Consider the following 72,089-nt stretch of genomic DNA (forward strand, 5'->3'; position numbering starts at 1 on the left):
TTGACTGGCTCTGAAATTGCCCCCATCCTCTCACATACCTCTTGATCCACGAAGGTGTTGCTGCTCTGTGTATCCAGAAGGGCGTAAACCAAGATCTCCCTTTCAGGTGTGGAAGTTGAAGAAATCCATACAGGCACTATCACTGATGTACTCCCACCATCGCCACTGTCTACACAACAGGAAAGTGAAGATGTGTTTTGTTCTGCTTGCATTGCATGAGAAAATGTGACTGCTGTAGAAGAAGGGCGGTCTTCATGAAGTGGTGTTGGATGATGTTTCTTGCATACACTACAAGTAGCTTTACTCTTGCAATCCTTGGAGTTGTGTCCTTTCCTAAGACAGCCAAAGCAAAGGTTATTGTCTAATATGAACTTCCTTTTGTCCTCCACAGACTTACTGGCAAACGTTTGGCATTTGTGGATGGAGTGGTTTTCCCCACAATACCTGCAAGTGACTGAGTTTGAAACTGAAGGCACAGTGATGACTTTGTCGGATCGGTTTGAATCCACTGAATTGCTTACTCCAACACTGTACACTATTCTTGATTTATCTGACGCTTTCACATTAGTGATGAATGCATTTGCCTTTGAGCGCTTAACCTCTCTAGATGGCTTCTCTTGAGTGAGCTTGAGGGCATGAAAGGATGTTACTGGATTGCATGCTATTTCTGCTTCTTGTGCCACGAAATCAGCAAACTCCTTGAAAGTAGGGTATTCCTCCAATTGTTTCAGCTGCATTGTTACATGCCGATTCCAACGAGATGTCAGCCAGTCAGGGAGTTTTTGTAGCATTTTCTGATTCTCCTCACAGTCATTTAACACCTGAAGCCCTTTAATGTGTGGCATGGCATTGCTACAGGCTGTCAGAAAATCACTAAATTGTCTCAATTTAACTGACTCTCTCGAGCTTATCTTAGGCCAGTCATTCAGTTTTTCTCTAAATGCACGCTGGATTACAAATGGATGGCCATACCGAGAATTCAGTGCTTCCCATGCTTGTTCATAGGCTTCATCATCCTTTCTGTAGAAGCTTCCTTCCAATACAGACTGGGCCTCACCACTGACATATTTTTGTAGGTAGAACAACTTATCAGCTGGATTTGTGCATCGCCGCTCTATTAATGCCTTGAAACTTGTTCTCCACTCTAAGAACTTAAGTGGGTCTCCTATGAAAACTGAGGGCTCAGGTGCAGGAAGTCTACTGAGAACCATTGTGTCATGTAAGGCTTGTACTATTGATGCATCACCATTACTATGGTCTTTTTGTTCCTGGTTAACATTCTTGCATGCCTGTTCCTTTTTAATTTCCTTAGAAGACATTACAGGACAACTGGCTAAATCACTGCTTGCTGCTATACTATCATTACATGACTCACCTGAGTCAGCTTCAGAGTATACCTTGAGCTTTGCAGCTATTACCTGAAGATCTCTCTGATTCTCCAGTCTTTTAAGTTCTAGCCTTTAAGTAGCAATAGCCTCTTCCATTTTTATCTCTGCCTGCTTTGCAGCCAACTGTGCGGCACACTCTGCTCTTTTTGCAGTGATACTTTGCTGATCTATTGAGGAGCTATCTATTTTGGGGGAAGTCGTGGCCTAATGGTTAGAGGGTTGGACTCCCAATCGAAGGGTTGTGGGTTCTAGTCTCGGGCCGGACGGAATTGTGGGTGGGGGGAGTGCATGTACAGTTCTCTCTCCACCTTCAATACCACGACTTAGGTGCCCTTGAGCAAGGCATTGAACCCCCCAACTGCTCCCCGGGCGCCGCAGCATAAATGGCTGCCCACTGCTCCGGGTGTGTGCTCACAGTGTGTGTGTGTGTGTTCACTGCTCTGTGTGTGTGCATTTCGGATGGGTTAAATGCAGAGCACAAATTCTGAGTATGGGTCACCATACTTGGCTGAATGTCACTTCACTTTCACTTTCACTTTAGCTTGAACGGTGACTACGAATAGACTTAGAGCTTGTAGTCGTAAATATCGACTGAGCAATGGTCAAGCACCATATGAATTCTTGCATCTTCTGCATTAGCATCAAATTCCTCTTGCCCCACTTCACTCATACGAACTTTCATTAGCCCCATCAAATCTGCAGTCACTGCTGTACAGGAATCCATTTTTCTTCTAATCTCAGTAGAAGGAACTGATTGAGATCTTATAAGTTCATATACATTTTTCACTTGACTTTCCATTCCCTCTACACTGTCCATCAGGTCACTTAAGTCTTGGTCCAAGCACTCACCCTTCAGTTTGGTACGTGTAGCTTTAACTTGGTCTTTCCAGCTTTCATACAACTTGATGAATTTACTCTCCTTTTGAGAAACTTCTTGCTGCTTAAGCTCCTGCATTTTTGGAGTTAACTTTCTTTCTCGTGAGGATTTCCTGGGTTCATCTGTTCTTGAAGTGGAAGGAATAGGTTCTGTCATTGCTGTTTGAAGTGACTGTATTTTGGAGTGTGCATCACCAATGAGTGACTCTAATCTTTCCCTTTCAACATCATTACTTTGAGATTTCAATTGTTCATTTAACCTAATCAACTCTGCTTGAATGGTCTCTATTTGCTCACTTGATTCACCACATTGTGATTTTTCTCCATAGACTGACATTGTAAATGTTTACCAAAAACACTTTAGTACACGGTTACTTAACTATTACTCTCAGATCAAATTACTCACCATTCACAACAATGTCAATGCTGAAGCATAAATCAATTAAAGCAATATATTTATAACACTTTACCTTTTTTTTTTTTTAATGTCCATATAGATGTAGAAGTAGCACAGTCAAACCTGCAGTTAACTGCACAGCAGAACTCTTCTGCTTCAAACAGCGATGAAATAAACACAGTACTCTGAAGCCTGTAGGAAGGATACTTGTGCGCTAGATACGGGTGGTGTTGGCGCAGTGGATAAGTCACATGCCTTTGGTGTGAGAGACCCGGGTTCGAATCCACTGTGAGGCACCAATGTGTCCCTGAGCAAGACACTTAACCCCTAGTTGCTCCAGAGGCGTGCGACCTCTGATATGTATAGCAATTGTAAGTCTTTTACAATTTTGTAATTGTAATTGTATTTTTGCAAATCATTTTGTAAGATAAAAGCGTCAGCTAAATGAATAAATGTAAATGTAAATGTAAATGTACTTGTAAGGCTGTAATCTAGAAGGATGAATGTCGCCCTCTACTGCTCGCGTCGCGGTACTTTCCTTGGCTGTGACAACTGTGAAAGGGGAAGTCTCCTCTCTGATGCAATCTCAGACCGCGCGATGGTTCCGCGATCGTGATTCTTCCTTTTCTCCGACATCTTGTCTGTACGCGATGCTCCAGCGGCCGCGATGTTGCTTTCTCTTCAGATCCGACGGGTACCGTTCCACATTTGGCGCTGTCGGCTTTGCTGGCGTTACGTTTTCACTATAGCTGCACTGGTCTAATGAAATGAGCCACGCTTCATACAGATGTCCTTTTTTGCTGTTTATTTGTCTCTATGTCTCTGTCTCTTTCCAGCAGACACCGTGAAAACTACAAGAAATAAACATATAGGGCCCTATCTTGCACCCAGCGCAATTGACTTTGTACACCGACGCATGTGTCATTCCTATTTTGCACCTGCGCAAAGCGCGCTTTTCCCTCCACAGAAGCACGTCGCTAAACTAGTGAATGAACTTGCGCTCCCTGGGCGGTTCAGCGCAAAAAAGGAGGCGTGTTCCGGCGACAACAATCCCTGGTGCTATTTTGCTGTTCCATTAAACAATTGCGCCACTGACCAGAAAAAACCTAGTCTAAAGTCAGTGGCGCGTTGCGCGTTGTTCATTATGCTATTTTAAGGGCGCATGCTTGACCATAATGTATAGCGTGCACAACGCGCATACACTTTGCTCATGTAATCTACACAGATGCAACAGTTATTTTTGCAAATCATAAACTGTTACACTAAAAAAAAATATTAACACATGAGATGACGGAAATCATTGTGGTGTGCCACGAAGATGTGAAAAAATAGGCATAAATCTAGCTTACAAATGATTCAGGCTAATTTTAGTAATTAAGGATCAGACCTGTTTGCCCAATAGTGGCAAGACATATAGGCTATGTAAGGACATCTGACAAATATGTTTGTCCGTCAAGAACCAGGAAAAAAATCGATGAAACAATTGTGGCTATTTCCTCCCACGCCTGTTTAACCGACGCTATTTTGGGTGGGTTTCTCTCACAACACAACTTCTCTGTCTTTCACTGCTCTTACAAGAACATCAGTCTCCTCGGCTGTGAACCGCTCCTGGCGTGCGCCTGGTAAATACGCCATAATAATAGCAATCCATAATGGAACTTGCGCACCTGCTTTTAAAGGGAATGTTGGATGACGCTCTGATTGGTTTATTTCACGTTACGCCCAAACCACACCTATGAATAATGAAGCTACTTCAGACCAACCCATTTTAGATTTGCGCCGGGCGCAAGAGCCATTTATCCCGCCGGGAAAATAGCAACAGCACCGAGACCCGCCCACAAAGTTACTTGCGCTTCGCGCTTTGACACTTGCGTTTCAGATCGTTAAAATAGGGCCCATAATGTTCAAAATATGCATTTAGTCGAGTTAGTTCTTTTCAAGTCTCTCATGTAAATGTCCGCTGATACGCAAATGAACACATGCGACAATCCGAATCTGATTACATCACGATTTACACATAACATCGTTTACATAAACTGATATAAAACAACATTTTACAGAAAATACAACAGATTTAAAGATGAATTACCATGTGCGCCCTCTTAGACCATGCAGATAAAGGTTAATCTTTTCCAGGCTCTGTATACCATTAACATTACTCTGCATCCATGTTTCTTCAACCCATAATGCAGCGGTCCCGCGTTCAACTCAACCTGGTCATATGACCTGTTACGCTTTGATATTAACTCTTTCTTAAAGAACCCATGACATTAAACATTCTAAAGGAGCACATTCTCTACTTTAAACAATAAATGAACTCAAATTGATTAGACTGTTTAAACAAACATAAATAATACACATATCTTTGAAAAACATGTCTTTTGACAGTTACACTCTTAAAATTATAAATTTTCTCAGTTTAAACAATTGATGTGTCATCTTTGTTGTATTCTGAATAAAATATTGAAATTTGAAACTTCCACATTATTGTGTTCTGTTTTTATTCACAATTTTTTACAGTGTCCCAACTTTTTTGGAATCGGGTTTGTAAAATAGAAGATAAAAGCAACATGAACATGTAACTTACTCTTTTCACATACTGCTTTATAAAAGTAAAAAATCTGTAAGATGAAGGTTTTGAAACAGACTGACAGTAATTATTATTCTTTTTTTAAATATAGTTTCGTCATTCATGTATAGTATAACATTCTAGTGTAAGTGCACATTTAGGAAGAAATCCAACATTCTTTAAAAAGATTACATTTTTTAAAATGTAAAATGTTTTTTCAAAGACTTAAGACTTCTAAAACTTATAAATGCATTTAAATGTACTTGTCAAAAATCCCTAAACACACGTGCAAGTTTGTATGCAGTAGTGTAAGTGTTAAATGTACTCGTCAAAATCCCTAAACACACATGCAAGTGTGTATGCAGTAGTGTAAGTGTCTCATTGCATGCTTACTGTAAGAAGACCCTGCTCCTCTGATTGGCCGTGCAGTCAGTTACAGTGGAGACACACGGTGAGGGAGTGAACGCCTGAGGCTTTTGGGAGGGGTTATCATATATAACCCCTCTCTGCTGCTTTGCACAGTGACTGCGCCTCTGTCTACCCCAGCCCTCTAATCAGACCACAAACCTCTCACCATGGCTCAACAACCAATCAGGTATGAACCAGAACAACTGTTGTGTGTTGTGTTGTAGTCAATAAATACTGCCGTATTGGTGTAGTTAATCAGTTTATTCTCTTATACACACTGGGACTTCAACATATTAAAAGGGAAGTAATTATAATTAAATAAATAAGTCAACCTGACATTGCCTTGCTTCTTTAAACCTTTGCGTCAAAGCAATGCCTTGATTTTGCATCATTGTTAAATGGAGGAATGGGTTAGGAGTGATGAATGCATTAGGAATACAATTACTTAGATTTTTTGAGGTATTGATTCATACAATTGCTCTCTTGTGTTTGTTTCAAGCCTCCCTGCAAAACTCATCAATGGTGGAGTTGCTGGACTGGTGGGTGTTACCTGTGTGTTTCCTATAGATCTGGCCAAGACAAGACTCCAGAACCAAAGAGGAAGCCAACGGGTTTACAAGAACATGTATGTATGCATTCCACATTTGTAAAATTTGGTCAAAATTTTAATATCAATGCAAAGCAAAAAAGACTTACTTTTAACCCTACACTGAACACTTGCAAGTTCACTCAACCATAAAAAGAAAACACTTTTTAAAAAAGAGAGTTCCTGGGAGTGAGTGAGATAATTACCTGTCATGGAGGCTTGAAACTCGCTTTTCTTTCTCAGAACATTATGGATTAGTGAAAAGGGTGCAGCTCACTCAGTATTCATTCTATACTGCAGCTTTAGAATGGTGACTTAACTCAGTAGACAACAATAACATATTATTATTTCGATTAGGATGGACTGTCTGATTAAGACTGTTCGATCTGAGGGATACTTTGGAATGTACAGAGGTAAGTAGTTTTAGAAATTTCTTAGAATTTGACCTTCATTTTTTCCTTTTATCTAATGCCCCCGAGCACATCGTCACGATGCAACATACCTTGCATGTCAGCACTTTACACCATTGCATAAAGAAGACACATCAATCCAAAGTCAATCCAGTCCAAAGCTGTTGGTTCCTGTGACCTACTTTTAGATATTTGATATAGTTTGCAAAAAAATAAAAATTATTGATGTATTATGTATCAACTCATGGTAAGGAATTATAAGATGATCCAAAGCAGGAATTTCCTCCCAAAACTTTGAACCTTCCAAAATTTTAATTCAAAGTTTTCAAAAATTTCCCAAAATCCCTACAGGTGCAGCAGTCAACCTAACACTGGTGACTCCTGAGAAGGCCATCAAACTGGCCGCCAATGATTTCTTCCGTCAGCGGCTCAGTAGGGGAGAGTATGTTCTCTCGGCTTCTATCAAGAAATTGTACAATACTCAATAATAGTTAAATGAAAAGGTTGAATGATCCTCACCTGTGTTTCAGACTCAAGCTGAGCGTGTTTCAGGAAATGTTGGCTGGGTGCGGGGCAGGGATGTGTCAAGTCATTGTCACAACCCCGATGGAAATGCTCAAGATCCAGCTTCAGGACGCAGGACGACTTGGTGAGGCATGAATACTGACCCAGGTTCACCTTCCTTTACAATCAGTCTTCAATTTTCAATACCTTCCTAATGTTCATGATGTAAACAATCATACAAATTTGTGAATATTTCCTCCTGTACTTCATCTCCGTCTTGTATCTAAGACTTGTTGAAAACGGGTCAACAAATTCAAATTTTGCATGTGTTCTTTAGCGAACCTGATTCAGATCATCAGCTCGTTAGAAGAGAGCTTCATGAACGTATGTCAGATAACAGGGACATACAAAATGTTTAAAGAGGTGTATCCATATGATTGGAGTTTAGAACCACTGATTTGTTAGGTATTCTTTCTGCAGGAAGTTACTTGACAGGCTGTGCCATCTTTTACATTCAGCAGCCCAGCAGAGAAAGTTACCCGTGCTCCACACTGTGAAACTTGGGACGGCCAGTCCGGTCCTGAACTGTTCGTACAATGTGGGTCCTGTGTCTTCAATTAGGAAAGTTTCAGCCATTCAGATTGCCCAGGAACTGTTTCGCACAAAGGGCATCCAGGGACTTTACAAAGGACTCGGAGCAACTCTCATGAGGTACGACTAGCAATCTATTCCAAATTCAATCCTCTGCTTAAACTCTGGTTCAAGTATCACAGTACCTCTAAACTAAATACCACAAGGAAATACTGGTGTAAAGCAGGGGTGTCCATTCCTGCTCCTGAAGGGCCATTTTCCTAAAGAGTTTGCTCTGACACATCTGCATGGAAGTTTCTAGTGATCCTAAAGACCAAGTTCAAGTGTGTTTAATTATGGCTGGGATTAAACTCTGCTAAAAGATAGCCCTCCTGGAGTAGGATTGGACACCCCTGGTGTACCATGTTCGACCCAAGTTGGAATATGTTAGCTGGCCAGATTATGTTAGGACCTTGAACAAGTGGCATCATTCCTTTCAGGTTTTAGGGGTAGGGAGGGGTTTAGGGTTGTATATGTTTGCTAGGTACATTCAACAAATAATGCTGATCCATGAACGTCCAACTTGGGCAAGTTATCTCTTGAGACATTAGTAAAATAGACCTTGGGTCTTCTTCTTACAGGGACATCCCTTTCTCAGTGATTTACTTTCCGCTGTTTGCCCACATCAACAAGTTGGGAAAGAATTCTGAGGATGACAATGTGCCTTTTTACTGGTCATTTATTTCGGGGTGTGTGGCTGGATGTACAGCGGCTGTGGCAGTCAGTCCTTGTGATGGTGGGTCTTCAGGTCTTGCTAAAGAACACCTGTTTGAGTAGATGTTAATGTATGTGCAAAGACTAAAGTTGATCCCATCTCTATCCAGTTGTGAAAACCCGGCTCCAGTCACTCAACAGAAGTGCAAACGAAGAAACCTACAATGGTGTGGCAGACTGCATCAGGTAAAGCAACCTGGTTAATGGACATTCTGGGGGAAAAGAATCAGTAACCATTAATGCAATTTTCTTTTTCGGCTGTGTTTGGATTGATCCCACTCTTTGTTCCTACAGAAAGATAATGCACAAAGAAGGCCCGACTGCTTTTCTGAAGGGAGCCGGCTGCAGGGCGCTGGTCATTGCTCCACTCTTTGGAATTGCTCAAGTGGTTTACTTCGTCGGTGTTGGGGAATTTCTTTTGGGACAAACACCATTCAACCTTTACTCTGTCTAAGCTATGAAACCACCTGCATTAAACTTTAAAGACCAACGCAGCTATGATGCGACTGTTTATCTGAAAACAAACCAACTTGCTCCCATGACAATTTGTAATGATTTGTATGAGAAGGCAAAATCATTCAAATCTGGGTCATACATAAACATATAACCCAAATCTACCATTACTGTAATTTGGAAAACAGCTAAAAAGTTTAAATGTTTCTATATGAACCAAATTATAGGACATCATACACTAACAAACAAAACTCAACAAAAGTTGTCACTGGAGTGGTACTCTTTAAAAATTACTATTTACCACTAATTTTTATAAGGTACTCCTATGCACTCTTTAGGGGTAAGTAAGGTACCAAGGTGTATACCACCCCAATACCTTTTTTTTCTTCTTTTTTTTTCTGTGAAGCATAATTTCATCATCTCACACACACTATTATGTGTTCTATAATTGTTAAAGTGTGTTGAAAAAAATGGTTGTTGGAGACAATATTTACATGATATCTATATCATATACAACTGGCTTATTCAGGAAGCTACATCATTGCACATGGTTGTTTCTCTTTCTTTTTGAAATGTTTGGTCAGAACAGTCAGATTTATCCTCAGTGAGGGTTGATTTGAAAGCAAACAGCCATGACTCAAGTTCTCAAAGGGCCAGAAAATCATGCAATATCATTTTTTATACATGTCCTCCATTAACAATTTTTGTCCTACCGTTTTTGTGAGGTTTTGTATATGCACAATATTAACGGAGGCACTGCTGAATAATGTGGACATTAGCATGGAGGCATACCTATGAGGAGATTGTTATACAATATACAGTACACGGCTCTGAAGAGACACACAGAGACAGGATGTTTGTTTCCTGATGAAGTGAGGCTTTCTGTTCCACCTAACCTTGTTAAATTGTCATAATTATGAGTGTGCAAACAGCTTGAACCATTCCTGGGTATTTGAGTGTGCATTTTTTTAAATTTAATTTATTTTTATTTGGAATGACACAAAATTATGATGTTTTTTTGGATAAGCTATTCTCTATTAACATTTCTAAGAAATTTGGCTATGAATTAAAAAGGACAACATAAGCCATAAGTGAAAAGTATGACTGATATGCTTTGTAAGTGGTGGTGGTAAGAGATATGAATGAAAAATGAAAAAATAAATCTACCTAACAAAACCAACTCAGAACTAAGTTCAGGCTAAATTAGTTGAGGTTATCAGTAAGTATAACATTTGCTTTTATATTTAACTCAAAATAGACATGTTTTATATAGTGGGTATTATATTATGTGTGCTTTAATACAAACTTGCAAAGTTGAAGATTCAAATAAAGCATGCGATCTCTAAAGTGCTTGGTGAGTGTTAACTAAGATCACATCTGTGTTGGTGAAAAGTGCAAAGTGTGCACTGCAGATGAAACATTAGCCTGATTCTGCCCTGGTGCTTCCTGCATAGCATGCACTTGCAGCTGACGTGCATTTCATGCCAGCAACACAAGTCCAGATGAAGACCTGCTTTAAAGTGGCGATGTTGCCAGCATGACTGCAATGTATGAAAATTAGAGTCATTGTAATTATAATGTAATTTGACCTCTGACCTCTGTATTTAAAGGCATAGAGTAATTCCTGCTGGTTTGTAATACAATTACAAATGAAAGTGGCATTTACATCTGACACTAGTGCTTGTGTGGCATCAAATACAAGTGGCAACAGAATAATTAAATTATCTTAAAAATGTGAACTTTTTAAAATGTAATTCATTTTTTAAATAAATAGTTCATATCAAAACAACTACAGTTTTTATTGCTTTAACTAATTAATGCTCATACTGATGTATTGGCAAACTCTATTTGGTGGACCTAAGTAACATGACAAAACTGCATGATCTATTTTTAGAATTAATTGAGTTGCAGAAGCTTTACTTTATTCTTTGGCAGAAATTCAGAAATTCTGGTGACAAATTACTGAGTGTGGGTATTTAAACACACACACACACACACACACAATATAAGACTCAAGCCTATGTCATGTGATACAACATGGATTTGATTGTGCTGCTAACATTTCACTTTCAGAGCCTTCCATTGCAATCAGTTAAAAAGGTGACCGGCTAAGGTCCTGTGGTAAATCCTAGGCAGTCTGCTCTGAAAAGCTGGGCCACCCATAAAAAATGTAATTCAACAGACAGGCCTGACAACCAATTGGCAACATGAACACAAAGATCGACAAAAACACAAGAATCAGAAACTTCAAACTATTTTATTGTTCTCATGCTGCAGTGTTCCTGAGAAATTTGAATGCTATTTTGAAATTGTTCTTCAGAAAAAAATAAATTAAACACAAATTACAAACACTAACATTAAAAGAATGCAGTGTTATTTTTACAGTACGAAAAAATCTTGACATTGTTTACACAAAGTGTAGGAATGACACACTTAATAGTTTAAAACAGAGCCTCTACTCGAAAGCCACACTACATGCTCCATGCTAGTTATTTTACAGTCTGAACAGGGTTGAAGATAGATCTACATCAGTACTGAATGTGAACCGAACACTTCTTTCATGTGTTACTCTCTGTTAGCATCGACTATGACGTATCCTAATCGCTACTCTAATGCCGTTTCAACCTGAGGAACTTCAGCAGTGACACACCAGCAGAAATACATCTGACCAACCAATGACTGCCACTTTATAAATAGCAAAATAGGGATTTTGTTCCTTTCCCAATCCTTTCATTAAAAAAACAAACAAACAACAAATACTATGTTGCCCTTTCAGGCACCTTCAAATGCATAATATGAAACCAAAGTTTCTGTCTGGTCAAAACTGCCTCTATACACACAATACAGATGGCCATGATCGCTACACCTACAATGACAACTTATGAAACTCTCACAGATACATACACAGAATGTTAGACTGCAGATCATTCGCATTTACTGTTGAACAGCAAAATTTTACTGTTGCCCCACACAGATTTTGTGTAAAGTTGGTCACATTCATTTTCCACTGACCAACAGAGAGCTGCTTGGTTTGAAAGTGACTTCTGTGTGAGCTGCACTTGATGCATTGCTATACTATTGACATTAGACCATCTTTTCTGCTAAATGTTGCTGACATATTGTCAATGGGAATGTGTGTTGGGACTGTAAGTACATCTGGACCAATTCAGTTCAGTATGTGGAAAATTAGATTCATTACAAATTGGAGTCATTTCAGTGTTCATTTCAGAATCCCGAATTTGATCATTCGAAGTTGAAGAATAAGTGACAATTTTTTGGCCAGTATAAAAATTTTAGGTTAAAATTGCGGGGTTCAATAGTATGAGACCTCACTGAAAATCTGAGAAACCAAATCCAATTAAAACCTCAAAACTTGTTAAACAGATGTGCTTTGAGTTCCTTTCCTGATCCTGTTTCCATCTCTCATTACTTCCAGTCTCAACTTCACCATCCTATCCAATACAATTACAAAAACTATGAACCCCCCGCCCCCACTAATTTAATAACTGAATGTGTGTACAAAAAAATTCACACGGACAGTCTCCCAATTATTTCAAAGTCAACCAATGCATTTATAACGTATGCAATTTATATGCATGTTGAAATAATAAAAATAACTCTTCAGTAACACTTTATTTTTAAGCTGTTTTTGTTATATGCTACATGTACTTATTATTATAATAACAACAAACTATGACAGAAAGCTCTCGGACTAAATCTAAAATATCTTAAACTGTGTTCCGAGGTCTCACGGGTTTGGAACGACATGACGGTGAGTTATTAGTGACATAATTAATTTTTGGCTGAACTAACCCTTTAATTAATATCACTCAGTACTAATGTTTAATTACATTGTAACAAGGACACCTTAAAATAAAGTGCAACCAACTCTTCTTCTAATTCCACTACTTAAGCACACTGCTTGAATCATCCTCAACTGTTGAATGAATCAAGCAAATTATTCAAATGTTGTTCATGTCTGATCCGTTTCATATTCACAGCGCAGAGGGTTGGATGAAACCAATTATAGATGGTAGAAGGCTCAAGACAGTGTCAGTGGATCTTCAGAGTCTTTACTTAGCAACATGTGTAAAATAACCAGGCAACTCTACACCATAAGATCCAGCTTGAGAATGAGAAGATTTGCTCCATCGTGCCAGAGAATACCGGGCTGTACCGTTATCAGTAGGGGCTTCAGATGAGCCTAGCTATTACATAACACAAACCTGATCATCTGTGGGTCAATGTGAGTTCAAACGCAAGAAAAGCAGAGCTGGGAATATGTGTCAGTGTGCCTTTCCTAAATTGGAAAAGACGTGGAGAAGTTCAAAGGGGAAGCAAGACTGAAAGGCACAGTTCAACAAAAAATCACCCTGGAGATGTTCCAAACCTGTATGAGTTTCTTTCAGCTGTTGAACAAAGAATGAAGATATTTTGAAGAATGTTGGTAACCTTATATTTCACATAGTAACCATCGACTTCCATAGTATTTTCTCCATAGTGTGGAAGCCAGTGGCTAATGTTAGCTGTTTGGTTACCAACACTTTTCAAAATATCTTTTGTGTTTAAAGGAACTCATACATATGGAAGCCTGTTTTTGCCACTGAATAAAAAGATTAAAAAGGTAATTCCACACTTTTATCTCACAAATCTGAATTTTTGTCTTGCAATTGTGAGTTTACATCTCACATTTCAGATTTTTTTTTTCAAAATTGATAAAAACTCACAATTGCGAATTATAATGTCAGAATTGTGTTATTTTTAGTTGAACTGTTCAATATTTAGTTGAACTGTTGAACTGATATAAAGTCATAATTGCGAGTTATGAAGTCATAATTACAAGATATAAAGTCATAATTTCTACATAAAATCAGAATTGCGAGTTATAAAGTAAGAATTACGAAATAAAATCAGAATTGCGAGATATAAAGTCAGTATTGCGAATTTTAAAGTCAGAATTGTCAGAATGAATTGCAAGTTATAAAATCAGAATTGAGATATAAAGTCAGAATTCCAAGATACTCTATAAATTCTGAATTGCAGTTATAAAGTCAGAATTCCAAGATATAAAGTTAAAATTGAGATATATAAAGTCAATTGCAAGTTATAAAGTCAGACTAACAAGATATAAGTTCAGAATAGTGAGTTATAAAGTCAGACTAACAAGATATAAGTTCAGAATAGTGAGTTATAAAGTCAGAATTGAGAGTGAAAGTTATGCATTGTAAAGCACCTTTATTTTTGAGAGTGTATAAACTTTCAATTCTGACTTTTGTTCTCGAAACTGTGAGTTTTTTCTTACAACTGTGAGACATATATTTGCAATTGCGCATTAAAAAGTCCAGTTCTGAGAAGACAAAAAAATATTTCTCAGAATTGCGAGTTTATGTAACACAATTCTGACTTGATCTATCAGAAAAGTGAGTTTATATTTCACAATCCTGAGAAAAAATAAAAAGTTAGAATTGCGAGATAAAAAGTTGCAATTATAATTTAAATTGTTTTATTCACAAGCTTCCATACATACAGGTTTGGAACAACATGAGGGTGAGTAAATGATTATAAAACGTACATTTTTGGGTGAACTTTCAATTTATGATATGGATACAAGTATTCTTCTGAAGATCATCGACATGTGTGTTTCTGATCCTTCGCATCCGGATCCAGGATAGCATTTGTTTGTGATTGGAATGTGTCGGTGATGTAGAAGACTACTTTGTTTGTGTACAAACGTAAAGCGAAAGGCATCTGTGGGTCTTCTTCTCACAGTTCCCAGCAGCCGTGGGTTTGCCACAGAACCCCTGGCATCACATTACACAATATTTTTATCTGACATGCGAAGCCACGCAGCAACAGCCTGGAATAGCATCAATACCTAAATCTGCAAACTGTCGCAGAACGAGCAGATCAGTATGCACTAGAACTGAAGTCAAAATCTAAATGATATTAAAACGAATTTAACAACTTCCAGTTCTGCACCCAACCAGCAGACATTAAATAAAGACAATCCAGCAATTTGACAGTTTAAACGACGAGGCCGGACTAACCATTGGTTGGTTGAGGTGTACAGGATTACGAAAGTGGAGTTTGTTTTCAGCTCCTGAATGGCAGAAGAACACCTTGAGCTCGGTTTGAATGTTAATGTTGTATATGCAAGTCCAGCAAAGGTTAAGCATCAAAGGTGAAAGGTCAAGTCTAGGTGAGGAAGACTGTGTTAGATCACCTCCCTGCTATTCCGAATTGCACAGCATAGGACCATACTGAAGATCATGCCAATGATCTGTAAAAAGAGAAGACGTTTTGCATGAAATACACACTTGTACTGTACATAAAGTGCACATTATTATAAAAATGTTTGGTTTTACAAATATGATTATTATTCAAATATATATATATATATATATACACCACCATTTGGGCTCAGTAAGATTCTTTTTAAAATAAATGAATCATTTTTTTTCTGCAAGAATGCATTTACAAAAATAACAGTAAAGACATTTAAGTGTTACTAACCATTTCTATTCTTAAATAAACAAATAATGTTATTTTGAACTTTGCATTCATCAGAGAATCCAGAAAAAATATTTGACAAAAATATGGAGCAGCTGCACCCGTTTTCATCATTGATAATAATCATAAAAGTTTAGAAAGAGTTCTAAAGAAAGATTTCTGAAGGATGACTATCAGGAATATACATGATTTGTATTATTTGATTGTAATAATATATTAAAAAGAAACATAATATTTTAAACTGTAATGATATTTCACAATATTACTGTTTTTACTGTACTTTTGATTAAATAAACACAGCCTTGATAACCAAAATCATCTTACAAACCCCAAACATATATTTATTTATTTGTTTATATAATTTCAAAAACATAATCCAAAAGAAGGAAAATTATAAGGAAGCCTTGCTTTAAAAATTAAAAGTGTTTTAAAGTATTCAAATTATGAAGTTTGAACAGGATCAGGATAAAAACAGACTGTATTGACTACAGTTAATGACATAAAGGTATTTTTACCATGACTCCCGCGATTCCAATCCCCACATAACCCACGACGAAGAGCTTACTGTTGAAAAACTCTTCAATGGCCACATCACATGTCTGCATAGAGTCAAACACATAACTGACTGATTAATAATATACATCTTGGCACCACATCGCCCTAAAAAATTCAGCTGAAGAGATATCACACTAACTGAAGTGTTATAGAGTGTTCTACTAACTGCATTGTTAATTGTTCTCACCTGTGCTTCAGTCTCTTACCTGGTTTGATCCGACGGCTTCACACAAACTGGTTTGTGTTGAAGGTGAGCCACAGCAGTTCAGCTGCAGATTTAAAATGTTACAAATTAAAATCTTTTATAATAAGGGTAGACAAATACATAAACATAATATATGTTATATTTATATCAGTTTCTGTATTGATAACAAAAACTATAAAAAGTCATTTCCGGTAATTAATATAAAGCTTAAATAAGAAAAACTGAAACCAAAACATAAAATGTAAATATTTCCTTGGCAATAAACTGAATTGTGTCTAAGTAGTACATTTACAAAAACTAAAGATGAAATAAAAATAAAGAAAAATGTCAAAATAACATTAAATCACAAACTAATTTTATTTAAAGTATCATTAACATTCAAAATGGAATAGTTTAAGTTTTCCACATTATATTTACTCTTCCTGTTTAAAATCAACAGTGAGACACAAAAGTGTAAACTCACAATTAAATGGTAGGACTGGATGGTTTCATTACTGCCTTTGATTCCTGCTGATTCGTCATAGAACTGCTTTATTTCCTTAATGATCTAAAAAGGCAAATGAATAAAACTTGTGTTGTACAAGTCAGGCTGATTTGATTTCAAATGAACTCTGAATCAACATGGCTGGGATCTTTTGCAGTTTAGTAGTACCTCATCTTTGTTGAGGAATCCAAACACTCCTGCAGCCACTTCTGCCCCAAAGATGACCAGAAGACAGGCGAAAAACTGCCATGCAAGAGAAACACAGCACCTGGGTTACGTCTACCATAGATTTCAAACAGCAGGTTTCTTATTTTTTTCTATTCTCAAATCAGAAAGTTTTAAATAAAACAACAACATGCTCAAGTTTCCTGTCAGTGAACGATATTGTTTGTGACACACTCACCAATCCCAGAAGGCACTGAGACTCCCTCACGGCACCACAGCAGCCGAAGAAGCCCACCAGCATCACCAGAGCCCCGGCCACGATGAGGATATAGACCCCTGCGCAGGACACCACACCACACACACACACACACACATTGGTCGCAAAAACTTATTTATTTTAAAATAGTTTCAATAATTAATAATAACGGTGAGGGGTGCGTCAAATTCAAAATTCCAGTTCTTTGGACTGTTTCTTTTAGTGGAAAGATGATTACAGCAATTGACTGCATTTTGAATGAAAAGCACTTGAAAGCTTGAGGTCACAAAACCTTGAAGGATGCAATTTTCAACACCCCCCCCCCCCCCCAAAAAAAGCTTAAAAGTTAATTTATTTTATTTAGAAGTATTATTTTACAATTGTATTTTAATTTTACTTTACAGTTATAAAATAACAATATTAATTGTTATTAATATTAATATACTTAATGCACATCACAGTTATATTAGAATATTAATATACTAGCTAGAGATAATAACACCAATAATAAATATTTTTTTATTAAAAACAAATAATTTCTTTTTGGCTTTTCTAAAATAAAAAGCCGGTGTAAAAAGAGGAGTCAACTTTTAAGTCCAGATACAAGTCAACAAAACCCCAAAATACAAATTGTTTTTTGCTTTTGGTCACAAAAAGAAGCTCTTAATTTTGATCTCAGTACCAGATTTATGCAGTTCATTTTAAAATGTACAAAATGTTCTTTCTTAGAGGGTCTGAGGTCACAAAACCCTGTGGGAAACACTAATAAAATAGTACTGATAGTTGTATACATTATTAACTTAAGATAAATATCTCAAGCTCACATGCTTGCTGCCATTGTTCATGTACTTTTTGACTAATTGGGTATCTGAATAAAAAAAAAGTGACTTCTTTTTTTCTGCCTTTTTTTCGTAGATAACAGAATTAATTATATTATAGCATCAGAAATAGCATACTACTGTAACTAAAGAGCTTATACATATTGGAACTGAAATTCTGTTCCACTGGCTCATAAATACTGCACTAAACTAAACACATAGCATAAAACCAGTATAACAATATAGATATAATGCAGACAATTACACACTGCTGCTGCTGCACCACATGTTGACTTTTAAACAGAAATATAAATGTTCAACAACAGATATTTCAGCACAGTGAATGTTTTTGCGCTGAATATTGTCTCCCTCGCTTCTCTGTGTTCAGTGTGTTTTGGGCAGACTGGATCACGTACATTTCCTCCACTATTTTTAGATGCTTTTTTTCCACAGAAATGTGTTATTCAGTTCTGTAATTTGATGCGAGCGGCTGCAGTTGTACGTGCACTTTGAGCAGACCCGACTAATCGATAATGAGAATCGTTGTCGATGATTTTCATTATTCGATACTAATCTATTTTATCAATTAGTTGTAACAGCCCTAGTCTGAGGTTTCATGACCCTTTAGCATCCAACAGTCTTTATTTCACCAATCAAAAAACATAGAGGCCGAGAATTGACCTAAAATACCAGACAAAGAACTCTTAAGGACACAACTTTATCAGGGGAAGACGAGACACATCTGAAAACAAACTGGAAACAATCAGGAAGCAGGAACAGGAAGATAACCAAATAAGGGCATCATGACACAAGAGGGGAAACTAGGAACACACAGGGAGGAAAAACAACAAAACGGGAACGCGAAACGGCAAGTATCAGTCCCTTTTTTGGCACTACATTGCTGTGGTTTCAGAAGGATGTAATGTAACGAGTCACCAGCAGAGGGAAGATGACAGTATGTGTTTGAGCCATGACGTCACCCGTAAGTTTCCAAAGAGCATTTGTGAAGTTCAAAGCAGGCGGAGGCGGCCGTGGCCATCTTGGCAGCGAAAGCTGGTTGCTGAACCCACGCCCACCTAGCTCCACGACGGTAACAGCACCGGCAATCCACCTGTCACTCAAGTGGCCACGCCCTTAATTAGCAGAGGTTTTAGGTTTAATATAATTTAAACGGATGAGTTATTAAAAAATCCACCCCCTCACAGTTGTCATGAAGGGCAAAATTTGCTATATAGACCAAAATCGTTTTTTTAGTCTATAGGAATTACAGTTTAAGTCACTTCCGTATAGGCTTCACGAGAGAGAGCGGGAGGTTGCTGCTTGGTTTGAGCACAGCGTGACCGCCCACACCCCTTCAAGATGATGTCATTGGTTTTCACTACAGCCACTTCCCTCAACTTATTGTCCTAATTAGAGCAACATAGAAAGAGAGTGTGGGGTGCATGAATTTCCATCTGCCTCTGAAACAGAGCAGAGCCACGACGAAGTCTAATGCCTGACAGGTTCAGTCAACATCAGGGCATGGAGAGTCAGCGTCCTAATACTTACTGATCTAAGATCAGCTTCCTCAGACTCAGAGTGTAATCTAGAGACAGGAGCTCTTTAGTTCAGCATGGGGAGTTCATCCTGAGCTGATATAATTATGCCACAGGAGACCTGGGACAGGTGGGAAGTCTGGAAATGAGATCGAAGCTCTCCTGAGAGATAGAGAGAGAGACTGTAGGGAATATTGTGACCCTTTATCTGGCTATATCATTAAATAGGATAACAAGGCAGATGATGAGTACTTATTATGCTGCTTGCAATGTCACCCTTTATATTCATATCATATTCATGATTCAGGCCAGGGTATTAAGAGTTTTGAAAAGGTGTGATTTTTTGACCTCATGAAGGAAAAATTAGTTTGATTAAAATACAGTAAAAACTGCAATTTAAAATAGCTTTTTTTAAATATATATTTTAAAATGTAATTTATTCCTGTGATGCAGTGCTGAATTTTAAGCATAAGTACCCCAGTCTTCAGTGTCACGTGATCCTCAAGAGATCAGTCTAATATGCTAATTTGCTGCTCAGGAAACATTTCTGAGTATTATCAATGTTGAAAACATGTATGCTGCTTTAGTGTGATATTGCTTTTACACAACAGCCTGATAAACAATAAATTACCACTGAGTATCTTACATTTTAGACAGTGTTGCCAGCTTGAGCAGTCAATGGCAATAGATTTAAATAAAATCTAAACGGGATTACAGATCACACAATGAACTGGTGTGCATTTCAGCCACTCGCTGGTGTAACAAAAAGATTCTCTGCAAAAAGAGTCACTGAAGATCCCCATCACTAGATACAAGCAGATTGATACAAACAGAGAAAAGTCCCTGCTGTTCGGTTAAACAACAGACATTTTAATTTCCCAGAAAATATACTTCCTCTGTGCAGAGAGTGTAATATACTCATGCAGAAAAAACTCACCACTATCTCAAGCATTTGCGAAACAACAAGAGTAAAACTGAGATGAACGAAAACGAAGTGTGACAGAGAGAGTGAACACAACCTTTATCTTCCCTCTTGACTAAAATCAATCTTGTCACATGCTGATAATATTTACACCGTTGCTACAGTAGCCGGGGAGAAGACAAACCTTTGTCACTGCTGACTTTAATCTAAAAATCATGTAAAATGTGTGTGTGTGTGTGTGTGTGGGTAGACAGGAAGGATAAGGAGGCTGAACTGGTTAATGTCAGCACTGTCAGGTGGTTTATTTCAGACGATTAAGGTTCGGATGGTTAGCATGCTTCAATTAACCCTATTCTCATGTAGCCAGACCTTCAGACCTTGACGAAAGCCACTAGAAGGCAAGTCTGCAACCATTAGCCGAAAAAGTATAGCAGCTAAAGCTAACGCTTCTGGTCTTGCAGTACATGGGAAAGGAATCCAAAGACAGGTTATTTTTTTATGGATGTCAATGGAGGAGAGGCTTCACTATGCTGAATAAACAGCTTTTTAGAGGAAATGGCTCATCGTTTAATGAATCGACAGCCTATCTGCTAATCTTCAACATGTTTTACTCTGTTTACTATGAAAGAAATGGTGTTTTGTGTGGGAAGTCACTGACTTTTGGGATTCAGCTTACAGTGCTTCTCATTCATTCCTATGGGATCCATAAACAGCGACTGAGTGTCACACAGCTGTGAGTGAAGTTCAGTGAAGTCAAGGCTGTAATGTGATTGGTTATTACGGCACACGTGATCCAAGTTAGCGTCATGCTTTCTCCAGTAGTAAGTAATACAGACCCTCTCATCTCTTTATAGTAAGACAATCTCTGGTTTCTCTGCCTTGGCCGCTTTGAATGGCCAAGAGGCCACATGACTGACAGGTAAACGAACCAATCACATTTCATGGCATCATGGTATCTTGTTTATAAATATATTATTAAATACTGTAGTATTCAACCAAAACGATGACATTTTCGAAACACTGAAGTGTATAATTTTTGTGTGCGATATGCATCAGACGTTCGGCCAAAGGTCCAGAGGCTGAGACTATGCTACATATATACAAGGGTTGCATATAACACAACCTTTTAAAACCACTCATATTATAACACATAATTCAATAATATAAAATAAAATAAATGAAAGGGTTAGTTCACCCCCCCCCCAAAAAAAAAAGAAATGCTGTTAATTTACTCTAATTTAACCTCATCCAATGCAGGACTTTTTTCTTCATTAGAACAGCAGAAGAAAACCATCGTCCTTGGGGATTCATAAAATGCAATGTTCAGTTTCTTGCACAGACCAATTATTTGCTTGATAAGACTCTAATTTTTCGCCAGAAGCCATAGGTATTAATTATGTGTTGCCTGATATGCTTTTTCAGACTCTCAAAGTGATGGTAGGCATCAACTTACATTTTATGAATTACCAATGAATCTCCTTTACTGTTCTACTCAAGAAACAAGTCACCTATATCTTGGATGACCAAGAGAATGAGTAAATTAAAGAAATGCATTTTAGATTTTTATTTATGAATACCTATTTATTTAGTTTATACTTGTATTCATATAACATAGCTCCACTCTGCTTTTGTAATATTTTCTAACATATTTTCTTTTTAATAAAACCATATACAGTCAGCACAACAATTTGAATACACCAGATAACGAGGGAATTGGGAGGAACACAGGTGAACAGAATGACTAATTAAGAGACAATGAGGACAGGAACAGGAACAGGAACGCCCAAATAAGGGCACATGAGAGATAAACTGGGTCAAGGAAGAACATGGTGAGCAAAAACACACACAGACAGGTCTAAAGTCCTGACACACACACCGTATGACAATTTGAAATCATTTTAGAAGTACATTTATTATTATATAAATATATAGTGGAACTATATGGGTGAATCCATAATGACTAGTTTCAGTAAGTCTATAAAAATAAATGCATGTGGGTTGTATTTGTATCTAACTATGGAAAACACGATTGTGTGCGAAGCAAATGTGACTGTGGTTTGCAGGCTGAAGTAAAGAAGATGACAAGACTTGATGTGGGCTGACGAGAAAAGACTTTGTGACTTAGTCTTGGTCATTCACACTGGTTTTCTCTTCACAGCTTTAAGAGCTGAAACCCACAGATGAGGGTGATGTCAGCGCCTAACCCAAGCTTGAGGAGGCCGTCTGAGGATAAGAATACAGTATTTCCTGACACCATGACGCTCTGGTCTCCTCTGCATCCAGATATAGCACTACACAACCTTCCAGGTTGAACTGTTGCTACAGCAAACCTGAAGCCTTGTGAAACCTCCATGTAAGCACAACGTGAAGCGTCCCTGTTTTCAGAAACACCCAGAACTCAGTGTGTCTCACGAGGGCTGGGCAGAAGGCCGTGGAAACTCTGCCACCCTGAGTGGCCTCAGATGTTTCCATACCAATAAACACCAGCTCTGTCTGACGCTGCTATATTTCTCTTTTTAAGAGCTAGAGTGAGGTCCAAAACTCAGAAAGCACTAAATTAAATGCGTACTCTTTTTCTTCTTCTTCTTTTTTTAAAAATATTTTTTTTCATATTTTTCAGAATTGCAGAATCCTTAAAAAATAATCCTATTTATTTGTATATAATTTAAAAATAATTTAATTAAATATATAATATTATATATGGTTTTATATTAATTATAAATATTATTAAATTCTACTATTTCATTCATTTTGTAAATGGAATAGTTTTTGTAATATTTGTAGCATAGCTTTGTTATTAAAATATATTATCAGTGTAAAATGAATAATAATAAATAGAGAAAATCACTATAATCAACAATGTTCCATGTTTTCCTGTCTGTTGTCTCTCTTTTTCTCTTTTAAGGGATACAGTGGGAAAGCACTAAATATTTGTTTAGACAAAAAAAAAAAATGTATCCCTGCCTCTGCTGAATTGTAAAAAAAAAAAAAAAACATTTAGATATAAGAGACAGAAGTATATCAATATTTTTGGAGAACTGGATGCTGCCCTCTGAGAAGCTGCCAAAATTAGACATACTGTCTGTAAGGCCTTAAGAAATATAATGAAATTTGATCAATGAATGACTTACCGATGAAGAAGGTTTCAGGGCCGTCTTCTCCGAGAAGAGACACAGTATTTGGATCAAGTCTGAGCCAGAGGCCCACAGCCAGAACCAGCGAGCCTATCAACTGCAAAAACAACAGCGAAAGATCTTGAGAGGATCTCGTTTCAGCTCCAAAGAACACAAAAGAGGACATTTTTGAAGAATCATCATCAGATCAAATCACTACACAACACATTACATGACGATACGTGCTAAATGACGTCAGCGGAAGTTCAGTTCCTCCAGATAAGAAAACACCGTCAGACACTGTTTATCTAAGGCCTGACCATCTCAGCACCCTTTGGCTTCAGTTTTCCTGCGGTTATGGAGAGGTGGCACAGATATTTCCACTTCTGCTCTTAAACCTGAGGAATGACAGCTGAAGGCCAAACCATGACATAATAAAAGCAGGCTGTAGAAGTGATGAAGCAGACCCTCGTCTGTTGGAGTAGAGTTTGATTTGATTTCAGCTTTACACTCTTGGATCACTGCCACCACTGGGTGCAGTTTCTGGAGCCCGATGATTGAATAATGATAGGACTACTACTGCTAATACAAATATTAATAAAACATCATTGTTAAAGGAATATTTACCAGAAAAATGATGTACCAAGATTTATTCAGCAGAAAAAAATTAACACAGTACTATATATATATATATATATATTTTAATAGAATCAATTATTTAGAGATGCTTTTGGTTAGTAATATTTAATTCAACCATTAAAATGGAACTGAAAAAATAATGGAAAACAGATTTGTAAAAAAAAAAAAAATGAATTTGAGAAAAAATAAAATCATTTAAATGTTAATAAATTGCAGTTAAATATTGTATGTTTCATAATTTCAATTAATAACATTTGAATATAATTTAATCAACAGAGTCAAAAAACAATTTTAATAAAAATGTAATTCAGTAAAATTTGTACGAAAAAATATATGATTTTTGAAAAATAAAAAACTTATTATTGAAACAAATAAAATGGACTTCAAAAAGGCCCTGAATTTCTCAAATTTGGAGAGTGTAAGATGTTAAAATGGGCTTTTGTGTAAAATCAACACCTCTGGGATTTCTCAGGTCTGAAGGGCAAAGATCATCTAAGGTCATGAAAAATCATTTCATGTGTCAATCATATTACATGTGTTTAAAAAGAAATCCACAAGGATGATGCAAGACGAGCAGCACTTTCCTCAGCCTCTCGGTCATATAACACCCCTCCAGCCCCCTCCAACAGTGTGTCCCCCACCTCAACAGATCTCCAGCGCTCATCAGGAGTTAGTTCTGGGACAAAACACCAACTGTCTGTCTGTCTGTCTGTCTGTTTCTTGAGCAGCAAATCAGCATATGAGAATGATTTCTGAAGGATCCTGTGTCACGGAAGACTGCAGTAATGATGCTGAAAATACAGCTTAGATCACATTTGACAATAGATTCACACAGAAAACAGTTATATAAAACTGTAATAATATTCCACAATATTTTAATATATATATATATATATATATATATATTATTAGGGAAGTAATTATGAATAATTATAAATAATTCTCAAATATTAAGTTTTGAATTTAAATACCGTAACAATGCACAAATGATAGTAAGAATAATAAATAAAAGAATAAGAAAGACAATTAAAATCCTTTCAATTAAGCAAATGCCAGAATGCTGATGCAAAACATATTGAAAACATATTAAATTTGGGAGGTTTACGGTGTCCCACATTTAAACTTTTTTTTATTTTTTTATGTAATTTCCATAATTTCAGCATCAAACAGAGTTTTTATTTGTAGCAAAAAAGAAACGGGCCATAATTAAACTTTGCTTTGGTGCTTCATGTTGACCATCTGAACACAATATAAACTCCTGTCTGTATTCACTAATGAAGAACTTACAGCAAACACCAAAACAACTATTCTAACGCTGGAAAAGAAGCATATTAAACGGAACAAGAGGAACAGAGAGAGAACTGGTCAACCCAAACCCAGGAAAAGCTGATGAGATCTCCTGGTGGAAAACAGAAGCCAGTCGCTCAGGGAAGTTTCCATTTTAACAGCGCTCATGTAGTGCACTAAACCACACACTATACTGCTCAGAGTATACACATATACATAGCTTTAATACTAACAAATGTGCATTGTGCACAAGTAGTACTCCAAATAAAGTTTCATTATAATTTTATATCAGTATAAGTTTTAAGTAATGTCAATAAACATGGTTAATGGGTTTGAAGCATACTGTGAATGCATACAGCACCCTTGTTGTTAACATACACTATAATGTTTACAGTAAAAGCTTGTGGGAGGAAAGGGAGAGTGTTCTGTTATCTGATGATCACACACACACACACACACACACACACACACACAGGAAGTCATTTAAACACCTAATGGTGTTTACCACAGAGCAACTCCTGTCCTGTTAGCATCAATTACAGGAGCATTAGCATAACTCATCTGCTAATGTGCCTTTCTTCTTTGGATCGAGTCTGAATGGTCAATAGACCAGCTGGTGATTAATATATATAAACCACACACAGTCCAGTCCAGCCGAAAACAACACGAGGTTCGCCATCCGCATCACTCCTGTCAGAGTAAGGGCTCACTTCATTTGTCTTTTCTTCAACTCTGACCTCCCTCTTCTATGCCTTCCTGTCTGCTGTTCCCCTGACAATACAGATGTGCAATCTGACAGCATTATTAATAATCAATGAGGCTCTCTGATTCAACACACATCATGGGAATATGATTCACTCTCGACAGAATAGATCATCCAAGATAAGACATATCTGTTCGGATTCATGGGTAAAGCATACACAGAATGAAATCAACCAGTAAAATACATATCTATCTATCTATCTATCTATCTATCTATCTATCTATCTATCTATCTATCTATATATATATATATATATATATATATATATATATATTTGCTGTGTTAAATAAAGGGTTCAAAACAAGTTATAACATGTGTAATTTCCCAGCAGTGTGTAGTTAATCATTCATGACTGTTGAAGCTGACAGCGTGTCGTCACAGATGTTGTCCATATTAACACATTCCTTTAATAATGATGATGATAATCACAAACAGCCACTGCATCCTACACGCCGTCGGTCAGACAACACGGATGATAATACCTGCGAGATTACCGTCAGAGATCATTATCCTGTACGACTTCCTCTCTCTGTCCTATTCAGTCCTAACTGTGCCCATTTTCCATGGCTGAGCTGCCAGGTTTATGAGGGAGAGAGGTTGACGCGGCTGGAAAAAAAAATGGTTCCTGTGACACTCTTTAGGTTTTTGTGTCAAACTGAACAAAGCAGAGCTCCCGTGCAGAGATATCTCTGGTTAAACGCTCACATTTTTGATCAAATTCATCCTTTGAGTTATTGGTATGAACATTATAGCTACATTTTGAGGAGAAGCAGAGATTGTTAATCCAAGATCTTCTTAACACTAAATTTAAAAGGACTTCAGCTCTTCTGTATGATAGAATAAAGGTGCTGTTCAAAAAACTGGTATGTCACTTTAAACCAAGATGTTTATGTTGACCAAGAATTTATGCATTTCATGTGTCATTTTACTAACGACGCTCTTGCGTTCACACTGGTTAACTAGGTCAGGATCATACCAACTGTCTCTCTCTCACAGTCTCTAACCCTTTTCTATCCTATTTCCGCGTCGGCCTCTTAATCAGGCTTGACACTCTCTATTCTTCACTTCTATTTAACCACATTTCCCAGTATCACATTAAAGGACAAAGGCCTGGTCTGTCCACTGCTGGGATATTTTGAAAGGACATATAAAGTGTGGAGATGAAGCTCATCTGGAAGGCCTAAAGCCTGACTTGCAGAGCCAACAAAGCCTTACAAGAGCAAAAGGGATGGACATTTGTTTCACAAGGTCTCCTTCAAAACACCTCCAACACTGATGCACATCACAGGTGTGGAAGTGGAAACAGTTAGACTGAGTAATACAGGAGCTTCCTTTGCCTGGAAAGATATGTTTGGATAAGATCAGATAATGAATGCTTGGAATGAAATGGTGCTGGGTTTACTTCAAAGCAATTTTCTATCAGCAATGCTAAATCACAGAATTGATTAGGCAAGTATCACATTGGATTAAATGTGCAAACACAGAATAATAATTCCAACACTCCGATAATCTTTGATTTCTTCACTTATTCAAAAATGTATCTTTTTTACAGTGTGTATACTGCTTACTGTTTTTGAGAAAAGTATACAGTATGTATTGTGCAAGCTGCACTATAAATGCATGCTTATATGATGCATATTTACAGTAATAAAGTGAGTCAGTGAATGCATTTTATTAACTAAATGGCTTTATTTTTGGTAAGTCTAAAATTACATATTTTCCACTCACTGTACACTTCACATGATTTTGGCAAATGTAATACAGTAGATAATGCATGTATTAAAGTATAGATTTCGGACATATTTTCATATGTCCTCATTTAGACAGCTAAGCACACACATGTGTGTGTGACAAACTGAAGGTCCAGCTAAATTAAAAGGTCACTTGTTTGGCACTTTGGCAAAACCTGCTGCTAAAATGGCTTCAAATGTGGGGGAAAAGCATGGCAAAGTAATATAAAATACGAATAAATCTTACCAAGAGTTCTGTTATTGTGGAAACAGTAAATGCACATACAATTCAGACTTATTTAATAGGAACTTAGGCGTTTCTGTGCAATGCTTAAATGTGGTAACCACATTCATTTAAAATATGGTAACAGCTCCAATATACATAAAAAAATAAAAAAATACTCTGAACTTAATAAGTCAGGATGATACACCCAAAGAAAGACCTCTCAAAACATTCTTGACCCATGAATTTTCATGAGCTTGTCAGTTGTTCATGATTACTGGAAAAGGTTTTATATGTATTATCATTTATTTAACAGAGAGCTGTGCTTATACAAATCTATGTTTATAATAGAAATGCTCTCATGGCTTTTTAAGATTGTATAACTTTCAGCGATTTGTTCTGCCTGGAAATGACTATTTTTAAAGTGCCTCTGTATGTCCAGGTTTATCTGGGCTGCAGGAAGGCTTGTAGAAAAATACCACCCCAAAATTCAAATGCTCCCACAACTGATTCCTCTTTTTTTATTAATATTCTCTTTTTTTCTAATATTTTATTTTAAGAATAATTATTATGATCACTCAGATTAAGAAATTATTTGAATGCACGATTAAATTCAGCAGTTCATTCACTCTAGAAAACTCTGAAATCATGAACTGTAATGTTCCTCCGAGAGAAAACAGGATAGACTGCTTGCCGTTCCCCTAAGTTTATGGTAAATCAGATAAAAGGGTCAGTTCAATGAAACATAGCCAACCCTTCATTAAATTGTGGTTCCTGCACCAGTTAGTACCCAGGTAAGAGTTTCATACATGAATGAATGCGTGTTTTAAAGGGATAGTTCACCCAAAAATGAAACGTTTATGTTTATCTGGCTTATCGCAGACTTATAAGTGCATTACAGCCACCTATCTCTTAAATGGACCACTGACGCTCCTAATTGAGATTGTAGATAGAGTGTCAGTGGTCTACTTGAGAGATAGGTAGCGGTAATGCACTCGTAAGTTTGCGATCCACTGTAAAGCAAGAAGAAGAAGAAGACGCCTCACAAACGAGCCACTGAGAACACATTCAGGAGAGTTTTAACAGTTCCGACATTGGGTGAATCGGGGGTAAAAAAATTACATAAATACTGTTCAGTTTCTTGCACAGACAGATGGTTTTGTGTTTTTACATATTAGTTTATCATCACGAGCCACATGTGTTTAATTGGGCTTTGTTTGTGTATGTTTTTTTTTTTTTTTTATTGTATGTTTTAGCCGTGATTCCAATCCACTTATCCATTATAATACCTTCAGGCCCCGTTTACACTACTGTGTTTTCATTTTAAAATGCTTAACTTTTGCTATGGTTATGCCTATTGTTTAGACTAATTCAGCGTTTTCAAAAGCATCTGACCCCGTTTTAGTTTGAAAACTCGAAAAAACTTGAAAACTTGAAAAATGGGGTTGCATTTCAGTGTAAACGGACTAAAACTGAGACTTTTGAAAACGATGGCGTGGCTGCCCATGTGATCTCACTGTCATGTCTCTGTCGAGTATGTCGCTGTATTTTTGTTTTGGCATGACTCCCAATCGACATTGTGCCAGTGTCTAGCAACCAACTTCTTGTTTACACTTTTATGCCCAGTATCTGTATAGGAGAATTGTATTGGTAGTTTTTAATTGTATTGGTAGTTTTTAACGAACTAATCCACAATTCACTGAGTGAGATATTTCATTCGTGATTTGTGAATGAAATTATAATATTTAACTTGTCAATGAACATTTAAAAGTAAATTTGATAATTCATTTATCACAGATGAACTGAATGACTCTGATATCTGATGGACTGAATGAACAGGGCATTAATAAAGGACAATAAGAATGAATGAGTGAATCATTCAATGTTTCATTTATAATAAACAAAGCTCACAGCTCCACCTGCTGGCGGACAGGGTTACTGAACTAATCAATCAACGGATTTGAACCAAACTTGAAAAGATTCAAAAGATTCAGTCGGTGGAGTGAATCAAAAACTCCCAGTGCCACAGAGCACCGGTGTCTGGCTGCTGCCCTCCAAACGAACACACGCTCAAGGAAAAAGGGGCGGATTTTCCCCAGTGGAAAATCTGATCTGAGTCGTACAGCAATGACTTCAAGCCTGCCCCCGAAGCTTTAAATTCCCCCCATAAAGTGCGTAACACACCAACACACACAACGAATAAATGACACGCAAAGTGCACACAAAACTGAATCCACATTGTACAATATTCTAAAATACCACACATGATAGCATGCAAATACAACACAAATGCATTGCTTACCTAAAATATAAAATTGAACACGAAGAGGAGATATTTCACACATTTCATCCCGCCTTCAACCTTCCCCATGGTGAAAGTATAATTTGAAGGGCTCTTCTTTGAAAACAGTCCGGCTTACGGTGTAAAACGCGTTGATGCTGCTGCAGTGCACGAGCTCTAGTCAACATCTGCACTAGCAGCAGCGGGTGATCGCTCAGTCCCGCCCCACTGAATAATGTGTGAGGGGAAACCCGAGGGGGGCTCGGGACGGGCAACGGTCCAGCGGCGTTCTGCACAGTGGCTTCTTTCATGGGACCGCGCGATCCCAACCAAAACAGAGAAATCTTTAAAAGGCTTTTTTGTTTAATGGAGAACTCCAGAGCATAAGCAAATAAACATTTGGAAAAATTCCACAATAAACAGTTTCACTCTTAAAAAAATCGCTAAATTAAAGTAAATTATGATTTTTTTTTTATTCCCCAAAAAATATGATTCAGAAATATTTGTCATAGTTTTACTTTTGGTGTGAGGTGAGGAGTTCTGACGCCTACTGACCAATTCTGAAAACAGTGGTGAAACGTGATTCATTGGACATTTAAAAACCAATTTGAGAAAATTAAACACTAAAAACTAAGAAGGTTATGCTTTCTTAGAACATTACAATGATGCCATCTCATGTGTTTCTGATCCATAACTTTTATTGCCTGTTTATATATTGAAATAATAGTCTTTAATTTATTTGGAGAGATTTGGGACCATGATGTGACACAATATGTTAAATGTGAAAAAAATCATTGCATGCATGGAAAGTTTTGTAGTTTGACATGACAAATATCTTCTAATAACACAAAAACAATTAAGGTTTGGTTTGACATTCTTACAGATGTACTCAATGTGACTGTCAAATTTTAAATTCTTATCTAGAATAATCCCTCGATGCTTGACTTCATTCACTGTCTTAATTACTTCATTTTTAATCTGCCCCTCAAATACATCCCTTGTAGGCCTATTTCTTATGGAGAAGCACATGGAAACTGTTTTTTTTTTTTTTAGCATTAAAGGGACACTGAGTAGGAATTACTCCCATCTAGTGGTGAAATTGTATTTTGCATTCAAACTAACTTTGCTCTCCAGCGCCTCGCTTTTTCAAATGCGCGTTGCATCTACGGTAGGCGATATGTACCAAAAAGCGTTGACAGGATGTCTTCTAATAGCACTTCGTCGAGTTTTCCTTCAGGTGAACAGGTGTGTTATTTCAAACAAACTGCAACATGACAACTAACAAACGAATGTTACAGTATGAATTACTGACTGTGGAAAACATGAAATATTGTAATTAGTAGTTATGTCTAATTTATTCGTTATATTTTCTGAATTATATGCATTGTTAGATATAAAAAAAATATTATAATATAGACTGTAACACTGACTTACCTGTCGAGAAGAAAACTGGCCACTTCAGCGTCTCTTTTGAAATCTTTATCAAGCATTAGCTCTTTCCACCTAGAAAAAGCTTCCCCGACATTAACTCTTGTTTTCTGTAATCTACGGTCACGTTTCCTTTTACGTTCTATTTTTGACTGTTTTGGCGACGATGTTTTCTTCTCCTGTGGCGCGGCATATGTATGGTCCATAATAAGAATGCAATCCAGACTTTTAAACTTGCCGGTGCAGTTTCAAGCGCCTCTCACTGCTCTGCACCTGCGTTTCTGGCTCTGACCGAAAACGCGCTGTGGAAACGCGTTGGCTTAGTACTTTTTGTCCTTTTCTGCTATTATAGTTTTGCAAGATGGCGGAACTACATGGAAGCCTCCGTCAACCTACCCGTCCCATGTATATAAAGATAATAAATTCTTCATTTACGAGGATTAGTTTAAACATTGGCATAGGTATTTGTACACCATTGAGGGCATATTTATGAATAAAAATATTGATTTTAGATAATAAAATACCTAAAAAGTTACTTATTGTCCCTTTAAGAGTTAAATGAGACAACTCAAGCCATTTAGAGATGTTATGTAATGCCTGAGTCAGGTGCTCACCTGCCAGGCTGGGTGTTGTAGTGGACACATGGATGACAGTGTCATCAGCATACATCTGGCAGCCAACGCCCGGACAGCAATTTGGTAAGTCATTAATGTACATGGTAAACAGCAGAGGGCCAAGTACAGAGCCTTGAGGTACTCCCATGTTGTTTATCTGCAGAGGAGATAGCCCCGTTAACCCTGACACACTGCTGTCTTCCACTTACTTCCATGTAGTACAGAATGAAATTAATATCCGATTTCTTTTTTTTTTCTTTTCAAATTAGCCATCTGTATTTTTCTGCCTTGACAGAGAAGGTGGGTGAAATTGTGTTTACTGTTTCCAGTTACAGATTAATGGCGGATACTTCAGAGTTCATTAGATTATTTCTCTCATTAGATTACTGTGTGTATGTGACCCCTTCGAGACACATGTCTGTGCTATTTTTGATCAAAGCAGCCAGGGGCCTGCACAGTGTCTTGGTTAATTTACTTTCATTACCAAACGAGACGGGCAGTCCCTAATCCAATCACAGAACAACTGTAATTTATCTTTCAAAGCTCATATGTCTCAGTTTAAAACATTTAAAACAGCATAGATTTTTTATATAGACCTAGTAAACTGCATACTGAATTTTATGCAGACAAAAACAAGGCTGTGAGGGACTGTCTAAAAGTCTATGCACCGTATTATGTACAAGATCACATTTTCATAATTTTCATTCATAAAAGTATAAATGTTGGAATTTTTACAACAGTTACTGTAAGTTTTGTCAATGAATTTGATTTGTCGAGCATCATTTCAAGCATCGTGTGTTTGGTTTTCCAGTCGAACTGTGAGAATCTTTTATGAAGACTGTCCCAGGTTTGAAAATAAGTGAAAAGTAAAAAAAAAAAAAAAAAAAAAAAAAAGTAGCATAAATGCACTAAATCCACACTTCAAGGCAGTATTTGAAGCAACTATCATGTTCAATTAATTTATTTTGTGTTATTATATATTTATTTTAAAGTGTAATGTGTTGAAAATCAAAATGTAAACGAAGCTCTGTAAAGCGTTGCCCACATGGTCACGATTCACAAGTAAAAGATTTCATTTCTTAAAACCGATTACTTACAAATTCACTTCTAAAAATCCCATTACCCCCCCCCCCCAAAGATTTCTGAAATATTATAGAAAAATATTTAAAGAAATCAACAGTATGTGCTGTCTTTGTGTATCAGTAATTGTATATTTATTGTATAAATACATGTGTATTATGTTATTTAACCAGTAGGAGGCGACAAACTGTGAGTCAATTGAATCCTTTACTCAAAAATCTCAATCCAATCAATAATAAACAATAGAATATCTTAATGAATTAATTATTCAAGATGCACCTCTATTGGGGGCAGTTGTGGCCTAATGGATAGAGCGTTGGACTTGTAACCCGAAGGTCACAGGTTTGAGTCTCAGGTCTGGCAGGGATTGGAGGTGAGGGGAGTGGACCAGTGCCCCTTCAGTCTAATGACTGAGGTGTTTTATAAATAACTTCTCAGAAGAAGAATTATTTATTTATTTATTTATTAATATTAGCACAGGAGGCTTAATGTGCTGTCACATTTACAGTAATTCAGAGAATTGTCGTGGGAGAAATATGCAAACCACACTCTTAGGAATTTTGCACGAGGGTGAGTGATTTCAACACTACAGATTTATTGTATGAATTCTCAGCGCTGACCAACAGAAAACTGCTTAGTTTAAAGTGACTTCATTCAAGCATGCTTCACATTTTTTTTCCTGCAATATTTCACTTTAAAGGGATAGTTCTCCCAGACATTCTGTCATTAATTACTCACCCACATGTCGTTCCAAACCCATAAGACCTTCGTTCATCTTCCGAACACAAACTAAGCTATTTTGATGAAATCCGAGAGTGTTCTGACCCTCCGTAGACAATAACACAACTGACATGTTCAAGGCCCAGAAAGGAAGCAAGGACATCATTAAAATAGTCCATGTGTCCTCAGTGGATCACCTGTAATTTTACAGAGTTGCAAGAATACTTTTGTGCCCAAAGTAAACAAAAAGAATGACTTTATTCAACAATTCTTCTCCTATGCGTCACCCTGGCACTGTTCTGTTCACTCATCCTAGAGTAACCTGGCAACAGAAAATCCATGTCCTGGCCACCACAGTGAGAGGGAGAGTGAGGGAGAGAGGGAAGCTCTTCCTTTGAGATTCACAGGAGAACAGACGATTAGGAGCTCTGCAACAGAAGAGCACACAATACATTACACTGAGAGTACATGGGTGTCATGGGAAGGAATGGGAGGCTTTGAGGTGCCTTTGACCGATTACATAATCATTAATTTGTGCAAGATGAAGTGAATTTGAAGCTAGAATACTGATATATATTTTCAATGTTGCCTTTCACTCTGAAGAAGAATGTTTGCCTGTCTCTCGAATGTGAGCAGATGTGCTGTTAACCCCTAGAGACTGGAAATAAGATAAACACATAATGATGTGAAGCCCTGTGTGTGTGTGTGTGTGTGTGTGTGTGTGTTATTGTGTAGCATCCTTTTTGCAGAGGACATTTCTCATGGGTGGCACTCAGGGGTTCATCCATTGTCTGCTCCTGCTCTCTTCAGCATTACTTTCAAACCGATTTGATCACAGCAGAAGATTTTAATTCCTACCATTGAGGTAATGGACGCTAAACTTAATTAAACATTTCAGTAACAAACCAGTAATGTTATCTATCTTGTGTTACCAATAAACTCTCATTTGAAGGCAGACATGCTTGAATGTCATGCACATTCAAGACCTTTAGAAGACCTTTATATTTAGGGTCACAACAAAAAATCTTTGAAGAAAATTCTGACGAGACCGTTTTTAGCTAACAAACACTGATTTTACAAGGAGAGTTCACCCACGAATACTGAAGATATTTACACATGAAAGTTCGAATGGAAGAATATATAAACCTTCTGTGTATATATTACATGAAGTGTTTGAAAACGGTTTCTAATATTCATTTAGCAATGAAATACATGGGTTGATAACTCCCTTTACTAACAAAAAGTAACAAAAAACTCCTCAGGGATTGTTGAGATGCGTTATAGATAAGTACTCTCAATATATTACAGCTAATTTGACAGTACATATACCCAGAATACACTTGAATTATGTTTAATTAGGATTTACAACATCATATTGTTGATTGTGTTACTGTTTCCACCTGACATATTGACAGTGGTACAAAGAGAGATGAAGTGGTTGTATCAGGGATATGTACCGTTGCAAAACCAGCTAATATGATTTTCTGGTCTATTTTTTAAATGGTATGCTGACAAATCTTATCTTGATCTGTCATTTGACTTTTAGAGACTGCATAGGTAAGTTTGACCACAAGATGGCGCAGTTACTCTATTTACAGGGAAAACATGTCGACTTTAAACTCTTTTAAACATTTTTAATCTAAACTATTTCTTCTGTCATTCAACAGAATGGGAATTTAGCCTGCTGTAATTTTAATGATGGAAAGTCAATCAGATATATGAACTAGGCACAGTATGAAATGATTTGGAAGAATATATTGTCACAAGGTCACCTTACTACACGAAGGACTTCATTTCCCAGCATCCCATCTGCTTCACACCTGCACCTGATCCCCAATCAGCACACATTCACCTCATCACCTACCATATAACAGCTATAGTGGCCCAACAGGTCACAAAACCCACGGTTCGGTTCATTTTATGGATCTTGAGTCTTTTGGATCAGCAAATAAATAAAAAAAATTGTACTGAAAGTTTGCTTTAAGTTGTATACCACAGCAAAAACTACCAATATAGTGATAAAACAAGAACAATTACACAAATTGAAAGCAAAGATGAATACAGCATAACACAAGATACAAACAAAGTCAGTAAAAGTAGTCTTCAGGTGTAGAAATTTTATAATTCAGTGTATACAATAGTGCTCACTGCACAAGTTTAATACAGATTAATCTTTGAATTTAGAAAAAAAGGGTCAGGGAACAAATAGTTCTTCATATAAACTGCTTACCTGTTGCTTACCTGCCTCCCATATCTAGTGCTAGTCCTGTGAATAAACTCTTGAAACTTACCTGTCTGCCTCCTAATAGGCTCCTTATATATATAATAGCTAAATATTTACAGAAATGTATCAAATTGATATTATGTAACCTATTTCTTACCCAAACCAGTGTACGAGTGTAACAGACTTGTCAAAGTGAATCACTTCAGGCATGACATAATTCTAGTTTTAGATTATTCACAGGAATATAAAGTGAGAGTGGCACACATGTGTTTTTGGCTTTCTTTATGCGATCTAATACCTTCTACTGTAGCATGTGACACTGAAACTCTGACAGGGTCTTTCCAGCTCACCCCCCACTACGTTTCTGCAGCTTTCGCTTTATTTTGAGCTCCCACGGCATGTTATTAATTACATCTGAGCTGCACATCAGCGTTTTGGCTTTTAATGGCTTTAATCCAGTTATAATGACATTGACACTGCCATTACTACATAAGAAGCTGTTGAAGAAGCTTTGTTTGCTCTTTCTGCATCAGTTTAGTACTTGTGTGTGAATAGTGCCAGTATATGCTCTTGAGTTCAGTGACTTCATATCACACACACAGTTATTAAATAATGCTTATTCTTTACTCATTTTATACATTTAGAATATTGGTATATTACAATAAGGTACTATTTGTTAGCATTAGCATTAAAATAAAAGTTTGTTATCATTTACTCACCCCCAATTTTTTTCCAAACCTGTATGAGTTTCTTTCTTCTGCCGAACACAAAAGTGGATATTTTGTTGAGCAAAAAATTTACAATAGCCATTGACTTATTTATTTTCCATACCATGTGAGCCGTTGGCTAGCGTCGACTGTTTGGTTTCCAACATTCTTTAAAATATCATATTTCGTGTGATTATATAAATAACTCATATATAACATAGCAATGTTAAAAAATATAGTTAACTATTTGTTAAACCTTATTGTGAAGTATCGTCGATTCTATTCACATATATCTGTCAGTTATGTGAAGCTTTAATAACAGTTTATAGTATTACATCAACACAATGTACTATTTGTTCTTCAATGTTTTTTTAAAGCACAAATTAATTGTAACATATTTTTTTATATACAGTATACAGTACACACTACAGTTCACAGTAGTTACTATTGTTACTATTTTTTTTTTTTTTTACAAAATAAGATTACTTTTATTCAGCAAGGACACTTTAAATTAATAAACTAATTATTAGAAATCAACTGAGAGTGATAATAAAATATCACTATTGTTTCACTTAACATAACAGAAAGTCAGTGGAATAAAAAAGCATGATTGGCAATATGATGGATTTGTTTTTTTGGCTGCCCACTGAAAAACAACAACTGCTTTATGACATTCTTTACATTTTAATTGAGACATTTAATCATGCTGAACACTGGTTGGTCCCACGATCTAGGTGATTTCCTGTTTTCTAATCATTAGGGGGACATTTGGTCCCCACCTGCCCCCACACACACTTATTGTCTCTCGTGGTCCTCTATGTCTGTCTGAACTCTGTGACCAGAACACAGAAACATCTTCTTGCACGGACAGAGGTTCAGTCAGGACTCTCTCTCTCAACCACCGCCAGGACCTTCATTAATTCACGATGCCCGTGTGAGATTCCAGATGCTGTGCTGCGTGCTCCTCAACACAGCTGCTTTACTTTACACACCATCTCCTTCACGGCTGGAGTTGCACTTACTAAACCTGATTTGTTTTACCCATTGTATATTTTCTGGAGGTGACCCGAGGACCCAGAGAGGGATTCTGGTCTGTGATCCATGTCACTTTGAATGGCTGAGTGCAAGTGTTGTCTAATTTATTTGAGCTCTTATTCATGATCCAACACGGACTGGAACGGAAAGAACACAAGGGATCCCAGCTAGTCCCTTAGTAGCCTGTTCCAGACAATATATTCATCACTGAGCAGGAAACAGACAGCGCGGTGCTTTTTTTGAGTGCCAACTGTACGTCAGTGGATGAACTTATGATACACGTTTGCACATCTGTCGACACCGAATGAGAAAACAGTTGTTGCTATGCATTCTAAACAGCAACGCTCTTTAATTTGACATTGGATCACATATACAATGCATGAGATGTATGTTTGTCTTTTTAGGTCTGCTTTAAAACAGGACATTAGCAAAAGGTGGAACTGTGATTTTCATTGCATCTGCAATAGTTCCCCAAATGAGGCATTATATTGTATATTCCAGTGCTACTCAAATGAGAGTGTTAATGTTTTAGCTGAGTTGTTTAGAGTTGGCTAATGTACCTGGAAGGCTAAGGCGATCTGCATTCTCATTCATCCCAGTTGTTTCTTGGCTTGCACAAACAGTTCTGGAAGTATGTGACCTGGATTCTGCTATCGGTGCAGTGCAACAGATTAGCTTTAATAGGGGCTAATGGCTAAAGCTAACAAACATGGACACCGATCAGTTAGTGCATTGCAAGGATGTAGAGGAGATAAGAATTTGTGTAACTGATTTCCCGTTTTTTTTTTTCTTCAATAAATGCATTTTTATATGTAACTTCTTAATGTTGTTGTCTTTGAAATATAGTTAACGTGAACAAAGAAGCATTCATAGTAACTAAAGTACACTTTAATGTAATTTCTATTAAAACTTGTGTTTCATGTATTTAAATATTTGGAATTTCACATTTATAATGATAAAATTGTCATTTTGTAAATATATAAAAAATTATAAATTTAAAATTAATATTTAATTGGTAATTTTGACATGATTAGTATGAATGTTAAATCACATCAAAATAAGTCTTCTTTAAAGCACGGCAAAAGATTATTAATACATAGTGAATTAAAATGTACTTTGAAGTATAGCATTTAATTTGACATTTTTTTGAAAATGCTCTTTTAAAAAGTGTATTGAGAAACGGTCATGAAATCTAATCTTATTGGCCTTATGTTTTATTATTATTATTATTATATTATCTGAAATAAAATATGTTCTAAGTTGTATATATATATATATATATATATATATATATATATATATATATATATATTTTAATGAAATCTGAGAGCTTTCTGACCCTCTATAGACAGCAACACAACTGACACGTTCAAGGCCCAAAACATAACAGTCCATGTGACATCCATTGTTCAGCCGTAATGTTTTGCCACTATGAGAATACTTTTTGTGGGCAAAAAAAAAAAATGGCTCCATTCAACAATTTCTTCTCTTCTATTTCAGTCTTCGATGCGTGTACGAACCCACAGTTTGGTATGAACCCACAGTTTGGTATGAACCCACAGTTGGGTATGAACCCACAGATTTTTTTTTTTGGTCTTTTCTTTTTTCCTTCTTTTCTTTAATGCAAATCGTTGCTTGTTATTCTAAGGCATGTATTCTAGCTTTATTCAACAATAAATAAACAATAAAATGTACCTAACGTGTACAATTTGGTAACCTTTAAAAAGTAAACCGCTCCAGTGACATCACGCGTGGCGAGCGGTAACGGTGCTTGTTGAAGAGTTTGGGGTCAACGCTGGGGATTAGGTCATCATGTGTTGAGTCCTGCTTGGATTGGCCATTGTAACGTGTACAATTTGGTAACCTTTGAAAAGTAAACCACTAGCAACAGATTTGTACTTTTCTGAGAGGGACATTATCCACAAAATCAAGGTTTAAATGCAGATCTGTATGCAATTCTTTCAACACAGTGTTATGGAAATTCGTAACTATTTTACGTTTTGGTGAGTTAGTGGCTTGAGTTACCTTTGATTCGTATGAATTTCAGTCTCATTACTACATCTTCGTATGATCTGCTTATGCCCCACTGATGGTTATGTTTAGAGGTGGACCTTCATCCTTGCTTTTCCCATACAAATCAATGAATACAAAATTTACACTTAAAATAGATACGTTTTCCCATGAGATCAGGCTAGCTTTTCACGCTAAACTGTGAGTGAGACTGAGTGAGATCACGACAGAAGAAGTCTTGCATTGACATACTGGAGTGAGGTGTTTAATAAATAAGGGCATCAAAAACACAACAAAAGCTTGCTTTATGTATACTGTATATACACATAGATATATATTCATATTTATATTTATATTCTGACCGTATAAACTATATAAATATGCCATGCAGTCCTCATAACTTAAATGACCAATAATTTACAGAGTGAGGTAGGGTAGGAGGGGACTGGGTTGTGATGTCATAGAGAGATATGAAAAGGGGCGGAGTCTCGGATCACCGACGTTGGCAGTGCGGCTGTTGTCATTATTGACGGGTGGGAGGGGCTTACGACAGGTGGCTGCAGTGGATTGGCTGAGATAATATGTCAGTCAATGCCTCCATGACTTGCGGCTGAGGACGCACACGCAAGCGGCATTGATTCGGATGAACCTCCAGGCAGTCTGGTTTTGGTAGATCGTTAGCGCCCGCACGAAGGTGTGCACGTTGGTGCAATAAGAGTTCCAGTGCTTGTTGTCGATCCCACGGCAGCTAGAGGTTCCTGCTTTAACGCCACTGGCTCCTTGACCTGTCTTGGGGGCCCCGACAGGCTTCGACATGCGGCACGTGGTCTCGTAGAACATCTGCTTCTTCACAACGTTGTTGATGCGAGCATGCGACAGCACCGTGACTTCATTCCCGGCTAAGTCTGTGGCTCGGGTCAGGTTGCCAACCCAGTGCTCTTCGCTGTCGCACACCGAGTACTCGCCACGATGCAAGAAGTCGTTGGCCCTCCGCCGGACTCGCGGGCGCCTGGGGCTCCCCGTATCATTTTCTGTAGGGACCACGTCGCTGAACATCACGCGAGGCGAGCGGTAACGGTGCTTGTTGAAGAGTTTGGGGTCAACGTTGGGGATTAGGTCATCGTAGTGTGAGTCCTGCTTGGATTGGCCATGAGGCCTGGGTGAGTGATGTGCTGCTGCGCGCTGATTGGCTGGCCCCTGCGCCTGGGTGTGGCCTCCCATGATGAGTGCAGCCTGGACGCTGAGCAGGACCAGCGTCAACGACCTCATGGGCACTCGTCCTGCAAGCAAAGAGAAATTTAAGATAGTCAACGGCATGGAAATGTGCATCTGTCAAGTTTTTAGAAACAGTTTACTTTCTGTCAGTAAGGTGGTGTGGCTGTTAAAAATGGCAGCAGGAATAAAGAACTGTTCAGGAAAACACAAAAACACGATTTATAAGTTTTGAAAATTATACCATCATCATGTGCATGCTACAAAAATGCTAATTTGTGAAAACGGTGATGTCACGCACATGCATGTTACATGTTTAGTCAACAGGTCTGCGTCCCAGGGTGTTGTGTAACATCGCCAACTACTGGCCTGGCATGCATAATACAGCATTTTTTGTCCATTTCATGGATAGCTGAAAATGAGAATCACTTTGACAACATTGTTGTCTGTATGTAGAACTTTTTAAAAAGTGTGAAGGAAACCCTTTCTGTCTTTAGTACATCTTTGTTGCGTATATATACTTTTTGTAATGAAGGCTGACCCCTAAGCCCACCCCTAAAAACATGACCATCAGTGGGGCGTAAGCAGATCATACAGAAAAGTACGAAAGAGATTTAATGAACTCATTAGAATTACCCACCAATTTACCAAAACAGTTACAAATTGAGGTAAAAATGTAAGTGTTGAAAAGTCCATACTGCCACTTTTGATCAATTTAAAGCATTGTTGCTGAAAAACATTACTAACTTCTTTGTTAAAAAACGTATTTCAGACAGTGTGTGAGTGTAAAGAGTATATCTTTGCTCACTGACCTGTGAAATGTTTAGAGTTGAAGTGAGGGCCCAGTGGGCTGCTAGAGCCGGAGTCCAGTGCAGGCTGACCCCCAAGCGCCTGCCATCAGGACTGGCCTGTGTGTCTGCTGCTCTCTGTAAAACACACACATACAGCCATAGCTCTTTAGGTACAACACATCCAAGCATATGCATTCATACGGCTGAACAGAATCTTCAAAGCTGCCTGCATAAATGAAAATAAAAACGGTCAATGACTCATAAACTATACACATTCTGAAGTGTTTACAGTCTGGGACAAAAGTCTGAGAAACATATTTTTCTCTAAGTATTCACATCAGAAATGTGGTCTTTGCAGAGAAATAGTTTTTTAACAGTTATGTTGAGTATAAAGCTTTCAAGAAAAGCTGAGGTTGTTAGACATTTTAGTTACTTATATAAGTAAATACAATATTTGTAAGTTTTTAAATGTTATTGCAAAATTGCTGGTGAAGAACTACAATACACTACAAAGCATCTTAATAATATAATCAAGTAATTCAAAACTGTATATTGACATTTTTGTGTATTGATATTGTGCAATAAACTTGAATTATAATGTTTCTATATTTATAGTCAAGGTTATAAATTATTTGTAAACCATACTTTTCTCATTTGAGTTCATTTGCAATGCTAAATCTTGTGCTGTTTAACTTTTTTACATGGTTTATTGTACAGTAAAGTTTTTAATATTGTGAATCTCCTCTTAGCTAAATGTTTTTATTTTTATTTTATTTTTATTAAAAAAGAGAAAATAAATGGAAAAAGTACTTCTTAAACCACAGAAAGGTCAGGGTTACGCTCTATTCACCCATGTGCTGAGTCACTTCAGCTGCTTGCAACATTTAACCACCTAAAGTGTCATTCCATTAAACGTGTGATATTTGACACTTCATAATGAGCCCTGTGCCCCATCTAAACCACACTCTAGAAAGTGTTTCATTAGAAACCATCCATCAGGCTGAACTTTCTGAACTGGAATTAAAAAGCCACGTATTGAAGAGTTAATAGAGTTGGAAAGAAACAAGGAATTCATTTCAAAAGAGAGCTCCGTAAGCAGCAGACCTAATTATTGCATCACCAACAATAAATAACATCTAAATTTGATATGTAAACTAAATTGGATTATGATTGATATTACCTGCACGGCGTAAAAGCAAAAACATCCAAAAGCAATTTCCAAAAGCAGGACAAAGCAATTTAGTTCTAGTCCCATCAAACATCAGCCTCTTCCATATTTACACCGTGAATGAGAAACAGCCGGACAAAATTTATTGTGACAAAAGAAATTAAGTAAACAGGTTCATTTAAAGTCAATATTTATAAAATAATTCTTTAGAGACAGCACGATCCTGCTCACCCAGTGTCTACGATCACGTTTACTGTTAAATCCAGTGCACTGTGAAACAGAGAGACAAGCCTGTTTCCAAACACTGTCACTCTATTTATAAGGTAAAGCAGTGAACAGGCGCAATGCCAAGTCTGTGCTGGCATTGTCTCGTAGTATACAAATGTATAATATTTATTCTGCACCAACAGTAAGATTCCTCAAAATGCAATGCACAATGTCTTTGCTCTTATGCAGCGTTCATGAAGGTTTGATGGTGGGAAGGTTTCACAGTTTTAAGCGTGGTCTGAAGATGCAGCTCTCAACTTTGATATTCAGAGAATAGTGAGCAGATGGTCTGCAATCTGTGCGCCATGGACTACAGCTGATCACGCTTTGTGTGTACTTGTGTGAAAAAAATAAAAGCCTTAATCATTATACCTGTTTCATCTAAGCATCCTCCAAATATAATATAATATAATATAATATAATATAATATAATATAATATAATATAATATAATATAATATAATATAATATAACATAATATAATATAATACACAAAATGTATATACATATGTATATGTAGATAAGTTAGATAAAATATGTATATGTAATACTGTGAAATATTTTCACAGTTTAAAAATAGTGTTTTCTATTTTCAGCATCATTACTCCAGTCTTCAGTCTAACATGATCCTCCAGAAATCATTATACAGTATGCTGATTCGCTGCTCAAGAAACACTTCTGAATATTATTATGGGTTTGCATATCAAAAATATTGTTAGACATATTTAAAACAAGAGTCATTAGATGATATTACAAGATTATTTGAGGATCACAGTGTAGCCCCCAAAAACTTGATTGTCATTTTACATCTACCTAACGTTGCCACTGTCCTTCACTAGGTATGACTCATTTGTCAGCAGTCTAAATATATTGTATAAATTGTTAGGAAACCACAAATATAAAACGTGATTTATCCCCATTTACCACGAGAGGGCAAACCTGCACTTTTCATTCACAAATCTGGGAGTAAATACAGGCCTCCCATTGTCTCTGCACAAGACAGAGAGACATAAACTAAACTCTGAAGCAAACAAGCAGGAAGGAACCAGAGCTTAAAAACGATAAAGCCATGCAGCATAAGAACATACTGGCTCTCTCTCTGTGTATATGTTTGGCTGTATATGTTTTGCAGATGAGGATCCGCTCTCAAACTGAGGCCATACCGGTGATTGCGTCTGGGCCGCTCTCATACACATGATTCTGCCCAGATGTCACCTAACCTAACTTAAACCTAAGCTAAGCAAACCTGACCTAACCATAACCTAACCTAACCTAACCTAACCTAACCTAACCTAACCTAACCCTATCCTATCCTATCCTATCCTATCATAACCTAACCTAACCTAACCTAACCTAACCCAACCTAACCTAACACTAATATAATCTAACTCAACCTAAACTAATCTAACCTAACCTAATCTTATTTTACCTAACCTAACATAACCATAATCAAATCTAATCTAACCTAACCCTAACCCTAACCTAACCTAACCTTACCTTACCTTACCTTACCTTACCTTACCTAACCCTAATCTAACCTAACGTAACCTAACCCTAATCTAATCTAACGCAACCTAATCAAATCTAATCTAACCTAATTTAATTTAACCTAATCTAATCTAATCTTACCTAACCTAACCTAACCTAACCTAACCTAACCTAACCCTAACCTAACCTAACCTAACCTAACCTAACCTAACTCTAACCTAACACTGTACTTTCACTTACAGGACTGTGACACACAGAGAAGAGAATGTGCTGCCTGGCATCTGGATTACAGTACACTGTGTATAAACGCCAGCATTTTCAGAACTACAGTATCTAAATAATATTACAATTTAATGTAGTTTGTAGTGTCGCGATATAATATTAATATTAAAAATCGTGTTTAGCAGTGTTGCAAACACATTGTGTTGGCTGCTCTTTGTGTTTGAGAATTCATCATAGGGATTAGATCACACCTGGTAAGGAATATTCCAGGTTCATTCAAAGTGAAGCTCAACTAGCATCATTTCCTCTGGTCTATCCTTAAAATAATAATCATAATAATACAAATAATAAAATCAGGCAAAAATCTGGGTTATAGTGAGGCACTTACACTGGAAGTGAAAAAAAGTGAAAAAGAAGTGTACATAATTGTACTTAATATGCTCTTGTTGTGTTCAACAGTTCACTTTCAAGTCTGTTTCTTAACACACTTTCAAAAAAGTGCACTTTTTAAAGTCAATATTTTTACTATTTTTGGATGTTTAAATAATCTTTGGACTTTCTTTTTTAAATGACAAGCTTCACATTCCTGCTTTTAAAATGAACTCATGGCTTTAGTTCCCTCATAACCTTTATGGCACAGTTTGAAGAAACATTTTGACACTGACCCTTAACTTTTGACCCCAACACACTTTAAATAATCTGGTTATAAAAAGTTTTGATTCTTATTTGTAAGAGCTGCTGCTCTCTAGTTGTGGTACAAAGATCTCCATGAAGGGCCACGGCGCTCCTCACCAGCACATGTGCACCATGTGTAAACACACACTCATCAAACTGATACACAGCCACTAGCCCTCTAGTCCTGCGGCGCTGAGTATGCTTTGTTTCTGAATGCTACATAAATTAGCTCCGAACTCCCTTTGGTGAAACCTTTATAAACACTATAAACACACGGCACAGTGCAGCCACCGAGGGTCAAAGGGTTTACTGAAGACCTCTATCCTGCGCTGCTCTCAGTGCACCTTTTCTTCACTCAGACTTTCTTAACGTCTAACATTCACCACATGAGAGCCGATACAGGCTGGTACCTGAAACTGAAATTGGTGATGACAGGAGGGGTTTTCTGAGAGATTAACATCGGTTTGAGGTTTGTGGTTGTTATCCATTCTGTTTATTTTAATGGTAAAAATAACACAAGACATAATGGCCTGCGTAGAGGGAAAAAAAGGAGGGAAAGTTGAGAGGGAAGCTGATCTGCACATGTAAAAGCAGATATTTACTTTGTTTTCTTTGTGAATAAACATATAAAGTCACTCAAAATCCAAGCACATGTGGCGCTTTGTCTAAAAATAATTTCCCGCCAAAACACTTTCCTAATCATTATTCATGAGCTCATATTTCATCAAGCTACTTTTCTGTTTATCTGTATATATATATATATATATATATATATATATATATATATATATATATATATATATATATATATATATATATAATCACATATCTCAGCAAATTAAAGCAAATTAAAACAAAATTCTTAAATAAAAAACCTTAACAGGAATTCCTGAAATCCCCCCCTTCCATTTAACTACAATAGTGGCATGTTTCATATGAGCTTTAATTTATGCTTAATGACTTGGGGAAAGCCACTAATAAGCCTCATAAAACAAGGCTCTTAAATCTATTTTGAGTGATTCATCCCCATAAATGACCAGCAATGCTGAAGCAGACATTGTTCAATTCCCTTAAAAAAACAAAACAAAACAAAAAATATATACATTTTGTATACTTTGTGCTAATTAACGTTTAAGTAATTTTGACATCATAGTTCTCACAGTAATGTCTGTTTGTTTTAGCAACACTTTGTTATAGCTTTTTATATGTAAAATGCCATAAAACAATTGAAACAATTGTGTTCATGTCAGATGATACATTTTCTGCCATGTAAGCTACATACTGTCATGGCAAAAGTACTATGCTAGTACACTTAGCATTTTATTGTAAAACTTTATAACTTTGACATGTCTTTTTTATTTTTACAGTATAGGTTTAGTTTCATACATTTAAAAACTGTATATTTTGTGTTTTTTCTCTATGCATACAATATCTGGATGACTTAGTACACTTACCATAATGTAAAGGATACAACAGTGGGCACTGTAAAATTAATGTGTGTATGTGACAAAAATATGCTGTTTGAGATGTGTAACATTACATAATATGTCCTATTTCATCTATTGTTCAATAAAATAGCAAGAAAAAAGCATTCATTCTTAGTATGCTGTAGAAGCTTGTTCTTAACATGGATAAATAAAATAAGAAAGGTAATTGTGACATTTATTTCACAATTCAGATAACTCACTTAGACTTTTTTAACGGAAATACACATTTGTAGGTATACAATTTCAAATGAATAAATACAATATTGCAAGATTCTAAATAATCATAATTGCATTGCCCTCCTCCCCCATGTTTTAGGCTCCTGTAGTATTTTGAACTGTAACTATAATATAAAAACTAAAAAGGAAACAACATAATGAATGGAAATTAATTTGTTAATTATAAAATCACATTCTACACTATATGCACTTGTGTTCCTTGATGTAAATTATGTAACATTGCATCAAGGGTAGATCAGATCTTACTGAATGCATGTCAGTGGGTTTAGCGACCTGTTAAAAGATTTGCTTGTGAGTGTCAACATTGTGTTTTGTGAAAGTGCACAGCTCTTTTGAGGTGCTGACAACACATCACAGGTAATGAAGCAGTGCTAAAGACAGACGGCCTCTTTTTATCAACAAATGACGAAAGTAAAGAGGGGCAGACAAAGAGAAATGGGGAGAATGAGGGAAATAGAGAGAGAGAGAGAGAGAGAGAGAGAGAGAGAGAGAGAGAGAGAGAGAGAGAGAGAGAGAGAGATAATGAGGAATAGCAGACAATTTGTCTGACAAACTTCACAGAGTTATTAAAATACCAAATTAAATTTCAGAGCTCCTGTTGACACAGAACAATGTTTGTCTCCTAACTAAATGCTGCAAATGCATGTGGTCTAGTCTAATGTACATGTGTGTTTAAATACACACACACACACACACACACACACACACACACACACACACACACACACACACACACACTGTGTAGCAAGAGCAATATGTATTTTGCAATGCATATGCAGTATCAAACACTCAATAAATGCATCTTTAACTGGAATACTCCTAAATCTGTGTGAATGCAAATTGATCTGATATCTGTTTTGATATTTAATCCTAGCAATCTTTTGTAATCATTTTAACAGATTTTCACAGCTGTTTTGGACTTAGTTTTCAAAGTTCTGTAATTATTTACACACATTCACATTCTTTGTTCTTCTTCTTTACTTTTATTTATTTATTTTGTGGAAAGAGAAATAAAAAGAGACAACAAACCTTCAAAACTTCCAAAAAGCACAATTAAAATGTCATTAAAGGTAAAGGGGTGCAGAGCCAGTAGGCAAACATTAATGCCTTGAATTGTATGCGAGCAGCTATTGGTAGCCAGTGTAAACTGATAAACAGAGGTGTGACGTGCATTCTTTTTGGCTCATTAAAAATTAATCTTGCTGCAGCATTCTGAATTAATTGTAAAGGTTTGATAGAACTGGCTAGAAGAGCTACCAAGAGAGCATTGCAATAGCCCAGCCTGGACAGAACAGAAGGAATTCTAAAATTGTGAAGCATGTTCTGAAAGAAAGGGTCTGATCTTCTTGATGTTGACTAAAGCAAACCTGCAGGGCCGGGAAATTTTAGCAATGTGGTCTGAGAAAGTAAGCTCACCATCAATCATAACAATCATAAGGTTTCTGGCTATTTTTGAAGGAGTTATAGTTGATGTGCCTAACTGGCTAGTGAAATTTTAATGAAATTATGGGTTTGATGGAGCTACAAGCAGTTCTGTCTTGGTAAGGTTGAGTTGAAGGTGATGGGCATTCATCCATCAAGAAATGTCTGTTAGAAAAGCTGAGATGCGAGCAGCTATTGTTGGATCATCTGGATGGAATGAGAGGTAGAGTTGAGTGTCATCAGCATAGCAGTGGTATGAAAAGCCATGTTTCAGAATGACAGAACCTAATGATGCCATGTAGACAGAGAAGATAAGATGACCCAGAACTGAGCCCTGAGGCACTCCAGAAGTTAGATGATGTTTTATTATAATTTTTACTAATGTCACTCTAAATCATTCTATACTGTTATTTCTTCCACAGTGAACAAAAAGGAATTTCAAGGGAATATTCTCTTTTCTAGAATCTATCTATCTATCTATCTATCTATCTATCTATCTATCTATCTATCTATCTATCTATCTATCTATCTATCTATCTATCTATCTATCTTGAGGAAAACAACAAAATGCATCTGTGGAAACGTAAATACCACAGAAAAGCATTACCCTGACCTGTGTCTGCACCATGATTTGAGGCATCCATCACACATTGCATGAAATAAATCTTTCACGGTTATCTTTGGGGAATACGCATGAAAATGAGACTTCCACACACAGAACTCAGGAGAGATGTGTCCGAAAGCTGCACCGAACTTGAGGAGTGATTGTATTTATTTCTGTTGAAGAGCTGAAAAATAACATTAGAGCATCCAGATGGAATACCAATATTATTATGTTAATGACGAGTTGCACAAACACATAAGGCCACAGATGCATACAGTGCGTATACACACATGGATGTCTGTACATCATAATTTGGCAAAAGCCAAAGCTGCCATTGCGACAGCTGTGAAATTGTATTTTAAACACAGCTGCTGTTTTGTACACAGAACAACAGTGGACAGGAAGTAGTGTGAAATATGTTTAGAATGAGAGCATTGTGGTAAGAATCATTCTGCTAAAAAATTCTAATTGTCTGTAAACTAATACGTGCAAATGTGTTCAGATGCCTTAGCTGACAAATAACTTATTATTATTATTATTATTATTTGTTTTTGACTGGAAATTATATAAATTATTAAGACACAGCAACATGAAAACATGGAATCTAAGTGAATTTTTCCAATTTCTTTATTTTTAAGGCAACATTGGCTGTTTTAGTATGCAGCACTTTCTTTGGCTTTGTCATATGATGTGATGGTTGTACAGGCTGTTGTCTTTGTCAGAGCACACAGGCATGAGAAATCACTTGAGGTGAATTCTCCAATAGCTCACAGGACAGCCAAATGTTTCCCAAACAAACCTGAAGACTTCCTGGATAGGCTGACAGATCATTTAGAGCCCTTCCTCCAAACAATTTCAACAGATGGAGGCATGTGGACAAGGACTATCCAACATTTGTGTCCCCTAAGTCTTGGTCAGAATTCTGCGCTGCTTTTATTATTATATAACCATTTGTTGATTAAATGTAAAAAATCACTGTTGCAATGTACTACTCCCACTCTGAACAGTTGATTTGATATGGCTTTGAGCCTTGTGTTTGGTGCCAACACTAAATTATGGGAACATTAGTTCATTTATTTTTACATTGTGCATCAGACAAATCGGCCCAATGCTTTTTGAGAAATTACTGAATACTATTACTGTAGTTGCTAAGGAATAACATTTACTAAAGAAAATGACATGTAAGTGTACAAACGTAAGTACGTCAGTTATTAATAAAATAACGCTGAAGTAGCTAATGCAAGAATGGATCCTTGAATAATCAAATTTTCCTCACTGGAGCTGCTTACTGAAGGCTGAAGCATTGCTCAGAAGTGATGTGTGTAATTTTGTTCAGTGCCAAAGTATGTTTTAATATCCTAAGCTTAATATACAGAGACATTTTTAAATAAGCTGTTGGTAAGCTGACTACCAAAAAAGTGTAAACACTGGTTTCCTTGTTTTAGTATTCCGACCTTGGGTTCTTTTACCAAAAGTATCATTAGCCAGCTATGGTCGCAAATTCCATTATTGCTAACATAGTTCAACAATTCTGTATTAACTGAAAAATAACTTTTGCTAACAGCAAACTTGTGTGGTTGAACTACAGTTCCCAATCTGTGGTTAGTATGATGTGGACTTAAATAGATCATGCTTTTGGACACAATAAGCATGCTAACATGCAATTCATTCTATATATATATATATATATATATATATATATATATATATATATATATATATATATATATATATATATATATATATATATATATATATACATTTACATTTATTTATTTAGCAGATGCTTTTATCCAAAGCCACTTACAAATGAAGAAAGTGGAAGCAATCACAAACAACAAAAAGAGCAATGATATATAAGTGCTATAACAAGTCTCAGTTAGTTTAACACAGTATACTTAGCAAGGGCTTTTAAATAATATAATAAATAAAAAGAAAACAGATAGAATAGAAAAAGAATAGAGCAAACAAGTGTTTGAGGTCTTAAATAAAGATGGAAGAGATGGATTTTAAGCCGATTCTTGAAGATGGCTAAGGACTCAGCTGTCTGGATTGAGTTGGGGAGGTCATTCCACCAGGAGGGAACACTTAATTTAAATGTCCGTAAAAGTGAATTTGTGCTTCTTTGGGATGGTACAATCAAGCGAAGTTCACTTGCAGAACGCAAGCTTCTAGAGGGCACATAAGTCTGAAGTATTACATTTAGGTAAATGAGTGCAGAGCCAGTGGTAGTTTTGTAGGCAAACATCAATGATTTTTTTTTGATGTTGCATAATTTAATTTTGTATTGTTAATGTTACAGTTCAGTATCTATGTTAATATTTTCAGATTATAAATATATTAGAACAGAACAAAATAAAATCCTCCTATCTTTCATTAAATGAAGTATGTAAACATTTTAGTCTAAAAATGTTAGTGTTCACAATCAGCGCTGTGTTTTAAAATGATGCATGTGCATACATTTTTGAAGTATGATGCAAGAAGGAGTAATGAATCAAATCATATAAAAACAGTGGGTAACACTTTAGTATGGGGTCAAATTCACACTAATAACTAGTTGCTTATTAGCATGTCTATTATTAACATATTGGCTGTTTATTAGTACTTATAAAGTACATATAATGCATAACATCCATAATCATACCCAATACCCTAAACTTAACAACTACCTTATAAATTATTAATAAGCAGCAAATAAGGAGTTAATTGAGGCAAAAGTCATAGTTAATGGTTAGTTAATAGTGAGAATTGGACCCTAAAATAAAGTGTGACCAAACAGGGAATTAGTTGTTGAATACCATGTTACTGCAGCATCTCTGAGAAATAAGGATTTGTAGAAAACTGCTAACTGAGGGGGTTTACTCACATTGTTCTTAAATAAAAAATGGATGTTCATTTAGACAACATTGGTGTTTTGAATGGTGATGAATGGGTTTCAAAGTGCAAGTTTTTAACAATTATATTTATGAAAATGTAAATTTGTGAAAATGGTGACATCATGCACAGCATATTACTTGTTTAGTCTATAGGTGTGTGCACAGATGCACAATATTTCTTTACAAAGCTAAATGGCCAACTACTGGCCTGGCATGAATCATACTGCAACTTTAGTCACTTTCAATAAGATCTGTGTGAATGGGGTTCATTTTAACATTTTAATGCAATGGAAAAACTTTTCCGTTTTTATTTTATCTAAAATGACAAATAAGGATAACTGAAGCAATCAAAACCAACAACAAAAGAGCAATAATATATAAATGCCGTAACAAGTCTCTGGTTAGTCTAATGCAGTACACGTTGCAAGGCTTTATTCAGGATGGAATCAAAGGTAGAGTGTCATCACTATAGCAGTGGTATGAAAAGCCATGTTTCTGAATGATAGAACCTAGTGATGCCATGTAGACAGAGAAGAGAAGTGGTCCAAGAACTGAACCCTGAGGAATCCCAGTAGCTAGATTTTGTGACTTGGACATCTCACCCCTCCAAGTTACCTTGAAGGACCTATCTGATAGGTAAGACTAAAACCACTGTAGTGCAGTTCCTGAGATGCCCTTTGACAGTAGGTTTGACAGGAGGATCTGGTGTTTAACCATGTCGAAAGCAGAAAACAGATCCTGCAAATAAGGGAAGTGTTCCATAGGTTAAAAACCACAGCATACTTTTTTTGTGCTGGTTCTTCAATGTTGTTAGCTAAAGTGGATTAAAAAATAACTTTTTTTTTCATTTGCCAATTCCTATCAGGCAAATTAAATTACATGTTTTTCTAAATAATCGCTATTTAGCTACCCATGTTCCCAAACTGTGTCTACCACAGACCTAATTTCAAGAGGAAATGTAGTCACTCGTGCCTAAGTTAAACATTTAGCATTGTTAGATACTGCGTATAAAAATTACTTTTCCTTTTAAGGAAAGAACATTTTACTAGAGCAGCAAGTCCTATAAAGTAACAAACCTGACTATCCCTATTCACCAAAGCTCTAAAAGAGGAAGCTGTAATTAGCAAAGGGTGAACAGTAGCGGCTGAATTAAACTCATAATGACAGACATTTTAAGCCCAAGGCGAATGTTTTATCAATTTGTTTCATGAGACTTTGGCATGTCTCGTTAAGAGGCTGATATGTTGCTAATTAAAGTATGAGTGAGGTTGAGATTGTACGGTGGCATGAGGAAGTAAGAATCATTTTTCATTGACAACTCAATGAATATCACATTGAGTGCAATTATGCAAAGAAGATGAGCTAATACAGCACGATTTAAAGTATTATTCAAATGGTGGATGATTGCTTACTATCTTTCCACACGGTACATGACATTCAATCCGAATTGCACTTCAGTCTAAAACGACCCATTATATTTAGTTTCAAGCATGATTTTATGGTGCTTTAAAGCCATTTCTGAATAAGCAGTAGTTGCTTTAGTGAGAACTCAGCTCACAAAACAACAAAAGTTTGGTAATGGACCTACACCAGGGCTTAAACACGCATACATTGGAGGAATTCAGTAAAAAGGTATTACACCTGTTTATAACGTCATATATTTGCACTGTCTATGCAGCAGATTAGCAATGGCCATTGATAACGACACAGCACTGTGTCATTGCTTTTGGTGCCTGGTTAAACTGGATTTCAGGGGGTTAGTGAATAAGATGCAGGTGAAAAACCATGTGCAATTGTGAGTTCACTCCACTGAGCTGCCAAGTTTGTTACAGAAAATGTCCGTCTGATCCTGCAGCCTACTATTGCTAGAGATTTCTGGCTTGTGTTCTTTGGGAACATATTTGTTTGTCTCTCCTGTCCCATGTGGCTCATAACATCTTAATGGCCTGCGAATTTCAGAAGTGTGACAGTGTTTAAAGTTCTCCTAATGAACTTTCCCTAACTGAACTTTCCCTAACTGCCAGTCAGGCCTTGAGAGACATGAAGACATAAAAAAATTCACTGTTCGGTGTTCATAATTGTTCCAATGTTTTTTCAAGTTCTCAATGTTTTTTGGTGGGAAAACCTTGAAATTCTGTTTAACATCTTTTCCATAACATTGGAGTTTTACATCCTTGACATTCAACAATTTCTGCATGACATATGGCTAAGTTTTAGTCAATGCTATGCTATATTTCCTCTCAGTTGGTGAGAATTTGATTGTTCACTCTGGAATTAAAGATGGGCTTGCCAAGCACGAATTCTTGTCGTTACGCTGTTGGGAGGAGAGCTGTTCTCGTTCCCCTTGACTTAGTCTCAATGAGTTTAACATCTTTCATTGTGGCTGTTCCTGTTCAAAACAGTTGCTTTAAACTTGACCTTCAGCTGTCTGCACTCATCTTAACATAATTTACCATAGCTGACAGCCAATAAATATATGGCTTCATGCATAGCCTTCTACCAGACGGCTGACGGAAAGATTCGCGGTCAAAGAACAGTTTTAAAAAGTTACTTGAAAGTGAATGGTGTCAGACTACTACACTGCAGTAGTTTCTTTTGCACCTTTACTCATAGTGAAAATACTGCATATCCTCCTTATGTCAGTGGATAGAAAGATGCTTTTGAACAAACATATGGCCCTGCATGATGATGCAAAAAGAAGTACACTTTGGTATTAAAAAAGGTATTATGTAAAAAAAAAAAAGGAAAAAAAAGAGAAAAAACGCTTTAAAACAATATACAAGTGCAAAAAAGTACCCCCCCCACACTAAATTGTATGTTATTTGCAATTAAATGAAAATTTGTTAGTTTAATTTTATTATAAATGCAATTAGTTGACTAAAGCACATACAATGTCATAATTATTTCTATAGTATTTGAAAAAAGGTCAAAGTGTACTGCTGAATGTACTGAGAAGCATTCTTGGCAAACTAAAATATATTTTAATGCAATTTCTATTAAAATTGGCATGTAATATCATTAATTATATTTTTAATTGCACATCTGTAATGGTACATTTGCAATTTAGTACAGTTAAAATATATTTTTTTAGTAAACCCATCAAAATAATGCACGACAAATTACATTGACACTCGAAATGATTGATCAGCCATACATTGATTCACTGAAACCATATATATATTATATTATATATATATATATATATATATATATATATATATATATATATATATATATATATATATATATATATGTGTGTGTTTGTGTGTGTGTGTGTGTGTGTGTTTGTGTGTGTGTGTGTATACTATGCACATAAACATAACATGCATGTTTGTATTTAACACAAAAACCTAGCATGCATGTATGTATTTGTATTTATCATTTATATTTTCCAGCAAAAAGGTACTTTTTCCCACAGTGTAGAGTTGCAAAATGCTAAATTGTTGTTTTTTGTTTATTATTGCATGTGCAAATTTGAAATTTGCAGCTGAGAAAATAGAGTCCATAATTTATTATCCAAAACTGTCTTCTCCAATTCTCATATGTAGCGTTGTTAGAGAATTGGTTTGTTTGAATGCTTCATGTAATTAATTAACTTCCCAGTGTTTTTGGTTAGGAAATATTTAGACTAGAAATTAGATTAGATGTTTGGAAATGTCCATATGTTTTTGATTCAAATAAATGCAATGTGCTTTTGTGCAGACAAAAAAAAAAAAAAAAAAAACAACAAAAAAAAAAAAACAATGGTGCAGATTTTACTTTAAACAAGTATTCACTTAGAAATTGGTAGTAAATTTAACAGATAATTACAAATAAATGGCTAGAACTTGCTTTACAGCTCCAAGTCATTACACAAACATAACTGTCCAATCACAATCAGGTATTCCAGAGAGCCACAAGATTTGATGTTCAAACTGTAATCAAGGATTATTGGTGCTTCAGAAGGTCAAAATAAAAGTAAAGCTATAGATGTTTGTTATTGTTTGTATTATGAGTCAGAAACCTGTTCTGTGAACAACCTGCCCAGACTAAACAATATCTGAGCATAGACAATGCATACGTAACTCTGCTATAAGAATGATCTTAGAGGAGAACACAAAATGAGGCTTTTTGAACTGAGTAGATTTTCCAGCTAGTGCAAACTAGCTAGTGAGCCATTGGTTAGCTTGAATCACACCGTTCATTCAGGTCTTAACAAAACCAAAGTTCATCATTGCATCATCTGTTCAAGGGTTTAAACATCAAACATCTCTGATGTGGAGGTGAAAGCAGGTAAGATGGCTTCACATCGTCGTCTGCAGGTTGATGCTAGTGAGAGTTCATGGCTGCAGGAAATGGACTCATGTCGAGCAGCTGTGAGTGCCAACACAATGACTCAGGCTAGAAGTTCACGCAGACACGACTGGCTAGACTTGCTCTGGAAAGGTGCATGATAATTCTTCTGAGGCCACACACAGCGGAAATGTGAGGGGTTGTAGTAGACCCCATAGATCTCAAGGCTGTAAATCCAATGTGGAATTCATTTTGTGAGAAGTTACCAAGTCGTCACACATACGGTCTTATATAAGCACAGACACTATGAAAGAAGTCTCCCAGCTGATGAAAGCAAGCACACATTCTAACCGAGAAAACACTCTCAGTTTGCAGAGTATGTTTTTTTGAGCTATATGCATTTTGAACATTTACACCCTAAACCCAGTGGTTGGGTTACTTACTACCCAGAAGACTGGGTTAAAGATTTGAAAACAACCCAATCACTAGGTTTGTCCACATTTAACCCAGTGTTTTTAAGAGTGGAAATAATGTCGAATAGTAGATATATTAAGGGAGATCATTTTCTGTCTTATTTCTAAAAGTCGTGAAATTTGTCATTTACGTCAAATCTACATCTGATTTTTTTTTTTTATATAATAATCTGATGTGAAAATCTTAATAAGTCTAAATTCATACAGAATGTGGCATGTTTGTGTCCTAAACACAGACAGATGCATAGTAGTTTTACACTTTGCACAGTTTCAGAAGTACAGCTTTATTGGAAATGATGCAATATATTAATATCATGTTATTTAAAGTTTTATTTGACTTGTTTTTTCTTCAGTGAACTTAAAACATCGACACCATGCCTCATATTTCATGTCAAGCTCTTAACTACAGGTCAAAGTTAACTATTGAAGAAGATTTTTAGGAACAACATTTTAATTGTGGCAGAAATTATGCCGCAGTTGTGGGACAATTGTACATTTTTGTCAGTTAAATTAATAGAAATAAGTTTCACAGAAACACTAACATATGTTATGTTCATTTTGGATTATCATATATTTCTTTTCACATATTATACTTTATAGTTTTATTATGATTTTCGATATTATGATTATGATAAGATTGAAAGTCTAGCTCTGGGACATAAGCATAATAATAATAATAATAATAATAATAATAATAATAATATGTTTGAAAGTAAAGAAATATAAATTATTATGGAATTGTAAAACAATAAAAAAAAAAAAAAAAAAAGAACAAAAGTGACCTTAATTTAACAAAAAGAAAAGCTGAAATACGTTAGTTTTAATCTTATCTCCGGGTTATAAAAGTTTTAAAATTAAAGAAACAATTAATTGCTGATCTTCTGGGTCAGTTGTTTAGGATGCAAAAGATCAAACTTTTGATCATTTTATTAAACTGCTGAACAACTGTTTAGTGAGTTTCCCACTGTCAAAATAATTTTTTAGTGGCATTTGTTTTAAATTTTCCATTTCATGAAAGAAATAAAACAAATTACTAACATCATTCTTATGTACGCGTTTGCATTGATTTGAATGAACTGAATCAATCACAAGATACAGTTTCTCAGAGAGCATGATGGGAGCTTTTAATGGGAAGTATTTTTCATGTTCTGCTCAGTGGCAGATACTTATTTTTTTGCATACTGAACTGATTTGAATTTATGTTAAGCGCAGGAAAGTGTGGGTGTTTGATACCGTCTTCGGCATCTTTTATAATTATCACGATACTGTACATTGAGTTTTCTGATCTCATATTAATTGGATTACTTGTACTTTTAAAATGTTTTATATTACTTTTAATATTTGTACTTTTAAAAATAATAAAAAAGTGATTAAAAATGGTCAAAAAGAAATAGTGACCAGTTACAAGACCCAAGGTATCCAAGTAGCCTATATTCACATACTGTTTAAACCTAAAATCTTAAAGTTGATTTAAGTTTAAAAAAAAAAAAAACAACGTCCATGGACATGTTATGCAATAGCTACCAATGAACACACTGAAAGTGAGCCATACATTAAGCCATACGGTAAGAGTAAATATTCTCACAGCTGTCGAAATCATCTGTTAATCTTAAACATGAAATGTCTTGTCTGCTTACCCACCTGCAGTAGCAAAAGACAAAGTAGTAACGTAAAGTCAGGGCCCACAAGGGGAAAGTGGTAGCGGCAAGTTCAAAGCCTGCTGATTGTGTGTCTATTCTGTGTATGTTTTGGAGACAACCTCATGTAGAGGCAAGCACTGCAAAACATGTCATCTGTCTATGAAATGAAAACAGAAATACAATGGGTGGGGTTCAGGTGAAGGCATCATGTTCTGCAGTCGAGCTGAAATCAAGGCATGTCACATCTGTTAAGAAAATTTCTCCCAGTTGTTGTTTTAGTGGCGATTGTCGACCCGAAATGAGTCATTTGTCACTTTGTGTACATAAGTCCAAAACCTTAGCTCTCAGGGATCGGATGAAACGTGCTTGTTTGTTAGCTGAACGAAAGGGAAGATTCAGATGTGCAAGAGGCATAGATTTAACCTTGGACATTCAGCAAGAAGAAAATGTTTGCAAACTATAAAAAAAGGACATAACGTATAAACAGTGCATGGAGGTCTGAAAGCCTGAGGCCACATCGCGGAAATCTGGGATTTAAATTAGAATTTAAACTTGGACTTTAGAGTTTAGAACTTTAAAATAAAGGAATGTTGTGATGCAAAACAAATATTTCAGAATCTGTACTAACAAAATGATGAAAGCAATACCACAACTTTAATTATTATTAATTTCACTGAATTTTCTATACAAATATATGAATTGTTAACACTTTAGTGACCATTTCTCGCTATTAACTATGAACTATGAACTATGAACTATGACTAAGTAAGGTAAAATATGGTCATGCAGAATCAGGCAATAATTTGTGCTTTATAATTATTAATAAACAGCTAATAAAATATGCTTGCTGAAAAGCAACTATTTAATAGTGAGAATTGATCACTAAACTAAAGTGTTACCATGATTTTTAATCAACAAGTATTTTACTATGCTCAAACTTTTAAATCCCACTGTAAATTGGAAAATAAAAATATGAGATCAGTTATACGATACAGAAAAATACAAGTGTTTAAATTGTGTGATTTCTGCAAAAAGTGCAAATACTGTCAACCTCTTGGGACGAAATCCAAAGCTTAACAAAGAATTTTATGATGTATTTGGAACAGACGGATAATATCCTATAAACATTTCGACAGAAATCGCATCAGGGTATTAAATGAGAAACAGATTTTTGGAGTGAGTTTATAGGTTTCTTGCGAATGGTTTCGAGATTCATTAATACATTCAAGCATCTGTCTGGGCAAGTAAACAATCCTCTTCCTCGTACAAAGATTGATTTATTTACATTTGTACATTACTGCACGATCTAAATGGGGATAAACAGCTCTATCAAAGATTAAACAATTCTGGCATTGCAATGACCTACCGATAATTATGCTTAAACTTCTAATTCGCAAATGTCTGACTTCACTAATACCAATAGCATATGCTTTTGGTATCTGTTAGCACTTCTTTACTGACGTTGATATATTCCAACATCGCACCTTATTTTACAGTCATTCTATTAATTTATCTTTTTCACTTCCCTACTCAAATGTTGCGTGAATCACCAGGGTAACAATTTTCTAGCTCTTGTGTGGCCATAGGGGGCATTAAATTTTACTCTCTGTCGAAGGTCGGTCTTCTCTGCACAAACAAACATGGCTTTTCCTAAACAGAAGCGGTCCGAAGCGAGCTCAAATACTCATAAAACTGTCTTGGCAGTGCATACAAGAGCCCCAGGGCTGTCCAAACTCTAAAATCCATCAGAAGATGCTATATATCCCAGATCGTTCCAGCCGGGTGCCAGAGACAGTCAAACAGGACCCCGGAGTGGGTGTTTGTGTCGGGTTTCTGCAGAAGTATTTTGTGTGTGAACATGGAATGCTGGGTGAGTAAAACTAGATACACCTCATCTATTTTGATGGCCAGATGGTCAGTGTGCTGTTATCGAGCCATATAGTCAACAGGTCATTTTATATATTCACGGTCAATGCTGGTACTAAGCTATAGGCTCGAGTCGTCAGCCTGGGTAACTTACACACCCTGGGGAGTTGCTGGCAGTGGCCCACCTGCCTCATTAGAAGCCCTCATTACCTCTCATTACCACAGCGGCACGCTACGCTACGTGAGCACAGATCTACAGAGAGAAACTTTTAATTCAGGCTCAATGGGAAACCTGACCCTGCTCATGAATAATAATAGCCGACATCATTGTATGGAAGGAAAATAGCACTGTCCATCTGCCTCAGGACAAGAAAGCATCGGGGAATTTGAAAGGCTTCACTCATTCAGTGTCAAGTAGACGCTGGGTTCTATCCAATCGACCTGAATTTGGAAAAGGCAAGCATACGTATACAGTTCTGGTGGATACATTATGCAGTACATAATCGCACCTAGGATTTTCTCATTTTTATGCAGGTGACTTTATCTTTTACAGATGCTGACTGAATTGCCCAACCTGTACTGGACGGTATTCAGTTACTTGTGTCTTAAAAAGCACGTCTTATTTTCATATTCCAACTTTCCCGATCTATTACATCATTCTGCCAAATATTCAGAAAGTCTCTCTACCTTCTCCCTCCCGTTTGCATATTCCGGCTTGAAATTCAACCTGAAGCCAGCTGACATACTAACCACAGCTCCTGCCCAGATGAAAATAATACAAATCTGTAACACGTTCCAGGTCTCGGAGAGGAATGAAGCAATGATAGAGACCCTCTGGTTGTGTAACACGAGTGGTTTGACGGATAGATGGAAAGAAAAAAGAAAAAGGTGGAGGTTTGATGTTTTGGGGGTCTTTAATTTCTAACCATACTTCTCCAAGGTCTGGTGTTCCCCAGCACCTAGCACACCTCCATGTTTATCTCTTCATGCTTCAACTACATGTTGTCTCACACCCCAGAACGCTTGAGTTTTCATAACACCACAAGTTATTGTTGTCCAAACCACATAATTTGGTTTGGAATTCATTCAGAAACAGTTCAGATTTTTCTTCTCTTTACTATTTATTAATTTATTTTGGCGTGGATGAAGTGAGCTCCCCTTCTTCTGGTCCTCTCCCCTCCAGATACCATCTAGTATATCACTCAAGTTATTTCTTTTCAATGCATGCATTATTTTTCTTGTCAGCAGCACCTTGAGTCTTCCTGTCATAGGATATGGGCTCATTTCAGATTAAAAGCTTCCCCTTTGCTTGTTGACAGGTAGCAAGACCATTCACAAGCATTCCTCAAAACTCATAATTCATGAAAACATCAGCACCCGGTGCTTCTTACCTCACAGCTGCTCTCCTCTCACGTTTGTGAAATGTCAAAACCCCAAGTTGGTTGTATTCCAGCTCTCAAACTCTCCACAGGTTTATCCCCAATGCCCGGTCCTGTTCGGCGTTACAAAATGCGAGTATCCAGGTCCTGTGCCATCCACTCCAGCCCTGCTTCCACTCTCTCTTAAGGGAAATTGATTGTTCTGAAAGTTCTGAAAGTCCCACAGCTACTCCCCTGACCTCCACTGCAGGAGCCAACAGGTCCTAGTGCCTCCCCTTTCCCTCCCTCTCTGCCCCTCCTTTCTCTCGTCACGTCTATAGGCTACAGAATCCGTTGCGTAGCGCTGAGAGTAACAGGAAAGTGGAGCTTTGTTTAGGCCCCATTCACGAGATGATTCACTGTCATGATTTCCTTGGCCCGTATCAGCCATCTTGACATTTCCCTAGCCCTGTTAGTCATCGTTCGAATTACTTACCTCAATAGTTGTTTCAAACTCTTTTCTTGAGTCATTCAGTCACGATCCATTTTGCTCTAAAAATGCAAGCGCCTCGGGTATTTGCATAAGAAAATATGAGGCGGCTGTATTGCAGATGCAGAAAATGAGAGGCAGAATAAAGGAATGACAGAAATGACGTTTCTTTTTTTAGAACAACTCCCACAAACAAAACCACAAAGGAGAATAAAAGCCAGCAGATGGAACCGCTTCGATTGGGGCTCCAGCTATACAGGCCCTGAGTTGAATTGAATTTAAAGAAGAATTATGCTCACAGGAAGCGCAGTTGGCCGACTACACTAAGTGAGTATGACATGAAGAGTTTTCTCATAGCGAACAAAAACCTGGCATTAATAATTTTGATGGGAAATTCCCACACAGAAATGTACATTTCTTCAAATGAAAGTTTGTCCAGTGGTTCTATTGTTTTATTCATGTCCCTGTTGGGTATTGAACTTAAAAGCATATATAATGCAATTTGATACCCAACACACCCAGCTTTGAACTGGGCCAATCCACTCATATATCTTAACAGAGGGGTCTCATCTCATTTTTACCACTGTGTCTTTGCTATAGCTCTCTGACTGTAGTGAAAACAAGGTTCAAATATTCATCTTACAATGCTGTACTTTTAATAAAGTTGACATTTTTCTCCAGTACATTATTAAATTTAAAGAGCCTGTGCTAGCTATTTACATAAAACACTTCAAGCATGTTAAAACCTCCTTAAAGTGATTGCATGTCCTTGCTGGCCACCAAGCTTGTTTCTACTGGTTGGACTGGTCTGGTTTGATTAATTTATTGGTGTTTTTGTGCACTTTTTAATTAGTCAGGATTGAAGACTGTCTATACCAGCTAAATACCTGCTTGGGAAACCAGCTAACCTAATAACATATTATATTTTCACACTGTGTTTAGACCAGACGCAAGCAGCATGACACAATGCAACCAAATCAACACTGTCTACACTAGATGCAGTGGGAAACAAAAAGTCACAGACAGTAAACTGATGCCCCTTTCTATTTAGCATGCACCCCAGATGCTTTCAAATGCGTTTGCAACTTTTGATTTAACTAGCTCAGTCTAGACAGCCACAAGCCGTCGTGGCGTTGAGCGACATGACAATGGTCAAGTCTGGTGTAGACTTGATGTAGGCAGAAATATGTTTGGTGCTATTGAAAACATAACACTAACGATACTGTCCTCTGAGACTAAAAAACGCTCACAGTTGAAGTCAATTAGTAACAAATAGACAAGAAAGAGCACTTAGAAAGCTGGAATAACCTGGAGGTGCAGAGCCACATGCTTTATGCATTATCTGGCATGCTTTGCATGTCCAAGGCAGTCTAGGGGAAGTGTTCTGGGCTAAGCATTCAAAAACGTGTCAGTTGCTTTGTCAGGGGCTGTCTTTACAAGACCAGTGTTGAGTTGGAATGCGACCCGGTAGCCACCCAGACCTCTTGACCCTTCCAACTGCTTCATGGTTAGAGAGAGCAAAGGTCAAGTATTGTTGTATTTATGTTTCAACTGTGTGTAGTGCACCAGCTGCGGTTGAAGACTTCCAGCACATTAAGGCAATGATATAGTACTTAACTTTGATAATCCAAATTCTTTACCCGACCAGGCATTACCAAGGTCTGTCTCTATAGAAATGGACCCAAGATGGCAAAACACACACTATTTTTTTTAGTAGGCATTCTTGAACCAAACTGGTACTCCCATGTGGCTGACTTTTTTGGCTATTGGCTTCATATTAGAACATTTAATATGGACCCAAGAGTTTGGATGATTACATTCATGCATTTGGCAGTTACTTCATGCAAAGCAACTGAAGTTGCATTAAAGGTGTACAAATATTGCATTCCCAAATCCTCTTACTAGTTAGCACCCTGCTTTACTGTTTGTGTTCAAGGAAATGGGGTGTGGACCAAGGGGTGTACAGTTCATGCGAATTGCAGTTGTTATAAAGGTTGTACGTTTTGTAGTGCACCAGCTGCGGTTGAAGACTTCCAGCACATTAAGGCAATGATATAGTACTTAACTTTGATAATCCAAATTCTTTACCCGACCAGGCATTACCAAGGTCTGTCTCTATAGAAATGGACCCAAGATGGCAAAACACACACTATTTTTTTTAGTAGGCATTCTTGAACCTAACTGGTACTCCCATGTGGCTGACTTTTTTGGCTATTGGCTTCATATTAGAACATTTAATATGGACCCAAGAGTTTGGATGATTACATTCATGCATTTGGCAGTTACTTTATGCAAAGCAACTGAAGTTGCATTAAAGGTGTACAAATATTGCATTCCCAAATCCTCTTACTAGTTAGCACCCTGCTTTACTGTTTGAGTTCAAGGAAATGGGGTGTGGACCAAGGGGTGTACAGTTCATGCGAATTGCAGTTGTTATAAAGGTTGTACGTTAAAAAATTTACCACTATTGATGATATTTAATTTGCATCTTTGCAGTATAGTTTAATGCACTTCTCAAATCAAAATATCTCAGAAAAAATAGCACAGAGAGAGCAGCTCAAATTCTTCGCATCTTTTGCAGTACCATGGTTTGGACCCAAAAGTACAGTGTGAAATGAGACCAGTGGGACTAGTGGAGGGGGTGAAACTGAACTCAGGACTGGAATTGGAAAACAGTCTTACATGCACATGGTCCATTAAAACATGGATTGGAGTTTCAGTACACAGAAGCTTTATTGTCCAAAGCCTTATCATCCACTTAACTGTTATACCTCAAGGAGTATGTACTATATTCACTGCGATGAGGGTTGTGGTTAATGGAAGTGGTTGGACGGGTTTTCCCGAATGATGTGGGCGATGCACATTGAAGTCAGGTTCAGGGTATGTGATCCTGAATGCGCCCTGTTTTCACTATGTAGTCGAGTGTGCAAATTTGACAACCTGCCAATCATCTTTACTCTTGAACCTGGAGCTCTTTCTAGGGGGTTTACCCTAGTATGTCACTGATTGTTGTCAAATACTGTAAATCCCGTAGGGCCATGAGGTGGAGTCACGGGCTGAGGTTGGAGCGGTTTGTAACGTCAATGGGGCGTGGAGGCACAAGCCCTCTGATTCAAGGAGCACTGCAGAGGGAGAGGCCCAAGGTGTTTTCATGTTTATGGCTTCCATGTGCTGGCTCTGTGCCCAGGGAGCTGAAGGCAACGAAAGAAAGATTCTGAGAAAAAGACGAGTCTGTGATAAAGGTCTTTCACTCTCGATCAGATCTCCTGCAATTCTTTCTCTGCTCTGATGTCAGGCTCTGGATTCATGATTGACTGTGAAAGAAACTCCTCTGTGGATGAACGAGCTAAAATGCAAAGATGTAGATAGCTTTCTAAGCAATGGGCGTAATCTTTTTCTCAAAGGATTTATTATTCTGAGATATCTTTAAATGGTTCTTAGCAAATGCTTGACAGACATCCTGTGAGCATGACATGAGATATAGTGCTGTCGGATTCTTGCTAGTTAAAAACAAGCATAAATAAATTTGTGTTTGTTTTTCTGTTTATAAAGAACTTGGATGGTTCTTAAGGTAACTTAAAAATATATAAGATTATTGTGATTAAAGAAAAAAAAAGTGAAATATAGGTTTAATTTGGTTTTGGACCCTAAATAGCTATAGGCCCCATTGAATAATAATAATAATAATAATAATAGGAAATGTGTATTTATTGTCACAAAATACCTCATATAATAAGGGATTCAAATTGTGATATATTTTGGAATCAGGGCTGCAAACTTCTTAGAATGGCTACAAAATAATGAATGGACATTATATGATGATTGTCACAACGTTACTGTGCAGGAGCCATGGTGAACAAAGACGAAGGAGTCTCACAAATAACAGTCTTTAATAATCCATCACCAGAGTAACTCAGGGCAGGCAGGAACGCACGTAGCACTTGTATAGACGACACCGGACAAAGGAACGAAGGTACAGACAACACAGACAATACAGAACAAAACGAGGGTAATTAACGGGACACACCTGAATCAAATGACTTAATGAAACATGAGGGAAAACTAGGACACAGAGCACACGGGGAAGGACAACACACCAAAACAAGTCCATAATCCTAATTATGATGTATTATATAAATATAGATGATGTGTTTGAGTTGTTTTAGTTAGGTTAATTTAAGTACTACTACTGTTTCAGTGGTTTAATGTTACCTCATTGCAACTTTACAGTGTCATTTCTCATCACTTTTCAGTAGAATCTACAGATGTTTTACTAATATGGCATAGTTAAAGGACATTTTAATACTGAAGAATGCACACATGTCATCTCTTAAGTCAAATAGCAAGAAAACATTCAAACAGGAAACTGACATTTGTAGCAAAATAATTAGCAGGGCATATATCCCATATTGCAGTCCTGGGCTGTGCTGTGTAATTGAGCTAGGCCTCCCACACGCATGGCTGGGTCAAGAGCTGACATATCGCTGCCTCCTCTTCACTCATTGACTCCTCATCTTCTTCATCCCACCACTCTGCGCTTCAGAAGCTCGCTATTGTCCCGCCAAGGCCGGCAGCAGAGAACAAACACCCTCCTCCACACACCCATGCAGCTCTGCATATAATCGTCTGCTCTCCAGACACTGCCGGATAGACGGATTAAGCAGAATAAACCAGTACAAACAATAACAATAACAATCCTATTCGTTTTCTCCAAAGAGAAATACAGATATTCCATGAGATCTGAAGTTGTTAATCAATGGTATATGGCTTGTATTTTTATATTGTAATTTGTTGTTGTTGTACACAGTCTGTTCCATTGCCCCCATTATTTATTTATTAATTTATGTATTTAAATAGCCTTTGATTTCTAACAAAGTTAGCAATGTTGTGATCTATCCCAGAGTTTCATGGTTTGGTTGAAGGCTTACAACTGTTTACAGAAGAACTTTTTGAAAATCCCTATGGAGAAAATGAATGGAAAAAGATTTCCATAACCAAAAAAAAAAGGGGGCAATCTATGTTGTGCTCTGTGACATAGGAATGACATTTCTTCATGTTTTTGAAGGTAACCACAAACAATTGCAGCGGAACTTGTGTTTTTAGTTGCTATGGAGTCAATACAGTGTAAGAATGAAGTTAGTTTATTCAAGGAGGCAGCACTTTACTGACAGAGCCAATTATGAACCCTCATTCTTTAAAATGATTGTATACCATGAGTTGTGAATCACAGTAGTTATTATCAGTTATTAAATGATAAGCTCTGCGTCACATACAGGGGTTTTGGCATATTTAACTGCTTTAGAACAGACAAGCCGAGTCAAAGTGACAGCAATTAGATGCATTCCTCAAATGCCGAGTCAGCCCACAATCCTGCGGGGCAAATATGGAGTTCCCATTCAATACTGTGTGTGGTGCCATCACTGATTTAACCACTACCTAATGTCTTCCCGTCAGAGGGATAAAGGTCATGTATTTAAAAAAAAAAGGCCAGTAAAAAGCCTTTTTAGTCATACCATGCGGAATGTTCATTGATTTCAAATAAATGGTTAATTGTACTATATATATATATATATATATATATATATATATATATATATATATATATATATATATATATATATATATATATATTAGGGGTGTAACGGTTCACAAAATTCATGGTTCGGTTCGATACGATACACTGATGTCATGGTTCGGTTCGGTTCGGTTCGATACGTTTTAGATACAGCAAAATGTAAAAACATCTCAACTTTTCAGAATGCCGCAAGCGCACCGCGGGTCATGTGACAAGAACCAACCAATCAGCTTCATCCTTTCCCGTAACAACGTTGAGAGCTCAGCCAAGATGAAGGATCAGCTGATCATAGTTGTATATGGATTGCAATTTTGAAATAAATTTAGTAGCAGAGCTACTGCAAGCGATTTTTAGAGCTGCAAATCCATTTATCCTTCGCTGAAATTTCCGCGTCTCATGGAGAGAGCACGTCATTGTTGCTTAGCAAAGACAGACGCCTCATGAGCGCTTCTGCCCGAGCGCTTTGGAAAGGAGGAGAAAGACGCGCTTAGCGTTTTCCATGCGTTTTTAGGCACGATATGTGAACGGCCCCTAAGGCGCTCGCTCACTCAGCACGCGCTGAAGGCTCGTTGCAAAATGTCGAATGCATTTAACAGACCAGAAATATAAGATCCTAAAATAACCAACAGGTCTGGTGTTTGGGTTGGATTCCCTGTAAGCTATAGTGTCTAAATGCTGCAGGGATAGTTTGCTGCGTGCATGTTTCTCCTTTTTTTTCGTCTTTTCCCAGATAGTACTGACGCATATATCCAAGATATTCCCGCTGGTGTTTTTTTTTTTTTTTTTTTTTTCCGCTGGTGTACCCTGTCATGTTGCAGATGCGACATACCGTTGTTTTTTTATCCACCACTCTCTTGCCATCACCATTATAGCTTAAAGGGAATCCAAAGTGCACCCAAACACCAGACCTGTTGGTTATTGGAGGATCTTCTCATTTCTAGTCTGTTAAACGCATTGGCTATTTTGCAACGAGCCTTCAGCGCGTACTGAGTGAGCGAGCGCCTGCTGAGTAGCCTAACATAAACATATAAGATGGTGTTTTTTTCTTCTTCGGGAGTGTCAGGGGCGTTGCCTGTTACGTTGTTTGGGTTATTGGGCTACCTTGTTGAACGCATATCATTATATTTCTTTCTCTCTCTTTTTTTTTTTTTTCAAATAATTAATTACTCCAACGAACCGTTCGGTATACATAATGCGTACCGCGTACCGAACCGAAAGCGTCGTACCGAACGGTTCAATACGAATATGCGTATCGTTACACCCCTAATATATATATATATTTATTTTGTGTGAAATTCCTCTGCAGTGAAAAAGAGCATTGTAAAAACTGCAGAGATAACATTAAGCTGTAAAAGTGATTTATTTTCAACCTTTCAGTATCAAATAAATGAATACATTTGAACACAAGACATACTGATGTTACCAAACAGGTGTCCGAATAATGAGAACAGTCAAATACAGAAGAGAAACAATTTTAAAGGGGAAAGTTTAATGTGGAAAACTCCACAAGGCATCTGATTATTTCGCTCGGAGCAGCACATTTCTGGGAAATTATTATTTTTTGTGCTACAACATTGACATAACCCCTTTATATGTATATGTATCAGTGTATGGATGAAATAATCTCATTACGCTTTGATATTAATGTAGATTCAATTCTTTCTTCTCTTGTTTAGACTTTCCAATGCACATCTACTTTTATTTCCATTTATACATTAAAAAGACTTTGAAAATTGACCGTTAATTAAATTGACTAACTAATTTATTAACTAAATACATGAATGAATGAATGAACGAATCTCAAGACTTTCTTTTTGTCACATTGAGGTTTTTTGTTCCAATAATAAAATCGTATTTTATGTCTGTCTGATAAAATTCTTGTTGTTTCTGTATTCCACCAGCAGGTAAATCTAAATGTGATGTTAATGCACTCTGGTTGTTTGTGTGTAGAATACGTTGGTAAAAGTTTAGAAGAAGATGGAATTTTCCATTCCATGAGCCTGTTTGAATATGAGTCATTGTTTTTGAGGTGCAATCTTTAGGGTCTCGTTCTCTTCACTTATTTCTAAATAACAATAACTACTGCAAACAAAGAAACAGCATCAAGAACATTCTCATCACCAATGAAAGCAAAAGCTAACAACAAAAAAAAGCACCCTGCAGAAATAAGGGAATCCAGTGACATCTTGGGTGAATTTGCTGTTTGGGCTCTTGCCAAGGAAATAGCAGGCCTCATAATTTTCTGCTTCTTTATGTGTTGTTTTGACAACGGAATGTTTTCAAACATGAATGGAATATTACCAGACCTTTATGTCCATCCCTAAGTTATAACAGCTATTGGCGTGGTAAGGTAAAATATAAGTATTACTTATATTTTTCGAAAGTATGAAAGAATAACGAAGCAGTTTGACGGTTTTACATGTGCTTCATGGGCAGCGTGCAGCCTAACATGCTTCAACAACTTCATGAAAACCATTAAAGGGAGATTTGTCTGAGGCTTTGTTTACTTTGCCACACCTGCTATCAGGGAAAACCAGAGGAAATCCTGATGGTTTATCTCGCGTCTGATTTAGACTGCGCAGTCATTCCCTTTTTTTTTTATTCACATGCCCAACTCAGCACACATACCTCTCCAAGCTGTCTGTTGATGATCTATCGAGAAGCATACCAAAGCACACATAACATTCTGAAGTGTGTTATTTGATATTGCATTACATATTAAAGGGATAATGAATAGAAAATGAACATTTGTTAATTTACTCACCCTCAGGTCATCCAAGATTTTCCTTCATTAGAAAAATAAATACGTTTTTAGCTGAAACCGTGATCCTTGGTGATTCATAAAATGCAAGCTAGCAGCTACCGTCACTTTTAGAGTCAAAAATGCATATCAATGAACTTAAAATTAATACCTGTGGCTCCTGACGATATATTGAGGTCTTATGAAGCCAAACGATCAGTCTGTGCAAGAAACTCACCATTATTTACAACATTTTTATTTGTAATCTAGAGCCTCAGGCAAATGGTCAGAAGTGATGTTTGGTTCACAAATGAATCATTCTTTTGAACCAGTTCTTTTTAGTGAACTGGATAAATCAGTTTAGCAACTGAGCCATCTTAAATAGTTCAAGACTTCAGCAGCACAGATCTACATGTTACTCAACTCACCTACATCTTAGATGGCCCGAGGGTGAATACACTGAAATGTGTAATTGCAAATCTATTTACAAACATGACATGCACAGTGCAATAAAAATAACATTTGAGTATGTTTTTGTTTACCATGAATACCAGCGCATTCATCAGTACGTGCCACCCTTAATAGAATTGTGAAAATAAAAATAAATGTGTACTTAAGTGGGTCAAAACACACTCTCATTTGAAATGTAATGTAAAATATAATACGCTTTCCTTTGGTAAACAACACAACTTTAAGTGTCTGAAAACATTGAATTCAGTTTGTACAAGTATGCTGACGTGTACTTCTTTGCTAGTGTGACAATGTATCTGGTGGTTTTCCAGTGTTATTGGTCATCATTTAATAGTTATCTTTATAAAATGATATTTAGTTTTGTCCTAATGAAAATGTGTTAATTTGGATGCTCTTCCTAATCCGTTCAAGTCATGGTGTAATTTGCAGCATCACGTGTTTTAAAACATGAGAAAGACATGTTGTGATTTTGTTTATTGTATATTTGTGTTTCAATGGCTTTATGTGAGGAATATTC

The 72,089-nt window shown here is 36.8% G+C and overlaps 2 protein-coding genes and 1 pseudogene across 3 annotated transcripts; 1 reads left to right on the forward strand and 2 right to left on the reverse strand.

Annotated features, from left to right (window-relative positions):
- The first annotated feature begins 5,720 nt into the window (after positions 1-5,720).
- LOC113041007 (mitochondrial glutamate carrier 1-like) lies at positions 5,721-9,164 on the forward strand. Of its 2 annotated transcripts, none has more exons than XM_026199260.1 (9): positions 5,721-5,825; positions 6,138-6,263; positions 6,582-6,637; positions 6,986-7,076; positions 7,165-7,283; positions 7,657-7,849; positions 8,350-8,504; positions 8,593-8,668; positions 8,777-9,164. In XM_026199260.1, the coding sequence occupies exons 1-9, from the start codon at positions 5,806-5,808 to the stop codon at positions 8,934-8,936; spliced, it is 996 nt and encodes a 331-aa protein (XP_026055045.1). In that variant the 5' UTR covers positions 5,721-5,805; the 3' UTR covers positions 8,937-9,164. The 2 variants fall into 2 exon arrangements, with proteins under 2 accessions (XP_026055045.1, XP_026055046.1); XM_026199261.1 differs by having other exon boundaries at positions 7,660-7,849.
- Positions 9,165-11,173: 2,009 nt separating this feature from the next.
- Positions 11,174-30,629, reverse strand: LOC113041010 (CD9 antigen-like; annotated as a pseudogene).
- A 9,867-nt stretch (positions 30,630-40,496) lies between these two features.
- Positions 40,497-62,876, reverse strand: LOC113041011 (neurotrophin-7). Its single transcript, XM_026199262.1, has 3 exons — positions 62,330-62,876; positions 42,264-42,377; positions 40,497-41,519 (listed from the first exon to the last, which is right to left on the reverse strand). The coding sequence occupies exon 3, from the start codon at positions 41,506-41,508 to the stop codon at positions 40,828-40,830; it is 681 nt and encodes a 226-aa protein (XP_026055047.1). The 5' UTR covers positions 41,509-41,519; positions 42,264-42,377; positions 62,330-62,876; the 3' UTR covers positions 40,497-40,827.
- Between the last annotated feature and the right edge of the window lie 9,213 nt (positions 62,877-72,089).

This window comes from Carassius auratus, chromosome 23, assembly GCF_003368295.1.
Source record: "Carassius auratus strain Wakin chromosome 23, ASM336829v1, whole genome shotgun sequence".
Taxonomy (NCBI): domain Eukaryota; kingdom Metazoa; phylum Chordata; class Actinopteri; order Cypriniformes; family Cyprinidae; genus Carassius; species Carassius auratus.

Excerpts from the sequence above, each read along its gene's own strand:
- LOC113041007 (XM_026199260.1), top strand. The coding sequence starts at position 5,806 with ATGGCTCAACAACCAATCAG. Across the intron at positions 8,505-8,592 it reads GGCAGTCAGTCCTTGTGATG|TTGTGAAAACCCGGCTCCAG; the intron begins GTGGGTCTTCAG and ends ATCTCTATCCAG. Across the intron at positions 8,669-8,776 it reads GGTGTGGCAGACTGCATCAG|AAAGATAATGCACAAAGAAG; the intron begins GTAAAGCAACCT and ends TTGTTCCTACAG.
- LOC113041011 (XM_026199262.1), bottom strand. The coding sequence starts at position 41,508 with ATGAGGTCGTTGACGCTGGTCCTGCTCAGCGTCCAGGCTGCACTCATC.